Here is a 70498-nt window from a genome sequence, read left to right as displayed (position 1 = left end):
CATAGAATTGTTGTAAGGATCAAATGAGATAATAGTTGTAAAACTCTCATCACAGTGCCTGGCACATGTGCGTTACATGAATGTTAGTTGTTATAACTCATGTGGCCCCATCAGTACATGTGCGCGCACACACACACAACACACACACGTGCACTCACACACACAGGGTACCCCAGTAATGAGGTACAAATGTGAGAAGCACACCTGGCCAGGACAACTCATGCCTATGACTCATGCAGATGCCTTTTCCCTTCTCATGGAGTCCTCATGCTGCTCTCCCAGCATCTCTGCTGGGTTGGTTGCTTGATTAGGTTCCCTGAGATTGCTCCCCGCACTCCCACCCTGCCGGTCCTTAAATAATCCTCATTTGGAGCTACCACACCCCCTAAACTATAGCTCTTCTACTTTTCCCTGCCAAGCTCCTAGGGAAAAAAGTCCACATTCCTTGCCTCCATTTCCTCTCTTCCTATTCACTTAACTGCTTGCAGCCTGATCTCTGTCTAAACTGCTCTCAGTTTTTACTGTTAGTTCCCTGTTGAATTCATAGCCAGCCAGCTCTCTTCTCTTCTGCCAGAGGTCATGCTTCCTGAAGCTACTTCTCACCTGGAGTGCTCCTCATCTTTGTGTCTACGTTCCTATAGAGATTTATGTATCTCTAAATCCGTCTGGATGTGCCCCCACTGTGCCTTGGACTCTTTTGAACTGGGTGTCCCCCTGACCATCTTGCTAATGGATGTGATGACTCCTCTTTGGTGAACAGCTCCAATGCAGAGTGCCCATGGCTGATGGAAAGGAGAGAGAAATCTCTTCCTCAAGAGGTGAAGAGCTATTTCCTTTAAGGGACTGTGAGTTCCTTCTCAATTGCTGCCTCTTATCTGGACTAACTGCAGAGCTAACGAGCGAGCTTTCTTTTTTTATTATTATTATTTTTATTTTTTAAATAATATTTTATTTTTCCCAATTACGTGAAAAGACAAATTTTAACATTTCCTTTTTAAAATTTTGAGTTCAATTTTTCTCTCTCCTCCCTCCCCAAGATGGCAAGCAGTCTGATCTAGGTTATATGTGTGCAACCATGTTAAACATATTTCCACATTAGTCAAGTTGTGAAAGAAGAAACAAAACAAAAAGGGGAAAACCACAAAAAAAAACTCCACACCAAAAGTGAAAATAGTCTGCTTCAATCTGCATGCAGACTCCACAGTTCTTTCTCTGGATGTGGATGGCATTTCCATCATGAGTCCTTTGGAATTATCTTGGATCAGTTGGACAGTTTTGTAACCGTCATTAAATTCAATATATACATAAAAACAAGCCATGTAATAAAAGTTCATGGTTTTTTATGAAACCCTCTTTTTCTGTTCTTCTTTTTTCACTTTATTTTCTTTACCTTTTCCTGTTTGTTTATTTTTTGCAACATGTCTAATATTGAAATATGTTTTGCATGACTTCACATGTATAATTGACATATTGCTTGCTTTCTCAATGGGTGGGAAAGAGAATGAGAATTTGGAACTCAAAATTGTAAAAAATAAATTGATTTTTTAAAAAATAAATATTTATGCTTGTTGATGTTTTTCAAGTTCATAATTTAAAAAGTCAAACAATAGGACTGGGTCCAGTAAAATATATTCTATTATATCAACTGGTCCCCAAGGCATGGCATTCTTTTCATTCTTCCTTGCTCCCTGTAGCAACTATTCTAAGCCTTCTTTTCTCTCAAGCCCCCTGTGCCACCTCCTCCCACCTCCCTCCCTCCATCTTAGCAGGGCACCTTTGCCATTTCTTTTACTCACAAAATCAAGTTCATCCACTGGGAACTCTCCAGTGGAGACTGGGTCTTCTCCTTTACTCCACACCTTAAAGTCCCTCTGTTCTCCATCCTCTCCTTTCTTAGTTCCAAGGCTCTGAGAAAGAGGTAGCCTTTCTCCTTGCCATGCAAATCCCTCTGCTTTTCATAAAACCAGCTCTTAGTTTTGTTTATTAGTTCAATAGTTTTCTGAATTTCAATTTTATTCATCTCTCCTTTGGTTTTCAGTATTTCTAATTTGGTATTTAATTGAGGATTTTCGATTTGTGCTTTTTCTAAGTTGCATGCCCAATTCATTGATCTCCCTTCTCTATTTTATTCATGTAAGCATTCAGAGATACAAAATTTCCCCTAACAACTGCTTTTGCTGCATCCCATAAGTTTTCTACGTTGTCTCATTATTGTCATTCTCTTGGATGAAGTTACTGATTGTTTCTATGATTTGTTGTTTGACCCACTCATTCTCTAGGATTAGATTATTTAGTTTCCAATTAGTTTTTAGTCTATCTTTCCATGGCCCTATATTATAAATAATTTCTATTGCATTATGATCTGAAAAGAATGCATTGACTATTTTTGCCTTTCTGCACTGGATTGTGAGGTTTTTATGCCCTAGTACATGGTCAATTTTTGTGTATGTGCCATATACCTCTGAGAAAAAGGTATATTCCTTTCTATCCCCATTCAGTTTTCTCCAGAGAATCCTTCTACTTTTACCCTTAATCAGAAAGTCTCTCTCTTCCAGGACCTTCCTCTTCAAACATTTCCTCTCCTTTTCTCCTCTCCTACCTACTTGCTTCTCATCTCTGCTGCCAACAAACATGCCCAACTCATGCCTGGTCCTTAAATAATCCTTATTTGGAGCTACCACTCCCCCCCTCCCCCAAACTATAGCTCTTCTACTTTCCCCTGCCAAGCTCCTAGGGAAAAAAAAAAAGTCTGTATTCCTTGCCTCCATTTCCTCTCTTCATATTTACTTAACCCCTTGAAGCCTGATCTCTGTCTAAACTGCTCTCAAATCTTATCAAGAAAGCACTCTTAGCTGCTAAATCTGATGACCTCCCTGCAGTTTTTCATCACCACTGACCACAACCTATCCTAGGTAATCCCTTAGCTCAGGTTTTTGTGATATTCTTCCTCTTCCCCTGGGTGTCCTCCTGTGTGTATGGAACACAGACTGGAGAAGTTTCATCATCCACATCTCACCCCTTCAGTGCAGGTGTTTCTCATGGGTGTCTAGTATGGGCTCTTTCTTTCTTTCTCTATATTCTTTTCCTTAATGAACTCATCTGTTTCTATGAATTCAGTGGTCATCTCCCAAATATATAAAAATCCAGCCCTAATCTGTCTTCTGAACTCCCATTGCTGGACAGCTTCACACCTGGATGTCCCAGTGGCACATCAAACTTCACATGCCAAAAAAAACCAGACCTCATTTTTCCTCCTAAACCAGCCCATCCTTCAGATTTTCCTATTTCTGTTGAGGACAGAGGACTACCCTCCTTCTGGTTGCCTACGCTTAGAACCTTTAAGTTATCCTTCACTCCTCTCTCCATCCTCTCACATATCCAACTAATTTCTAAGTCTAATTGATTCTACTTTCCAGACAGTTCTCATATGCATCCTTTTCTCTCCACTAATAAACTATACCACTCCCTTTAACTCTTGCAATAGCCACCTAGTTGGTCCCCTGATTCTAGTCTCTCTTCTCCAGTGTATCTACAGGCAATGAAATAGTCTTCCTAAGGCACAGACAGGTCTGACAATATAATTTTCCTGCCCGCTTGGTTGTTGCTGTTTTTATAACAAATTCTTAAGCCTCATGTTTTAGCTTCAACCTACCTTCTCAGACCTGTCACATGGTTCCCCTTCACATTCTTTACATTCCAGTCACACTGGACTGTATTAGCCTTTGCCTCAGCTCAATATTTATCTCTCCCAGCCTCTCCCATGTGCTTATAACACTTTCCACCTCATGTCTGCCTCCGGGGAATCTTTAACTTCCATCCAAACGCAGCCCAGGTGACTTCCCTGGTTCTTCTAGCGGATTCTGTTTTCTCTCTTTTTCTCTCTCTGTGTCTTTCCTTCAGATTATCTTGTTTTACCTGGTGTTTCCCCAACAGAATGTAAATTCCTTGAAGGGAGGGTCTCTTTTTGTTCCGGTCTTTTTATCTCTAGTGCCAGAGAGGTACGGAAGGATAGAGGGGTGGTCTTGGAGTCAGGAAGACTGGAGTTCAAGGCCTGCCTCTGACACATCCTAGCTTAATGACACTAGGCCAGTAACTTAATCTCTCAATGATGCCAGGCAACTCTCTAAGCCTGTAAATTAGAGAAAAAGGTATAAAACAGCAAGAGTGTAGGGAAATTCTACACGGGGAGTTCTCCATACCAATGAAATCACAACTGCATATTAAACAAACAAACAAACAAAAACCGGTGCCTGGGCACATAGTAGACAATTAATATTTATTGAATTCTTACTTTCCTCAAGGATACCCTTTATAAGTACAAAGACCATTAATGTAATGATGGGGTATGCCTAAAGCCATAAGCCTTGCATTATGCTAGGCCCAAATCTGGATTATTTTTAACCTAGCCAAACCCTCCATTGTCCAGCAACTTCCCACCCTTGAAGCCATCAAAATTCCATTTTCTTGATTCCTGGGGTCTGACCTCTAGTCGCCCAGTCTCATCAAGATCCTCCTTAAAGTCCTCCTCAAGACCCTCCCTAAACTCCTCCTCCCATCACCCCCAAACCACCCCCAGACACTGCCCACAGTCCATCTTGTCTCCATGAAGGTGTTCAGATTCAGTCTGGCCTGCTTGTCGATACACGTGTCACAAATGCTTCAGACTCTTTCTTTAGAGCCTACCCAATAGGGCAAATCTTTAATAAACTTTGTTTTTCTTTGGGATCTCCAGCATCCCAGGACCCCTAACAACCTCAAAAATAACAATCTTATTGAGATGCAAAAATAGACATACCAGTCCATCGTTGCCGATGTCTTCTCAGATGCTTTTGGTAACATTTCCACATGTGATCTTCTCCATTTGGAGGGTATTCTTCTACTCTTTGAGATGGCTAAAAAATTGATCCTGAATATCTTTAAAATGATGCTATTGTTAAGTTGTTTCTGTCATGCCTGACTCTTTGGGACCCTCTTTGGGGTTTTCTTGGCAAAGATACTGGCATGGTTTGTCATTTCCTTCTCTGGCTCATTTGACAGATGAGGAAACTGAGGCAAACAGGGGTAAGTGACTTGCCCAGGGTCACCCAGCTAGTACGTATCTGAACTCAGATTTGAACTCAGGTCTTCCTGGCCCTATTCACTGTGCCCCCTAGCTGCACCTAGGTGTTTAATAAATGTTTATTGATTGACTAATATGTCTGGATTCAGAGTTCTCTTTCCTGTTATTCCCCCACATTTGATCTCATTACAACTTCTCCCAGTTGGATTCTCTGGCCCTCCCTTCTAGGGTGCCAAAGAGTACAGAGGACCAAAAAAAGGTGGACCTTTGTACTCATCTGGATTTAGGGGCAATTCCTTATATGTATTCCATGTATCCCTTGTCCATGCAGTGGGCGTTCTATCTGGGCTCTTTTCCTATATGTTAAAATACCTTCAAACATAATCCTTGAAGTTCCATCATTAGGGTCATTCCTTTGCATTCCAGCAGAAAATCGACCTTTTTCTGTGTATAAAAAAAAAGCGCAATGATAAGAAAGCCTGGTGTAGTTAAAAAGAACAATAGCCTGACTGGGAGTCTGTAGTCTTGGGTTCTAGAACGAGGGGCTTAGTCACTGAATAGTTTGTGATCACGGTCAAATGATTTCTCTTCTCTGGGCTCAGGTTTCTTACCAAATGGGAACAAAAATCTCTGCTCAGCCGCCCCCCAGGGTCCTCGCAGATCTCAAAAAGAGCTAATAGAGGCGGGAGGCCTTAAAACAAAGGATCCCGACACGCTCAGAGAAGACGATGACCTTTCATTCTCTAGAAGCCTTCATATCATCAGCGTGTGTATCTGCAAACATAGCTTAGAGCCCCCGATGCTTGTCTCCTCTTAGAGAAAAGATGGGAAAAAGAAGAAAGGATGTGTGTGTGTATGTGTGCACCTGTATGTGTGTGCGTGTGCATGTGTGTGCATATGTGTGTGCACACATGTGTGTACGCGTGTGTGCATGTGCGTGCATGTGTGCGTGTGTGTGTGTGTGAGAGAGAGAGAGAGAGAAACTAGTTTAGCTATCTGCCACTTGGTTCAGAGAGATTGTTTGCAAGGCCTCAGTTAAAAAATTGACTCCAAAAAGCCCTTGTTCAAATACTTAGGTGTGCATAACAGAAGAATTCACAGCTAGGCAAGGGATAGAAGCAATTCTAAAAGACAAAGTATATAACCATGCTTTAAAACAATATGAAATTAAGAAAAAAACTTTTATACTAAAAACAATAATAGTAGTTATAGCTGGCACTTATATGACACTTTAAGGCTTACAGAGCATTTTACAAATACTGTCTATCTCATCTGTTCCTCACAACAACCCTGGGAGGTAGCACAATGTAGCACAAATTAGAAAAAAGATGTAAATTGAGGGGAACTATCTTTGTGAAAAATCGATCTGCTACAAGTTTTACATCTAAATTCTTTTTTTTATTTTAATTTTTATTATTTATTTAACATATTTAGTTTTCAGCATTGATTTCCACAAGATTCTGAATTACAAATTTTCTCCCCATTTCTACCCTTCCCCCACTCCAAGATGGCATATATTCTGGTTGCCCCGTTCCCCAGTCAGCTCTCCCTTCTGTCACACCCCCCCCCCCCCGCCTCCCCTTCTCCCTTACTTTCTTGTAGGGCAAGATAGATTTCTATGCCCCATTGCCTGTATATCTTATTTTTCAGTTGCATGCAAAAACTTTTTTTTTTTTGAACATCTGCTTTTAAAACTTTGAGTTCCAAATTCTCTCCCCTTTTCCCTCCCCACCCACCCTCCCTAAGAAGGCAAGCAATTCAACACAGGCCACATGTGTATCATTATGTAAAACACTTCCACAATACTCATGTTATGAAAGACTAACTATATTTTGCTCCCTCCTATCCTGTCCCCCTTTATTCAATTTTCTCCCTTGACCCTGTCCCCTTTCGAAAGTGTTTGATTTTGATTACCTCCTCCCCCTATCTTCCCTCCCTTCTCTCATCCCTCTCTTTTTTTTTTTATCATTTTCCTCCTTTCTTGTGGGGTAAGATACCCAACTGAGTGTGTATGTTATTCCCTCCTGAAGTCAAATCCAATGAGAGCAAGAGTCACTCATTCCCCCTCACCTGCCCCCTCTTCCCTTCCAACAGAACTGCTTTTTCTTGCCACTTTTATGTGAGATAATTTACCCCATTCTATCTCTCCATTTTTCCCTCTCTCAATATATTCCTCTCTCATCCCTTAATTTGATTTTATTTTTTAAGATATCATCCCTTCATATTCAACTAACCCTGTGCCCTCTCTTTCTCTCTCTGTGTGTGTATATATATATATATATATATATATATATATGTATATGTATATGTGTATGTATGTATATGTATGTATGTATATGTATATGTATAGTCCCTTCAGCTACCCTAATACTGAGGTCTCATGAATTACACACATCATCTTTCCATGTAGGAATGTAAACAAAACAGTTCAACTTTAGTAAGTCCCTTATGATTTCTCTTTCTTGTTTACCTTTTCATGCTTCTCTTGATTCTTGTGTTTGAAAGTCAAATTTTCTATTTAGCTGTCGTCTTTTCACTGAGAAAGCTTGAAAGTCCTCTATTTTATTGAAAATCCATATTTTGACTTGGAGCATGATACTCAGTTTTGCTGGCTAGATGATTCTTGCTTTTAATCCTACCTCCATTGACCTGTGGAATATCACATTCCAAGCCCTTTGATCCCCTTAATGTAGAAGCTGCTAGATCTTGTGTTATCCTGACTATGTTTCCACAATACTCAAATTGTTTCTTTCTGGCTGCTTGCAGTATTTTCTCCTTGATCTGGGAGCTCTGGAATTTGGCAACAATATTCCTAGGAGTTTTCTTTTTGGGATCTTTTTGAGGAGGTGATCAGTGGATTCTTTCAATTTGTATTTTACCCTCTGGCTCTAGAATATCAGGGCAGTTTTCCTTGATAATTTCTTGAAAGATGATATCTAGGCTCTTTTTTTGATCATGGCTTTCAGGTAGTCCAATAATTTTTAAATTATCTCTTCTGGATATATTCTCCAGGTCAGTGGTTTTTCCAATGAGGTATTTCACATTGTCTTCCATTTTTTCATTCCTTTGGTTCTGTTTGATAATATCTTGATTTCTCATAAAGTCATTAGCTTCCACTTGCTCCAATCTAATTTTTAAGGTAGTATTTTCTTCAGTGGTCTTTTGGACCTCCTTTTCCATTTGGCTAATTCTGCCTTTCAAGGCATTCTTCTCCTCATTGGCTTTTTGGAGCTCTTTTGCCATTTGAGTTAGTCTATTTTTTAAGGTGTTGTTTTCTTCAGTATTTTTTTGGGTCTCCTTTAGCAAGTCATTGACTTGTTTTTCATGGTTTTCTTGCATCACTCTCAGTTATCTTCCCAATTTTTCCTCCACTTCTCTAACTTGCTTTTCCAAATCCTTTTTGAGCTCTTCCATGGCCTGAGACCAAATCATATTTTTCTTGGAGGCCTTTGATGTAGGCTCTTTGACTTTGTTGATTTCTTCTGGCTGTATGTTTTGGTCTTCTTTGTCACCAAAAAAAGATTCCAAAGTCTGAGTCTGAATCTGAGACTGTTTTCGCTGCTTGTTCATGCTCCCAGCCAACTACTTGACCCTTGAGTTTTTCGTTGGGGTATGACTGCTTGTAGAGTAGAGAATACTTTGACCCAAGCTTGAGGGTTGCGCTGCTGTTTTCCGAGCCACTTCTACATAGTAAGCTCTGCCACACCAGTGCTCCTTCTCCCCCAAGATCCGCCAACCAGGACTGCAGCCCAGATCTAGGCAGGGCAAAGCAGGCTTTGCACTCCCACTCTAATCTGCTGCTTAATTCCTCCCACCAGGTGGGCCTGGGGCCAGAGACAACTGCAGCTGTAGCTCTGGAAGCAGCTTCAGAGCTGCACCAGCTCTGCAGCCCCCAGGGTGGTGGCCGACCCCCGAACTCCTTTCACTCTGTCCCAGCAGCTTTTCCCACTAACCTTCTCTGTTGTCTTTGGTGTTTGTGGGTTGAGAAGTCTGGTAACTGCCACAGCTCACTGATTCAGGGTGCTAGGGCCTGTTCCATCTGGGTCCTGGTCCAGGTGGTTCTGGCACAGCCCACACTGGGCTCTGCTCCCAGTTCCGTGAGATAGACCCTTCCCAGTGACCATCCAGGCTGTCCTGGGCTGGAGCCCTGCAGCTCTAGAATTTGTTCAGAATCATTTTTATAGGTGTTTGGAGGGACCTGGGGGAGAGCTTAAGCAAGTCCCTGCTTTCCAGCTGCCATCTTGGCTCCGCCCCCATATATCTAAATTCTAAAGAGATTTGACACAAATCTAGAAGACCAAACAGTCATTCCCCAATAAGAGTGTAAATGAGTAATTCTCCAAAAAAAGAGACAATTGACATCCGTAGGAGAAATTGTGTGAAATCACTAATAAGGGAAGTAATGATTCTGAGGTTCCTCTCTACATTCAAGAATCTGGTGACCAATAATCATTTTTGGAAGAGCTGTGGAATGCTGATACATCCTTGTTAGATCTATGAGCTGGTCCCACCATTGTGGAAAACAATTTGCAACTACAGAAGAAAAGCCACTAAGCTGTTTGTACTGTTTATCCCAAGAGACCCCACTGGCCAAGTACTCTAGAGAAGCTGGAGAGAGAAAAGAGGTTCAGAAACAAACCAAATACATACAACAGCATTGTTTGTGGTAATGAAAACCTGCATATGCATAGACGTCCATCTACTGGGGAATAGTTGGATTGTTCATATGAATGGCATGGGATATTATTGAAACTGTGAATATAAAGAATTCAGAGAAACGAGGGGAGAGGGATGAACTAATGTAGCATGAAGTATACAGGACAAGAAAACAATATACGGAATGTCTATAATAATATAAATAGGAAAAACCCTATAAAATGAGGTTGAGCAATATATAATCCTAATGAACAAGATGAAGAAATATACCTCCTTTCTTTTGCTGGTGGGAAAGTGTGTAACAAGCATATTATACGAGCTGTCAGATGTGGTTGCTTTGTCAGTTGGTTTTGCTTAACTGTTTTTCTCTATTATAAAGGAAGGCTCACTTGGGGTGGGGGTGGAAAGGTTATCCAGTAATGACTACGATATAAAAACAAAAGGCATCAATAAAACTTTTAAAATAAAGCAGGAAAGACAAGTATAGTTCCAAAAAAGAGATACAACAAGATACCTCCAAGCCCTTACTCCCCTACAAAGGTGAAATCTATAAATGTGAAACACTTTATCTGACTACAGATTTTTTTCCATGTTTTGCTGATGTTCCCCCTTTTTCCTCTTTAAAAAACAATTATCATTTTATAAGGGATGGCTATCAGGTCAGACGGAGAGGGATACTGGAGGAAATGTATGCAATGTAAAAACAACAGATGTCAGTAAAAACATATATTTTGAAAATAAAAATAAGGTATGCAAGTGTGGATGGGGAAGAATTCATAAGTAGACATGGGATAAAGCAGATTATAAAAGATAAAATAGATAATTTTGAATATATAAAGCTTTTGCACCAGCAAAATCAATGTAGCTAGAATAAAAAATAAGGACTGAGGGAAAAAACATCTTTGAATCAAATAGTTCTAATAATTCTGACATCCAAAATCTAAAAGGATTTGTCACATCTATTAGAGTAAGAATCATTCCCCAACAGACAAGTAAGTGAAGGTCAATTGGTTGAGAACTATTTCTTTCCCAAAAGAAGAAAAGCAAACTTTCCAAAATCACTTGCAAAATTGTTCAAGATTGTTACTAATCAAATGAGAAACGCAAATTAAGTTTCATCTCCCCTTCAAGTTGGCACAGATGGAAAAAGTGAAATGTTGCAGGGCAATGGGAGAATGAGCATGCTGATTCCCAGTTAGGGTTGCTATACATTGATTCTACCTTTCTAGAAAACAATTTGGGGTTATTTAAAAAAAATTTCTTAAATTGTTAGTAGTTTTTGATCCAAGGATCCCAGTGTTGGGTTTATGCCCTGAAGAAGTCAATGACAAGGAAAAAAACCCAAATCTTATATGTATAATGTGAGAATGAAGGACTATTGAATTTTTAGAGTAAGAAGAAAATATGGGCTCTTTCTTAAAAATGTAAACAAAAATTTTTAACATTTGTTTTTTAAAATTTTGAGTTCCAATTTCTCTTCTTCCCTCCTGTTCCTCCCCACTCCTTGAGAAGGCAAGCAGCTTGTTAGCTTGTTGTAGATTATACATGTGCAGTCATGCTAAACATTTTTTTATTAACCATATTGCAAAAGAAAACACAGACCAAAAAAAAAGAAAGAAAAATTTTAAAAATTATGTTTCAAATTGCATTTGGATTCTATCAATTCTTTCTCTAGAGGTGGATAACATTTTTCATCATAAATCCTTTGGAATTTTCTTGGATCATCGATTTATGACCGTCGTTTATGACCAGAAAAGCCAAGTCATTCACAGTTGATCATGACACAATGTTGCTGTTAATGTGTACAATGTTCTCCTGGTTCTGCTCATTTCACTTTGCATTGTTTCACGTAAGTCTTTCCAGGTTTTTCTGAGAGCATCATACTTGTCATTTCTTACGACATCATGTCATAATCATATACCACAACTTGTTCAGCCATTCTCCAATTAATGGGCATCCCCTCAATTTCCAATTCTTTGCAACCATTAAAAGAACTGCTATAAATATTTGTGTACCTATGGGTCCTTTTCCTTTTTCTTTGATCTCTTTGGCATACAGACCTAGTAGTGATATTGCTGGGTCAAACGGTATGCACAGCTTTATAATCTTTTGGTCATTGTTCCAAATTGCTCTCCAGAATGGTTGGGTCAGTTCAGGATTCCACCAATAGAGCATTAATGTCACATCCTTGTGGTTTTAAAATGCTTATGCTTGTCTTTAAACTGGTTAGTTTAACTTGGTTTAAACTTGTGTTTAAACTGGCCAGCAAATATTCACAAGGGACCATAAGACTTTCAGCCCAGGGGAGTAATGCAACCTAAATTCCCAAAGCCCATTGGTATAGAGCTCTCTTCTCATTGGTGGAAATCAATGTCCTGTAAGGTGAGGGGTGGAGCTGGTGAGAATGAAGAGAGGAATCTCTTTAGTCGTTTCACTTTCTTCAAGTCTCTTCTGTAAGAAGGGGGTGGGGTGGGGTGTGGAGCGGTTTTGTTTCCACAGAGTTGAAAGTATCCCTCTTCCTCCCCCTGAAACCAGGCCTCTGGTTGGTCAGATGAAGGGTTAGATGCATGCTTAAACGAGCCATTTGAGGAGAGCATGACGTAGACAGTCAGGGGTTTGCATCTGGCCAATGAAGAGCCTGGCAGGAGATTTGCTGTGGGGGTAGATAAAAGGACTGATGTCCATCTGAGTCCTTTGTACTTTCTCCTGTACTCTGTTCAGGGGATATGCCCATTTATTCAGGAGGAATAAATGTAAAACTATAATTAAAATGTTCCTGGCTTCCCAACAAGTATTGTTTATTGCTAGACAATGTAAGTATGTTGCTAACATCTTCCATCTCTGGACTTTGGGTGCCTCTGGCCTTCAGTTTTGAGAGAAGATGGAAGACATCAACCCCACCTCAAGTTGCTTAAGGGAAAATAAGACTCTGGGAAGAAACCAGTATGAGAAGAGCTGGCAGTCTCTATTATGTCCCTATCCCCAGTTTGATACACTAGAAATTTTGCGAAATTCCTTTTGGAAGAAATCTGGATCTCTCTCTCTCTCTCTCTCTCTTTCCCCTCTCAGTTGAGCCAATTTACCATAGGAGAGCTCCTCCATTCTGTGCTCTCTGGTATATGTTCTCCAATGTATACTTTCTCTGATTTCTGTTTTGCTATCGACTTGGATAAATGGGTTTCTTTGCTTAAAAAAAAGTATCTTGACAGGCTAGAATACTGAGTTGAATATACAAGGTGGCATTTAATAATACTAAATGTAAAGTCTTATCATTGAGTTCAAAAAATCAATTTCACAGTTACAAATTGGGGAAGATATGGAGATGACTTTAGCCCAGGAATTTATACCTTGAAAGTATCCTCTGACCCTGGGGTGCCTCCCTATAATTGAATGGCTCCTTCCTCCATTTTAAGAGGTACCAAAGCCAGCCATGTCTTCATTTCCTTCCAGGCTGCTTTCCCCCAAATTTCTCCATCATGCCCCAGAGACATCTTCATCCTGGAAGATCACTTCAGCCTCATACTTTGGAAGTATCTTCTGCCCCTGGCATCTCCCCCTCTAGTTGAACAGCTTCTTCCTGAACCTCTATTTAAGAAGGGTGACCGGGCCAGTCATCTTTTCATTTGGTGGAACCTGCTTCTGGAAGATACAGAGATCTGGTCGACCTGTGCACATCCTGGGTTGGCCTATCATGGGGTTGGTCGCAGCCTCTTTCCATTGGCTCCATAGCTGGAACTGTCTTTAAAACTACCTGACTGAACACAGCTGCCTCTTTCTTTCATTTGCATCTAGGGGTGAATGACTCATTCATTCACAGCAAGTAACACCAAGAAGTAAGCAAGGAAGGCCACCTCTCTTCCCCTGCCCCCAGGCCATGTTGCCCCAAGAAACAGGCTTGAAGTTTTCATATTGCTTCCTTTGTCCTTTTCAATTCTAGGTGCAAGGGAGCAGAGTCTCTAACCTGGGAGCTTGAGCCCTAGGGATCTCACAGCCCAGGATTCTAGGCTGGATGTTGAAGGCCCCTCTTGTAGGGAATTGCTGTGGAACAATGGTCTAGGATGACAGCCAGCTGGGACTTTGGACTTGAACTTGATGGGACTAGTACTATGTAGGAACGGGGCTAAACTATGAGCCTAATACCCTTCTATTCCCCTGAGGTGTAAGGGAGGGGAGACTATTCCATATATATTGGAGGGACTTGTTTGTTTTTTTGGAGTTGCTATATCTTTTAAGTAAATATTCCTTTTAAAAGTTAATCTGAATTTAAATGGTTAGGCAAAATTGTAGTGCTAGTAACTGACCTCTAAAACAGGCAGAACACAATTAGTTTAAGCTGATAACAGGAAAACAGATACTTCCCACATCCCCTCAGGATACTGGAGAAATAGGAAGGGGTCAACTGGTTAGAGATGTAGCAGACCTGGCCCTCAGAGAGTAGGGCCAGATTAAACCCTGTTACAGTTGTTTAACACTGAAAACCCTATCTAACCTGGGCCCAATCTATCTATCTTTCCAGTCTCATTGTATATTATTCCTCCCACTCACTCCACTCTGATATTCAGCCAAACTTGCCTTCTGTCTTTGCAAGTGTCTCCATGTCTTTGCATCAGTGGTCTTGATGAGGGCACAGTCTCTGGGAACCCCTTGAACCCTTGAACTCTCCTTGAATCTTCCCACTTGATCTGGCCTTGGCCTGAGGCTATAACCATTAGGCCCAAATGCCTACCTTGCCCAGTCCTCTATTGTCCAGCTGTTTCCCACCCTTAATCCTGTTTCCCATCCTTAATCCTGATCAAAATATCTATACCCTAGCTCTGTTACCCTAGCCCTTTACTGTCTGTCATTTCCATCACCCCAGACAACCCCTCAATCCCTCCCACAATCTTTGTGTATATAATCTCCATCTTGCCTCCATGAAGTTGGTCAGATCCAATCTAGCTCAGATGGGTCTGGCCCTTTTTCCTTACAGGCGTCACAAGGGGTGGGATGTCTTGGGGCAGGCCTATTTGGCTAACTCTTAATAAACTTTGTCTTTTCCCTTGGCTGAGAAAGCTTGAGTCGAATTCTTTCGGCAGGACCCGGTGTGTTGTTACTTTGGGGTGTCGAGCACCCCTCACCCCAAACCCTCTTCATTATGGTTCCCTGACTGGGAAGAACTGCTAATCTCAAGTTCTTCTCCAGCCAAGACTGAAGGTATGTGAGCCTCCCCCTCTCCCAATCCCCCTCCTCACTCTCCAAGCATTTTGGATATGCTTCTCGGGCCTGACCTCAGCAGGTCCCAGTGGGTCGGACAGCTGTCCTGTTCAGCCTGACGCTATCAGGTGGTTCTCAGTCCAGTGGTCCCAGTGGGTCGGACAGCTAGGAGCCTGTCCTGTTCAGCCTGACGCTATCAGGTGGTTCTCGGTCCAGGGGTCATGTCGGAGGCCATGAACCTAAGCATGGCTTCTGAGACATGGAGGACATGGACGGATGCCCCATCCGGAAGCATGCGCCAGATCCTTTCAATTGTTTCAGCGCTGGGAATTTGGGAAAATTTCAGATGCCTTTTGTATATTTTGTTTTCTTGTTTTATTTTGTTTGTCTCCCGACAATTACTCCTAACTTCTCCTTTACTAAGGAGGAAGGAATTTGCAGCCGAAGGGACCCCTACTCAGGTTTTGGCCTCATGGCCTGCCTCTACTGCAGGCCCCGCAACATCTATCACCATGGGCCCTACCCCCAAGGCAATCCCTACTCAGGTTCCAGTCGCGGGCCCTGCCCCCACGGCAAGATCTCCTCCCCTAGCCCCTCTCTCTGAGGTAGCACCCACTTGGGTCTCTGGGGTATCTTCCCCTCTGACCTCTACCCCTCCTCAGGTATCAACTGATTTTCTCCCTTGTCAGCCTGATCCCCTGGCCTGGCAGTCCAATCTAGTTCAGCCAGCACTGCCCAGTCCCTACCTCACAAGAAGTGGGACTTCCTATATCCCTCCCCAAGCCTCAGTCTCCACAGCAACTTCAAAGCTTTTTTCCCCTGAGGGAAGTGCCTGCCTCCTCTACAGGGACGATCAGGGTACATGTTCCATTCTCCATTTCAGAGATCATTCAGGTTAAGGAGAAGCTGGGGAGATACTCAGAAGACCCCACTAAGTTTACTGAGGGTTTTAGGGATCTGTCCCTACAATTTGAAGGGGCAACAATCCTTAGCATGTATTTCATTAATCAGTCTGCCCCAGATATTAGGAGGAAACTGCAGAAATTGGCCATGGGACCCCAAACACCTCAGGTCCAATTGCTGGAGACGGCCTTTGGAGTTTTCAACAATAGAGACCTGGTTGCAGCAGAGGAAAGAAAATGCAGGAAAAGGGCTAGAGACAGAGAACATGCTCTATTCTTGGCTGCTGCCATGGCCAGGAAAAGACCCAAGGAGTGCCCCTCCAGGGAGTCCCCTTGGAAGCCCATTGGCTTGGGCAGTGGGGAAACCTGCCTTCGATGCCACAAGGAGGGTCACTGGTCCAAGGAGTGCCCCTCTAGGGCGCCCCCTTGAAGGAAGCCCCCAGGATCCACGCCTCCAGGACCATGTCCAACATGTAACCAGGAGGGACATTGGAGGAAGGATTATCCCCAAGGTTGGAAAAGTGGTACAGCCTCCTCCCAGTACCCTGTCCTCCAGTCTTCTGAAGAATCGGAAGGAGGGGAAAGCCTGGCGCTTGGCAGTGCTTCCACTTTCTCCACCTCTCTCGCAGAGCCCTGGGCGAAATTGAGGCTGAAGGTAAGGTTACCCACTTTATCACGGCTATGTTCTCTTGTTTTAACTAGTTGCTCTGGACCTACCTGCCCCTCAACCCATCGGGTCATGGGTATCAAAGATCTGTTGTTTGAACACTCCTTCTCTGGCCCTGCCCCCTTGTTGGGAAGAGACCTGATGGCGAAATTGGGAAGCCAATTTTCTCTAGTTAAACCTCGCAGGTCTCTTTTCCCTCTGCTCACCAGACCTCCCCCAGAAGTGTGGGAGACAGTCAAGCCAGTTGTTTGGGATCAGAGAATTCCTGGCAAAGCTGCTCAGGCCACCCCTGTCCTTAGTCACCTCAGAGAGTCTAATGTGTTCCCCAATTGCTGTCAATATCCAATTAAGCTCAAGGCCTGGGAGGGACTGCAACCATTAATTGAAAGACCCCTTAAGCATAAAATCCTTGTCCCTTGTCAATCTCCTTGCAACATTCCAATCCTTCCCACAAGGAAGCCTAATGGAGAATACAGAATGGTTCTAGATCTCATGGCTGTTAATGAAGCTGTTATTGCTATGCATTGCCACAACCCATATTGGGGTACCCAATGGTTTTCCACCCTGGACCTCAAAGACGCCTTTTTCTGTATACCTTGGCACACAGACTCACAATTTATTTTTGTCCTTGAATGGATACTTCTAGGGGAATCAAGTCCATGTCAGCTAATATGTACAGTTTTGCCCCAAGGGTTTCGAGATAGCCCTCATTTATTTGGCCAGGCTTTGGGAAAAGATTTAAGGGACCTGAAATTAACTGACAGTAGCTTAATTCAGTATGTGGATGATATTCTTATTTGTAGCCCCACCTGGAAGGCTACTTTGGCTGTGGCCCCAGAAACCCTGAACTTCTTAGTTACTCGAGGCTATAGGGCGTCCTTGAACAAAGTCCAGATAGCATGCCAATCTGTAAAGTATCTGGGCCACGAACTAATACCTACCTTTCAATCCTTAACCTCGGAAAAGAAGAGCACAATACGGCCCATTAAGCAACTCCAAGCTTTTCTAGGCATGGCTAGATTTTGTAGATTCCGGATCCCTAATTTTGGTCTCATTGCTAAACCTCTTTGTGACTCCACTCAAGGCCCTGACTCGCTCCCTTTATAGTGGGGCCCCTACCAGGCTAAAGTTTTTGAGGTTTTGAAAAAAGTGACCACCACTCCAACCTTAGCTTTATCTAAATTAGAAAAATCTTTCACTCGGTATGTTGGTGGAAGGAGAGGACAGGCTTTGGGAATCCTAACCCAGTCCTTAGGATCTGACCCCTGTTTTCCAAAACAGATTCTATGGCTGCTACAGCCATTCCAATTGAGGAAGCTTCTAAGCCTCTAGCAGACCAGCCCCTAGAAGCTCTGACTTGCCAGAGCACCCTGGAAGCAGAGGGCCACCAGTGCTTTGGTGAACCACAGGCTCACCAAACATCAAACCTTGCTCTTAGATACCCCCGATCTAATTTGGATGTGCTACACACTCGTGAACCCTGAAGCAGTGTGGTACACAGAACAAGTGGTTAGGGGAGCTAGGTATGAAATAGTCATCTTTAATTCCCTCTGGGGAAATTGTCTTTTCTCAATACTCCTATACTGGCTGTTTTCTACTTGTTTGCTTAACCTCTTTGCCAAGGTCATCTTCTCCAGGCTCCAAGCCATCAACTTCCAGATGACTGCTCAGACCAGGACCCATCCAGACAGGGACAAACTCTATGCCCCTTGCCAGCAGGAAGCAATTTCAGAAGCTGAGACCTTCGTCCCTGACCCCAAAAGAATTTGGGTCCCATTTGTTTGAGGGGGGAATGATGAGGGCACAGTCTCTGGAACCCCTTGAACCCTTGAACTCTCCTTGAATCTTCCCACTTGATCTGGCCTTGGCCTGAGGCTATAACCATTAGGCCCAAATGCCCACCTTGCCCAGTCCTCTATTGTCCAGCTGTTTCCCACCCTTAATCCTATTTCCCATCCTTAATCCTGATCAAAATATCTATACCCTAGCTCTGTTACCCTAGCCCTTTACTGTCTGTCATTTCCATCACCCCAGACCACCCCTCAATCCCTCCCACAACCTTTGTGTATATAATCTCCATCTTGCCTCCATGAAGTTGGTCAGATCCAATCTAGCTCAGATGGATCTGGCCCTTTTTCCTTACAGGCGTCACAAGGGGTGGGATGTCTTGGGGCAGGCCTATTTGGCTAACTCTTAATAAACTTTGTCTTTTCCCTTGGCTGAGAAAGCTTGAGTCGAATTCTTTCGGCAGGACCCGGTGTGCCGAGCACCCCTCACCCCAAACCCTCTTCAGTTTCCCATGCCTTGGATGCGCTCCTTCTTCACCTGCCTCTTAGAATCCCCCCGTTATCTCGAGACAGCTCCAGCACCATCTTGAGAAACACGTAGCTTTCCTGACACCCCAGCCCCACCCTGCTGCCATTGCTACGTTGCCCTCCCTCCCAAACTACCTTGTATTTTCCCTACTTCGTGTTTATGCCATTTATATCTATTCTGCATATGCTTAAACATGTCGTCTCCCCAGCTAGAATGTAAACTCCTTGAGAGTACGCATTGTTTCATTCTTTATGCTTATATCTCCAGTATCTAGCATAGGGAGTGTTAGTTACTTAATACTCATTGATTGGTTGACAGAATTTAGAAAAAGATGGGAAGACTAGCTTGAAGCGAAAGAGTGAAATATGCGGAACTCAGAAAAAAAGATATTCAATGACTACAACTATAGAAGTGAAAAAAAAACACAACTTATAAAAGAAATTGGAACACTGAGGGATTGTAACAAACAGACTTGGCTCCAGAAAATAGTCGGTAAGATAATGGCCAATCATAATTCTAAGGACTCATGATGAAATATCCTATCCACCTCCAGAGGAAGAGAGAGAGGTGCTGGACTCAGAGGAGATTAACATACACACACATACAATAGGCACACATGTTGTATTATATACATGTACACATAGGTGTTACATGAGTATATAGACACATATGCATTATACATATAAATACACATATGCACATGTGTCTATATTTATGATATGGCTAGAGCACGAATTTGTTTTGTTTAGCTATACGTACTCGTAACATTCCTATTTCTTGCTTTCTCAATGGGTGGGGCAGAGGAAGAGGGAGGTGGGAGGGAGAGAACTCAAAACTAAAAATCAAATTGAATTAAAAAGAGAAAAAAAATAAAATAAAATTGAATTAAAAAAAAGGAAAGAATATTTGATAAAAAACACATCTCCCTCTTAGTGGAAAGGTCTTGGAGGAATATGGCGTCGTATACGATAACCTGGTAGTCAAATTTGCTTCATGGTTTTTCCAAGAAAGTTAATACAATCTTAGGCTTTGTGAAGAGGTACCCAGGACCCAGAAGGTGTCCTAGATACTATATACTCTGTACTGACTGGACCACATCTGAAGTATTGTGTTCAGCTGTGGATGCCACATTTCAGAGAGGATATTGATGAGCTAAAGAGCATCTTGAGGAAGACAACAATGGTGAAGGACATTGAATTCCTCCCATGTGATGATAGGTTGAAGATATCGCATGTACCTTCATCAGGTTCGACCTGAGAGGCTTCAAACTCTGGACAGTCAGCCTGCAAAGCTACCTAGTAGGGCCCAAACCAAACTAAAATGTAATTGGAAAGTGTTTATTAATATAAATATAAATACAGTAATTTAGGGCAGCTAGAGGGATGTAACAGCAAGGCAATGATCACAGATAGATGATAATCATCACAATGCCTACGTGGCTCCACATCACAAAATACAAGAGACTGTCCACATAGAAGGCAGAAGAAGCAAACCATTTATTCAGACACCAGAGAACCCGATCCCATAAGCCATCTGCCCAATCCATCACAGCAGCAAAGCATTCAATACACAACCTCACAGCACGGGGCCTCGCCATCCCAAAATCATCTGCCCCACTGCTGGGGCCTGCCTTCCCCAAAACAAACTCACTCACAGCCACCACAGGTCTGCTCTTTCCCTCAGCTCTGTCATAACTGCTCTCTCAGCATTTCCTGTGACACAATTTCCTTTCCTCTCAGCAAGCCCCTCCCACCACATGTGACTTGGGCTTCCTATGACATAAGCAGGTCACATGGCCTGTTAATAATGGGTGGGAAAGATCTTCAAATCTAAATTGCTATTACAATGGATAGAACGCTGGACTTGGAATCAGGAAGACTTATCTTCCTGAGTTCAAATCCAGCCTCAGACACTTACTAGCTGTGTGACCCTGGGGAGGGGGCCATCTCCTGTTGTCCAGATCTATATCTTGCCAATGGATTCAGATGGCTCTGAAGGAGAGAGTGAGGCTGATGACTTTGTATAGCCCTCCCTCACTTAAATCCAATTCACTTTAGAGTCATGACATCACCTTCCTATTGTTGTGGTCCTCTTTGAGAACATAGGATAGTGATCTGTGAATAGTAGTACCTGCTCTACTGGTGACCCAACTTCCTTCCTTTCTTCCTTCCTTCCTTCCTTCCTTCCTTCCTTCCTTCCTTCCTTCCTTCCTTCCTCCCTCCCTCCCTCCCTCCCTTCCTTCCTTCCTTCCTTCCTTCCTTCCTCCCTTCCTTCCTTCCTTCCTTTCTTCCTTCCTTCCTTCTATCCTTCTCTCCCTTTCTATCCTTCTCACACCCTTACCTGTGCATGCTCTGCCCAAAGGAATATAAAATTTGGATCGCTGAAATCTCGCAAGATATCTTGGAGTTTATGGGCTAGATTTCTTTTAAGGGCCATGCCTTAAACAAAAGTCACTTTGGTTCTCATTGATTGACCAACAGTAGGTCCCAGATCTGATGGCTCAGAGTGACTGTAAATAGCAATTGTTTCTGTTTTGGTCAGAAACCCTGAGGGTCTCCCCCTTCCAGACTGATTTTGAGTTTTTTGGTTGGTTTGTTTTTCTGACTAGGTAAAAGAGGCCATTCTTTGCCTCATTTCTTACCTAGCCTTAATCACTGAATGGGCGTTGCCTCAGTCAAACTGAGACCTGTTAAAGACCTTTGCTTAAAAAGGCCAAGGTCTCCCACTGCATCCAGGGCCATCTCCAGTCGTCCTGACTGGACCCATATGGCTCTGGAGGAGAGAGTAAGGCTGGTGACTTTGCACAGCCCTCCCTCACTTAAATGCAATTCACTTGCAAATCATAATATCACCTTCCTGATGTCCTGGTCCTCTTTTAGAAGAAGGACAAACAATGAAAGAATGCCCCTGGGACAAGTCACTTCACCCTGTTTGCCTCAGTTTCCTCATCTGTAAAATGAGCTGGAGAAGGAAATGACAGACCACTCCAGTATCTTTGCCAAGAAAACCCCTAAGGGGGTCGTGAAGAGTCTGGAAACAACGCAAGAACAAGAACAAAATGCTAATTTGTGGTTTTCTAAGTTAATATGTAGCACACAGGGATTAGTTACTATTTGATATTGACGCCACTGCTGTACATGGTTAACCTTGAAAAGGAAGTAAATAGCTTTTATTAAGTGCCTATTATATGCCAGGTACAATGTGCGATTAACAAATATTATCTGATTTGAACCTCACAATAATTCTGGGAGGTGAGTACTATTATTATCACCCCCAAATTACAGAAGAGGAAAATAAAGCAAACTTGTCCAGGGTCACACAGCTAGTAAAAGTCAGGGGCCAGATTTGAACTGTCTCCTTGATTCCAGGACTAGCATCCTATTCATTGGGCCACTGAGAGAATACATTTCTTTTCTTTTCTTTGCAGACGTGGTGGAGTATGGATATGGACTTTTATATATGTGACTATTAATTGTGCAATTAATTAATTAATTGCACAATTAATTATTATGTATATAAAATGCAGTACAACAGACCTGACTGGTGTGTCGGTTGGTTTCACTAAACTGCTTATCCCCTCCCTCTCCTGTTTTCTTTTCTTTTCTTTTTTATTAGCCATACTGTCCTTATTCTTTTTTTTGTAATTAAGATTTTTTATTTTTAGTTTACAACATTCAGTTCTACATAATTTTGAGTTCCAGATTTTCTTCCCCTCTTCCCTCCCCAAGACAGCATGGAATCCGATATATCTTCTACATATACCTTCACATTGAACTTATTTACACAATAGTCAAGTTGTAAAGAAGAATTATTACCAATGGAAGGAATCATGAGAAAGAAGAAACAGAACCAAAAAAAAAAAAAAACCCCAAAAACAAAAGAGAAAAAAAAGAAAAACCAAGGGAAAAAAATGGAGAGCAAACAGTGTGCCTCAATCTGAATTTAGATTCCATAGTTCTTTCTTTGGATTTAGATAGCTCTCTCCATCATGAGTCCTTTGGAGTTGTCTTTGCACCTTGTAGTGCTGAGAAGAGGAAAGTCTATCAGGGTTAGTCATCACAGAATCCATATATCTGTGGTTGTGTATATTGTTCTCTTGGTTCTGCTCCACTCACTCAGCATTATCTCCTGTAGGTTTTTCCAGGTGATTATGAAGTCTGTATCTTCCCCATTTCTTACCACACAATAGTATTCCATTACCTTCATATACCACAACTTGTTCAACCATTCCCCAATTGATGGGCATCTCCTTGATTTCCAATTCTTTGCCACTACAAAAAGAGCTGCTATAAATATTTTTGTACATATGGGTCCTTTTCCCACTTGTGTGATCTCTTTGGGATACAGCCCTAGAAGTGGTATTGCTGGGTCAGAGGGTATGAACATTTTTAAAGCCCTTTGGGCATAGTTCCAAATTACTCTCCAGAATGGCTGGATCAGTTCATAACTCCACCAGCAATGTAACAATGTTCCAATTTTCCCATATCCTCTCCAGCATTTATCATTTTCCTGTTTTTTTCATTTTAGCCAATCTGACAGGAGAGATGTGGTACCTAAGAGTTGTTTTGATTTGCATTTCTCTAATCAGTACTGACCCAGAGCATTTTTTTTCCTATTCCTATAGATAGCTTTAATTTCTTCCTCTGAAAACTACCTGTTCATATCCTTTGATCATTTCTCAATTGGGGAATGAGTGAGAAGGATATAATTTGTGAAGACTTCACAGGGTAAGAATATAGGAGCTACTCTCTTCTCATATTTCTGGAATGGAGAAAGTCTGAAGTAGGAGAGGCTTGGAATTTAACCTTGTAGTGACTTACCTAACTTCTGGAAAGTCAGGGCCTGAAGCTGTAGGTGCCCCTCCCTTCCCCCCTCTCTCTCTGCTAGCACAAGAATTTTACCAAATAGGGAGATAATGGACTACTTGTGCACTGCTTGTTCTCTGCTCCAAGATGGCTCCCTCTCTTCCTCATTCATTTTCTTTAGCCATATCATCGCCACATTAGTAGCCAAATAAGGAAAGTATGTATGGATTGGCTCTGTATTTTTGTGCCTGGATTGTAAGCCTGCCCCCCAGCCAATGGTGAGAAGGGATAGAGGTGGGCGGGAATCTTTGCATTAAGAGTATATCTACTGCTGCATTTCCTTTGTACTTTGCCTCTCTCTACTAGTTTCCCAGTGGAGGCAAAACGCCCAAATCTCTCTTGAGAGGTTTGTAAAATAAATTCGCTTTGCTTCTCCTAAAGATGTCTCTCCCATTATTTGAATTTTTCGTCCCATACAAGGAATGACTTGTATTCCTATAAATTTGGCTCAGTTCCTTATATATTTAGAGATGGGGCCTTTATCAGAGACACTAGTTGTAAAGATTCTCTCCCAATTTTCTGCTTCCCTCCTAATCTTTGTTGCATTGGCTTTTTTTTTAATACAAAAACATTTCAATTTAACATAATCAAAATTATCCATTTTGCATTTTGTAATACTCTATCTCTTGTTGTGCCATGAATTCTTTGCTTTTCCATAAATCTGATAGGTAAACTATTCCTTGCTCTCCCAAATTGCTTATAGTATCAGCTTTTATTCCTACAGAATGTCTTTCTGGGTAATAGAAGGATAAACTTAGACAGGAAGGTGATATTGAAACAAAATATACTCATAAAACATTTTAAAAACCTTAGATCAAAAACAACAGACAGTGTCATTGCAGTAATTGCAGACAAAAACCAGAAAGCAACATACACCCTGTTATGATTAAGCTATTAGTTTTAATTTTTTTTGTGTGGAAGAAATTGTTAGAAGTGACTACATCAAAATAAAATGTTTGAGTTTTAAAGGAATTAATAAAATTCATGTGTTACCTGAGAGGGATTTCTACATTATTTTTTTTTTTTAGATACCCACCAATTAGGGAATGACTGAACAAATCTGTCTAGAGGAGCATAATGGATTATTTCCCCCCCTACATTATTTTTTCCTGGCTTACGAGTTGAACAAATGTTGAACTCAACATTTTATCTTTCATTTCCATAGTTTCGTCCATGTTCTCCACGACTGGAACAACTTCTCTCTGTATCTTCAATTCTCGAGCTTCATTCAGAGCTCCTCGGATGCCAGTTTCTCTAAGATACTATTTCTGAAGTCCCCTGGGAAATTGTTTCAGTTTTGTCTTGTTACCAACTCTGACCTTGTCATGACTCACTTCTTTCTGGACCTCGGGTTTCCTCCCCAATAAAGGAACAGTTTCAACTCTGCAGCTTCTAAGGTTCCTTCCAGCTCAGATGATCTGTTCCATAACGATTACACACGGTGTTCCAAAAGTCTTAGTTCAGTTCTAAGACATTAAAGCTTAGCTACACTAAGACTTTTGGAACACCCTGTGTGCATCTGTGTTTGTATCTAGATAAACTATAGATGTGTGTGCGTGTGTGTATTGTGTGTATATGACACACGCTGTGTGTATAACAGTTATGGGTACCTCCAGTACCCCTTTCAGCAGTTCCTTTGCCTCCAGTGTAAAAGCCCAAACTGCTACACGCCCACCCATTTTGGACCCCAGCACCATCTACTCTTGTTTCATTAGACTGGAAGCACCCTGAAGGCAGGGGCTGCACCTTTTGCAAAGAAGGTACTACGGAAATAGGAATTCTTGTGAAGAGCAGCAGTGGTATGTCCTAGTGATAAACATTCTTGGAGTCCAAAGACCTGGGTTCCAATCCAGATTCTACCATCGCTAGCAGTATGACCATCGGCAAGCTATTCTCTTCCTCTGTAAGATAACGGTAGTTGCCTTTGCCTCGCTGGGTCAAACGGCTTTAGTGCAGTGGAATTGGACTTGGAGCCTCATTTACACGAGTGAATTCAGGTCTGTTTCCTCACCCATAAAATGAGAGTGTTGGACAAAGGCCGATGACCCTAAGGCCCTTCTCCAGCTCTAAAGCCTCGGTCGGATATAAAGCCATGTACAACTTGTTTGCATACCTGTAAGCTGTCACCTCCATCCTTGGCCTCGCCCTCGCTCCTTCCTGGGAGTACCACATGGAGAGAGCTAACGAAGGTCTGCGGCCCATCCTGGACCACTATGGGGAAGGATTGGGAGGGGCGTCTCTGCACCCCGAAGGGCTTGGTCCGTGTCCCGGCTCCCCAGGGGGCGGATTAAGAGACAAATAGCCAGCCTGGGGGACGCGGGGGAGCGGAAGGATTCGGCGAGGTTTCCCCCCCCCCCCCCCCCCCCCGGGGCCCTAACAGCTTCTGAGCCACCAGGATTGCTAGGGGAGGATGGGGGTATCCTAGTAACGGCACGGGAATGGTCGCCATCGCTTCTCTATTTTCTCTGCCAGCCTCGAAGGATGCTGGGAAAAGAAGTTTCTCTCCTCCCTCTCCTCTTCCTCCCTCTCCCTGCCTCCTTGACCCTCCCCTAACCCTCCCCGGCTCCGCAGCCCTCTGCTGCCCCCTGACGTCTCGTTCTCGCCCCTGCGGCTCGCGGCCGCGCCCTCCGCTTCCGTCCTCCCGGAGCAAATTGGTCCCGCCCCCGCCCTCTCTTCCTCCTAATTGGCGGCTCGGGAACTCCCGCCCCCTCCCTCTCTTCCTCCAATTGGCGGCTCGGGAACTCCGCCCATCCTGCCATTCGGGGTTGACCGTGCCTTTTATCTCTCCGGCCCCGCCCACCGCCTCCCCTCCGGATTGGCTGCTCGCTGGCTCCTGGGCCCCGCCCATTTTCCCGGGCCTTAGCGTCACGCGCCTCTCCGGCCGCTTCCGGGGTGGGGGGTGGGGGTCCTCGCTTGCAGCCTTGCGGAGGCAGTGTAAGCTGGGGCCACAGCCGCGGGAGGTAAGGCCGTTTGGCAGTGCCCGGGGGGCCGCAGAGTGCGGGCACGGCGTCCTGTGCCTGGCTGGCAAGAGGCAGCCGTCCCCCCCAGGAGCTCCCCAGGAACACCGCACCCCACTTTTCTCCCTCCCGGGCCCCGGACGATCCGGAGGCGCTTGAGTTGCGGGAGGTGGGGAAGCCGAGCAGGTGCTCTGAGGGAAGCGGCTCCGGGGCCAAGGATGCCCAGGTGCCCGGGGGCTCCCCAGACCCGAGCTGGGGGGCGGGCAATGTGTGGGCCGGGCCGGACACCTCGCCCAGCGGGGCTTGGGGCGGGCTGGGCTGCTTCTTGGAGTTGCCCTGGGAGACCGACCGCTCGGCTCAGAGTGATGTCCCCTGGTCCTGGCATCCTCGGGATCTTCAGAACTTAGGACTGGGTCAGGTCCCTCCTCTCACTGCCCAGGATGCCAGCCTCATGCCAAAGCGAGGGTGCTACTGGCCCTAGGGAGATGACGGGAAGGACTCGGAGGTGTCCCCGGATGGTGACATCATCCCTTCTCTGCTCTGTGCCCGCCCCGAATTTCAGCCCCTGCCCTCGTGCATTCGGGGACTGGAAAGGTTGGGACTGTGGAGCCGGGGGTGGGGGTGGGGCGTTGGAAGACTCCAAGGGCTCTCTTAACACCATGTTTAAAGGAGGAGGGGATAAGGTGTCCCTCGCGGGGATGAAGGGTGTGTTAGTTACATCTCGCCTTCCCTCCTGGAGATCCTGGTGGCTTAGGACTGAGGTGGGTGGGGCTCCCCGGGTCTGCCCGGAGTTAGGAATTGGGTGCTCGTCTTGGAAATGGAGCCGAGCCCCTGGGTGTGGTCATGAGCCTCTGGGGTGCAGTCTGGCCTCGGCCCTAGAGGATGGGCAGTGGAAAAGGTGCATAGCCTGGTGGCCTCCCACACCTCTTGCTCCTGAGGTCCGACTTCCCCTCTCTCTGGTAGGACAGGTTCCGACCCGGCACTTAGCATAGGACCCTGCACACAGTGGGCTCTTAATGAACGTCTTTGGCTGTGAATTGAGAATCTGAAGTGGGTGGTGAAACAAAGATAAATACTTTAACAAGTGACATCACTGAGTCCAACTTTTTCATTTAAAAGAACACGAGCCCCAGGAAAGGAGGTGGTGACTTTTTGAGGCCACGTGGATGGGATTTGAACCCAGGTGTGGTACGTCCCACTGGTGGAGCACAGGTGTGTGACCGCAGGAATCGTACCTGAAATTGGGAGAGATGCCTGGCTTTGAATGCCTTGCCACTTCCAGCTCTGGGCCTTTGTTTAAGTCACTCCTCTTTCTGGGGCAATTTTGGGAAGTTTTGCTGTTTGCACCTTTTAAAAGCCCCACCATTCCACCTTCCTGCCTCAGTGCTGCGGTGAGACATGTACTTGGTAGACGAGAAAGCCCTATAGAAACGTGAGTTCTTGGACAATGTCCCAAGGCCTCGGGTAGGGGAAGGGCAAGGGCAGGATCAAGGTCAGCCTCCTGGAGGGGTCCAGGTTTGAATACTACCCGGAGTGAAATGGAGAACTTTTGTGCCCCTGACCACAGGGACCCGAGTGGAGGTGTCCCTCCCGAAGCGCCCCATGCTGACGGCTCTTCCTTGCTGTTTCTGCCCCTGCCCTGGCTCCAGGGGTGATGAGTAACACGACAGCACCCAGTGCCCCCAGGGCTGCCAGCGACTCCATGGTGGGCTACGTGCTTGGCCCCTTCTTCTTTATCACCCTGGTAGGGGTGGTGGTGGCCGTGGTAAGGAGAGAAGCCCTGCCTTTATGCCTCGCTTTACCCCAAAGGCCCCTCCTAGGGTGGTGGATGGGAATTGGGGAGGGGGTGGCTGTGCCCCCACCCCCACCCAGTGTGCTTTGTCTTTATTGCAGATGATGTACATTCAGAAGAAGAAAAGGTAAGTGCTGGCCTAGGTGAAGGGCAGCGGGCAGCTCTTCCCCATTGGGTGAAGACAGTACTGCTCCAGACTGGGGACCTTCCCGGTTGGTCAGCTAGGTGGCGCACTGGACAGAACCCTGGAAACCGGGGTCAGGACTGGTGTTCAGATTGTCCTGTTAATTAATGCCTTAATAAAGGTGCTTGATGGTGGCGGGGTTCTAGGCCCCAGCTGGCTGCCCTGCGCCTTACTCTCCCCAGTGTCAGCACACCTGCCTCATAGGGCTGTTGCTTGCAAACCTTAAATTGCTGGTCAGTTTACTCAGTGGGGTGAAAGTACATTTTAGGTTCTCTTTGTCTGTTTTGGGGCCTAAGGCCACTTGGCCTCAGGAATGGGAAGAGGGAAATGAGGAGACCCCCCCTTCTGTCCTGGGGTGAACGGGCTTCATGACCACTCCTTGGTCTGCCCAGCCCAGCCAGTAGATAGTAGGTTTTCATTGTGTTTTGGGGCCACCTTGGTCTGAGGAGAGGTAAGAGGGAAATTGGGGGACCCCTTCCTTCCCAGGGTGGACAGGCTGCGGCACCACCTACTGCCCATGTACAGCTATGACCCGGCAGAAGAACTTCACGAAGCTGAGCAGGAGTTACTATGTGAGGTGGGGGATCCCAAGGTGAGTGATTCACCACCCCCCCCACTTGGTTGGGATCCTGAGCATCCTTGAATAGGTGCTATTTTGGGCATCTGGATATCCTGGGCTGGTGAAGGGAAGGATAATACTTGATACTTCCCTGATGGGTTGGGGAGCTTGGTTCATACCTACCCAGTTGCCACCCTGGGACCTGTGTCTGGTATCCAGGGTTGTACAAGGTGGGGAGATGACCTTTTGGGCTACCTTTTCCCCTCGCAGGTTGTCCACGGCTGGCACAGCAGCTACCAGCACAAACGGATGCCCCTTTTGGACGTGAAGACGTAAACTAAGGAAGCAGACCCCCACCAAGCCTTGGCCCCACTGGAGGAGACCTCTTTACCTGTTACAGGAGTTCAGAATTGCTCATTTCTGCTCACCCCCTTTTGCCCAGCAGTAGGACACATAGTTGTTAATCCTTTATTGGCCTGTTGGCTGGGATGGCTGTCCTCTTCCATCTAGGCAGGGGTTCCCGCCCCACCTCCAAGGGGCTAGAGCCTCATCTCTACGGGCGCTTGCCCTCAGTATCTTTTGGCAAATCCAAAAACTGGAGGGCAGGGGGTAGCGATTACCTGGATTTGCACTCCTCCCCTTCCCCGAGATGTCCCAGCATGCTCCACTTCGCCCTCGCTACTGTCAGGTGCTGGGTTATGGTTTCCTAGGGAGGGATTTGTAGCAGAATCCCATCTCTAGGGATGGCTTTGTTTATATTATAGTGTATATATATGTATATATTTTGTAAATAAAATGTTTTGTGGACAGGAGTGTGGCTGAGATGGCTCTGGCTGGTGAGGTGAAAGTCCCCTTTCTGGTACTGCAGCCAGCAGTAAAGCCACCCCAAGAACATTGGGACATTCAGTTCTACCTCTACACCCCCTATAAGGAGACTATTTTGTCCAGAAAAAAAGGAATTCATTTTTATTCAAGTAACTGCAAATAGGAAACCTTGGGGGTGGGGGTGTCTCACAACAGTCTGAGACCACCCCTCACCCCACTTCAGCTGGACCTCCTTCCCTTAACCCTCCCAACTTGAAGATTACCAAAGGAGGGACTGATAGAAGTGGGGATGGGCAGCTCCCTTGGGGCCCACCTCCCCAATGTCACTGTGTAGTAAACTAGACCTGGTGTCCACTACCTCCCCAAGCCCTCCTTTGTGATGATTTGGGGAGGAGAGCAAGATGGAGCGGATGGAGGAGGGGTAGGGCAGGTGATCATGAGAACCAACAACTGTATGGCTGAGTCTGGAAGCCACAGAATGTAAGAACAAAACCGTTTTAAATGAGACAACCAACAAAATGAGTTCAGAGGTAGATTGTGAGCGGAGGGAAGATGTAACCAGCTCCTAGGGGGAGGGGGGGATGGCATTCTGAAAGGAGAGGAGGGGCAGCTGGGGAGGAAAAAGCCTTGCAAAACATGCATTCCAAAGGCAAAAATCACAGGCCAAGGAAGGCCAGCCCAGGATTGGGGGAAATTAATAGGATTGTCAAGTTCCCGTTCTCCCTACATCTCCTGAGCAGCAAGGAAAAGGATGATTCAGGCCCTCTCCCTTCCCCTTAACAACTTCTCAATTAGGGCCTGACACCCTAGGCTCCAGCCCAGCTCCATTCCAGTTTGATGCTCAGGAAATGCCAGTGTGTAGAGAGGGCAGGAGGGGGAAAGGGTGGGTACTGGGCCCCCCTTCTGCTCCCAGTGAAAGGTCTGCTCCCCCCTTCCCCCTTGGGACCAATTTTGAGTGGGTAGAAGGTAGAGAGAGACTGTGGTGGAGGTACAGAATACCCCCAGACAAGTCTATTGAAGCTGAGCTCTTAGGATCAAGATACTCACAATGGGTCCTTCCCTCTCCAATCCTTTAGTTGGGGTACGGAGGGGGGAGATGAGAAAACAGGAGCCCAGGTCCCATTCCAGGGGGGCAGAGACAAAGAAACAGGTGTTGGCAGCTAAGTCAAAAGGTTAGCTCTGTCCAGGGAAGGAGGAGTACAAAAGAAATCCCAATCCTGGGAAAGGGCAGGTGGGTCTAAGGATGGATGGATGTGGGAGGTGGGGGGAGGGAGGCAGGAGTGTACCCAGAGCCCAGAGGCTCAACCACCCGCTGCCTGCCCCACCCCGCCCAGCACGATCCCACGTAGGGTGGCCAGGGTTAGTGTGAGCACGTCCAACATGTGAATGGGGAGACACTTTTCCCAGGTACAGCTATCATTTCTCTGACCAGTAAAACCAGGAAGGACAGATTGAAGGAAAGGAAAGGTGGGGGAAGAAACACGGGGATTTAAAGATCAACGTCTTTCTGTCTAGTCCCAGAACGAGAGGGCCGCCGCCGTAGTCATCGTCATTGAGGGGAATGAGGTAGCGAGATGTGAGCAGGCTTGGTTACTGCTCCTCCTCCGAAGACTCCTGGGATATGCCTTCTTCCTCTTCCTTCTCCTGCACGGAAGGTTGGAGAAGGATGGGAGGGGGTCACCCAAGCTCCCACAGAAGCCCACACACACCAGCCTAGCCAGCGCCTCCACTTCCTCCAAGGGAAGGGCCCTCCCCCACCCCAAGAACCCACAGGGCTGGACACACCAGGAAGGGGGGCTCAGGCTGCGCCCCCCCCCCATCCCAAGTGCTCTAGGGTTGGGATGACTCAGGGCTGAGTGTGTGGATGACTCAGCACTCTCGCTGCCCGGTTTCATTCATAAAATGAGGAGGAATTTAAAGGGAAAACAGAGCTCATTCCACTTGCTTCCTCCCCTCCCTGGCTCCCGTGGCAGCCTGGCTTCTATCCCCCACCCCCCCAAAGCATTCTTTCCTCTCCACTACGGTGGGGGAGGGGTATTCAGGAGAGGGGGGAAAAGGAAGTCGCTGGCCTAAGCTCAGGAAAGGCAGGCAGAAAAGCAGGAGAGGGCAGGGGGACCCCATCCCCCGGTGGGTGGTTGGGGCAGAGCAGGAGAGGCGAGCCAGCCACCTGGCCAACCCACAAAGTCCTCACAGGGTCTGAACAAGATCCCCAGAATACTAGAGAGCAGGCGCTGGCTCAAGGGGATGGCCGACAGCTGACCTTGGTGGAGGAAAGGGAAGTGAGTTCTGGAGCACACTCACAGGGTGGGAATTCGGGGACACCGCACCGACCCAGGGCGGCCCCCATGCCAGGCAGAGACTCCAAAACAAGTTGCTTCCTGTTACTCACTCCTGGAGGTCTGCCAGATGCTGTTTCTCTTCTTCCACCCCCCACCCCAGGGGAGGGGGACTGGTTTGGCTGAAGACAGAAAGCCACTGGTAGTAAGACAGGGTGGAAGGGGGTGAGTGGGAGGAGGAGGAGGAGGAGGAGGAGGAAAACGGTCACCGAACACAGCTGCTTGAGACTACCGTAGCTGGCTTCATGCTATCACCTGCAGTTTATCAGGAGCCTATCCCTGCGCAGCTTCCCCCAGCCTCAACAGCCATGGGTCCTCCTCACGAAGAGGTGCCCAACCCCGACACAGTAACCACGCTACCCCCGGCCACTGCTTCCCCACTTTTATTGGTCGTGGGTAGGTAGTCCTTGGAGAGGGGATTGGGATTTTTAGGGAAAGAAAATTCCTTGGGAGGAATACAGAAAGAGCAGGAAAAAAGAGAAAATAAGAGAGACTGGGAAGACGACACGACATGCGGGGCACTGGCACTTGACACTTCCAGCAGCATCCTCTCTCCCTCGAGGCAGATCACAGACGTAGAAGCAGGTGCCCCGTCCACCCTAGAGTACAATGTCCCCTCCCATGCTCTCGCATGCACATCTCTGTTACTTACCAGCTTTTTGGGTCTCCCTCTTGGTTTCCTCCCTGGTGCAGTGGTGGTTTTCTAGAGGGAAACAGACCCAGAAATTAAATAGCTTTTAAAAAGGAAGCAAAGGCTCTAATTTTCCCCCACAGGTGTGGTGAATTGATCCCGTCTCTACAGAACAAACCAGAACTGTTGACATCTCTCCCAGGCTAGGTAGGACCAACCCCCCAACACTAGACCTCCAATTGTACACGTACATGTGTGTACACACACACACCCCCCACCACCACACAACACACCTCCTCACTCCTTTTTCCTCCCACCAGAGACCTAAGCCTCTTCCACACATGACTCAGAGGATATGAGTCGAGCCCTCAGCATAAATAAATAAATAACCCAAAGAAGCCATCATGTGTCCCGTCCGTCCCCCCACCCCCACCTCGAGGGTTTGGCCCCTTCTTTAGCGGTCCCTCCCCTTCCTTCACCACCCCCTCAATAACAGAATTTCCTGGGGGATGAAAGGAATACCCCCCCCTCCCCTTTCCCCCTACACCCCAGATGAATCATTTCCTATTCTCCCCAAGGCCAGGAGAAGCAGAAGGGGACTGAAGCCCCCCTGGCCAACACCAACCTCCTTCCTTTCCAACCCTAAGCAATAAACCATTTTTGCTTTATTTAACTTTTCTAAGTTTTGTAAAAGACATTTTATGAAGTACTAGGCTACAGCAGGCCGTCCTTTGAAGTGTTTTTCATTCCTTACACCATCTGATCCTCACAAACAGCCCCGTGAGATAAAAACACAAGCATTCTCTCCTTTTTCCTTTGACAAATGAGGAAACCGAAGCACCTGTGCACCAAGGTCACACGCGAGTAACTGAGCTGGGACCGGCAAGTTTTCTGCTTGGAAATTCAGGGTCCTTTTCCTCTAATGATAGCAGCTTACATTTACATTTACATAGTTCTCACTATGTGCCTGGCACAGTGCTAGGCTCTTTACAATTATCTCCGTCTGAGCCTCACAACCACCCTGGGAGAGGTATTAGTACTTCCCATTTTACAGAGAAGGAAACTGAGGCCAGAAAGTAAGGAAGCTGCCCTGGGTCACTCTTGAACTCAAGTCTTCCTGACTCCAGGCCCACAGCTCTACCCTCTGAGCCATTCCCATCCCTGCCAGTGTATGCCCCCCACCTCCAACACTAGCTGAGGACCCAGACAGACCTACACCCCCCCAATCTTCCAAGCCCACCAGACACCTAAGGGAAGGATGAAGACTTCTGCAGAGTCAGCCTTTCCACAGAGTGCTGCTGGTCCACCTGCTGCACACACACGCATATACACCTGTGTATACACACATACTGCCTCCAGCAGCTCTCCCTCTGCCCCCTATCTTCGTAAGATGATGTTTTCCAAATTCTGCTAAGGAAAAACTCTTAACTTCCTCTTAATCCACGCCCCACGAGACCAAAATTGCTTCCTAAATGGGGGAAACCTTTTCTCCCCATGCCCCCAGGAACTCACCCGGCCTTTCGCAGCCCCCTTGTTCTTACTCCCCTTTGGTCTGCCCCGAGGTCTCTTGGGAGTTGGTGCCTCACTGGGCTCCTTCTGGAGGGAAGACAAGATGGGACAGGGAGTGGAAAACAGTGGGAGAGTGAGCAGAGGTGACAAGGCAGGCATCTCTCACCCACCAAATACACCATTGCATCATCAAAGTCACAGATTTCTTTCCTTAGAAGAACCTCAGGTAGAAAGAGTTATTGAAATGGACTTGACTAAGGCCACCCAACTACCGCTCACTCTTCCCTTTCCATTATGAAGAATGAGAAAGAATCTAAGCATGGTTATCACCCCTGGACCCTACAAGGTCCCCCAAGAAAGACAACTGTGACATCTTCCCAGGCCTCTGATTCATTATCTATACGCTGGGACTCCATTCTTCCTCAATGCTTTTTCTTAGGGCAGAAATAGAAAAAAATCCCTCTGGACCTGGACCAGCTCTTGGCCCAGGGCCCCTGGAGACTGAGATCCCAAATTCCCTTCTGATTCTATTCCATTCCCTGTCTACTGCCCCCCAACACACACTCCAACTGCTCCCTCACACCTTTCTCTTCTGTCCCTGGTAGGGAAAAGAGGGAGGGAAGGATAAAATTTAACTCCGGGCATGTTGGGCACCCAGAAGGAAAAGCTTCTTCCACCGGAACTCTGAGCCTTTGCCAAACCACCTCCCCCAGGGAAAGAAAGTGAGGCCTGGGACCCCACCTTGGAGGTCCCTGCCTTTGCTGTTCAAATTTTCACAAGCGAAAGAGAAATAAAAAGGTCACGAATAACGCATGGGCAATGAGGGGAAGGCGTCCCAGCTATAGTTTCTTCAGGCCCCTGGGCTGTTTATAGCTACAGTCCAGTAACCCAACACCCATTTCCCTGCCCCACAGCAGCCAGGCGTAAGAAGGAAGGTGACCACTGGGACGGTCAGCTTTGGAGGGGAGGGAGGAGATGGAAAGGATGCTCCAGGGTGATCACCTCACCAATGAGGGCAGACCAACCCAGTCAGCCTCCCAGGGATGGGGAACACAGCTGACCCTTTCTTCCATTACTATCTCTACACAAACCTTCTCTCTCATCTATCCCTGAAAGATTTCCCATCCATTACTCACCCAAGGACTCTGGAAGACAGCGAGCAGGGAGGGATTCTGTACAATGGGCCAGTATCTCCATTTCACTGATGGGTTCCAAAGGTAACCTGACCCATACTCAAAGTCACTAAGTCTCCCCAACTCCAGATCAGGAACAGAGAAGGTAGGAGAAGTTTCCTCACCGAACGCCCTCTTTACTTCCTTCAAAATCCACCCCGCAAAGGGGTCTAAGTGTTTACCAGCAGATGCTTAAAGGGCTTGGACATCATCTACCTGATTTACAGCTGGAAGGCTCACCAATCAATTCAGCATTTTAGTAATGGCTAGCATTTATTAATACAGCACCTACTATGTGCCAAGTGCTTTACAAATATCTCATAGCAACCCTGAAACATACACGCTACCATCTCCATTTTACAAATGAAAAAACTGAGGCAGAGGTTAAGTGACTTGCCCAAGGTCACACAGACAGTAAATGTCGGAGGCCAGATGTAAACTCAGGTATTCCCTACTCCAGGCACTCTATCCAGTAACACCTAGCTGCCTGGGCTTCTCTCCCCCTCACCTCTAAACCTCACTCACCATCCTGGTGGTCACCTTCCTTTTGGCTGGGGTTGGCCAGAAAGAGGCTTGTGAGCAAAGGGGAACGAGTGGGTGTTGGATTACTTGGACTGCAGCTATAAACAAGCCACCTAGGATCCATCCCAAGGACAAAGGCTCATTCGGTCCCTGCTTGGTCCAAGTTCCCCACCGCCCCCAACACATCATACTGATGCATAGGTTTCTCATCACTTATCTTCCTTCCCCAAAGGATTTTAACAGAACAGCAGAAAATCTGTATTCTCCCTTCTCCCTGCACAAAGAGTAGGGCTGGGGGAGTTGTGGCAGAGAGGGATAAGACTGATACTATGATCCAACCCCTTTATGTTACAAATGGGAAAAGAAGGCCAAGAGACCAAGTGATTTGCTTGGGGTTACAAGGCTAGCAAAGGACAGCAGAGAAGGAAGCAGAAACCTGGTCTGCTGGTCGTGCCCTTCACCCCATTACACCCTCCTGACTGATACGATCCCGTGGGTTGCTTAGCTCAGGGATGAGAGTTAGGATTCCCTGGGTTCTGTGCCCCACCTCCTCAGTACTGGGTTCTTCCTCCTTCCCCAGCAAGAAGACAGCAGATACCAGTCTTCCTCAGAGTCAATATTGTAGAAGTCTCTCTCCCTATTGGCCTTCCTTCCTTTGCTCCAATTTTCCTGGTATTCCCAATTTACTTCCTCCAGTTACCCAGGAGGTTAAAATGAGGCACCACTAGGTAACTAATTCTCAGGCCCAACAGAAAACTGTAGTCGAAGCCTCCATAGTTATAAAGATTTACAAATTGCAGGATTTATTGACTATTTAAAGGTGGGGTTTCGGAGGCTGGTCACTTTTCAAATGTCATAAAACTAAGTAGGAAGGCTACCTTTGAATCTGGTCCCCGATTGCTAACCCAAATGATCTTTCTACTAACTTCTCTTCTTTGCCATTCTGCCCTTATTTGAACACCCCTAGAATTTGGGGGTGGGGGGAGAGGAGGAAACAGGACAGGTTGGGAGTTGCTGATGCTTCCAGACATATCTTTACCATGCACTTACCGGGGGTTGTTTCCGGGGTCGGCCCCGCCCTCTCTTCTCAGACCCGTCTTTCTCCTGCTTGGAGGCCAGAGGCTGGCTGGACTTTGAACTAGATTCACTCATCCTCCCCTTTCTCTAACGAGAGGTGGTAAAGGGTAGGGGGATGGGGTTCTGGGTAGGGTAGAGAATTAAAAAAAAATAATTAAAAACTCTTCTTGTAGCCACCTGTCACCATTCCCTTCCCCTGCAGCACCAAGACATTCCCTCTCTCCCTCCCTGTCCTAAGGATGGAATTCCCTGGCTCCAACCCAAGCTGGTTCCTCCCTTCCTCCCCCAGGAGCATCTGCTATCTGAGCAGTGGTGGGGGCCGGACAGGATGGAGTTAATCTGTGTCTTATCTCCCCAGCTCAGAAAGGCTCTTTGTCCTAACCCCAGCTTCTGCCACCCCCACAGGGCCCAGGGCAGAAGTGGAGGCACAGCCCGCCTACCAACCTGGCTTTTCCAGGTACGGACCCGCCCAGATGCCCTAGCCCAGGAGCAAAGTTTGGGAAAGGAGGGAAGGGGGATCGAGGGGGAGGGTGGCACGGAGCACATTCAGACTGAGCTCAGCCCCACAAACATCACTCAGGACCCTCCCTTCCCCTGCCAAGCCTGTTTCACAGGAGAAAAGAAAATTAAGCAGGGGAGAAACCACCCTGAGGATGGGGCATGTTTGCAGAAAAGGAAGGACTCACTACTATGCCGTGTGTGACCTTGGGGAAGCCACCCTGGCCTCAGTTTCCTCGTCTGCTAAATTAGGAGACTGGCATTTACGATCCTGGGTTCTGGTCCAGTTTCAGCCACTGAACATTTGAGAGTTACCCAGGGCCCGCTAGGTCACACAATAGATAAAGCTCTGGGCCTAGAGTCAAGATGCCCCGAGTTCAAATCCAGCCTCGGAGACATACCCCCTGGGACCCGTTTCCTCAACTGTAAAAGGGCGGTCATTACAGCACCTACCAGGCAGGTTTATCGTCAGGATCAAAGGAGATCGTATTTGTAAAGCTCTTAGCATGGCAGTTGCTGCGTAAATGTTTATTCTTTTCCCCTCCCACCTCAAGAGGCTCAAAGATCCATGCACCCTCCCATCCCTTCCCTACCTTGCTATCTCCAAAACAAGGTCAAAGGCCCAAACGTTCCTTTTGTGTACCAAGGAGGGAAGATCTGGGGGCTCAAAACTTCCACAAAGTTCTAGAACCCTGGTTCTAGGTAATCTAGTCTCTCTCCCTTGCCTACAGGCAGGAGCACACTTTTAAAGCATCCTCTTAACTCCTTCAAAGTTCTTGAATGGAGTCACCTTCAGTTAGAGAAATCTTTGGACTGGTACGGGGGAGGCCCAGTCAAAAGCTCTCCCATTCCCATTTCATTGGCACAGAGAACCCCCAGATGAGGGAATTCCTTCTGCTGATACAGATCTTAGAGAATTGCTGAAGGTGCTAAGAGGCTGAAGTCCCTTGTCCAGGGTCACAAAGCCAGTATTTGTCAGATGTAAGACACGAACAAGTCTTCCTGACTCGGACATGGGCTCTCTACCAGTTTACCCTTATTCCTTAATGTGATTCTAGAACAGGATGGGGAACCTTTGGCATCAAGGTCACATATGGCCCTCTAGGTCCTCAAGTGCGACCCTTTGACTGCATCCAAACTACTTCACAGAATCCCCAATAAAAGGATTTGTTCTGTAAAACTTGGAAGGCCACGTGTGGCCTCAAGGTTGCAGGTTCCCCACCCCTGTAGCTAGAACCTTGAAGAAAGGAACCATGGTTCTTATCAGAGATTGGATTCTCTTTCCCAGACTTAAAACATGAACTTCACCCCATTCCAAGTGGGAATGGGAAGACCAAAGTAAAAATGACCACTGAGCACAGTCACATAGTGGGGGACTCCCCGTCTCTTGGGAGACTAGAACCCTGGAATTTGGACTCCCAGCTCTTCTGTCCTCCCAGGATTAATCTTTCAGGAAAGGCTCAGGAACAGGCACTCATTCATTTGCTCCAAATTCCACACATTTCCCCCCCCCCCCCCAACACCCAACCCATTACCTTGATGGGAATTAGTTTTCTTTCATCTATAAAATGGAGATAAGTAAAAACTTGCAATGCTTATCCCTGGAGGATCAAATAAGATTATGGAAAGGGGAGGCAGGAGGAACGGACTTAGAGCTGAAATGGATGTTGGTCCATACAGGAGGAACTGAAACCCAGAGTTTAAAAGCGGCTTGCCCAAAGTCACACAGGTGAAATGACACAAGGCAGGGGTGAATCCAGGTTCGTGCTCCAAAACCAGCCCTCCTCCCACCGGACCACATGCTTTCCAGTTCTATGTGCCATTAGACTAAAAAACCTAAACGTCTCCTCCAAACTACTTTTTCTGTTGCGTTTCTAAGTAGTTTTCCAGCACATCGTCAAACATGCACACAGATCTTCAAACACGTTTTGTAAACTGATCTCAATGGATTCTGAAGCCCCCTCGGCCTCCTACCGGGGGGATTCTCCCCACAGCAGGTCTCTGCCCCATCGGTAATTATTCCATTTTAAACATTTCGGATTTCAGATCCTTTTAAACGAGGTGGTTCGCCGATTTATCCTGCTTTGTAATTAGCGGCTTGCCTTGCTTTGTAATTAGACAGTGATTAGAATCTTCTATTACACCGCAGGTTTCCGTTAAAAACTAAACAAAATTAATGAGAGCCCGACCCCTAGGAAATCCGGCCCATCTGGCCCATGCCTTCCCCAAGGTCCCACCCAGGAGCCGCGCTGAGCACCCACACCTGCCTGTTCTGGGGCATGAGGAGGGGACGGGGGATGAGTGTCTTCCTGCTCCGTCAGAGACCCCCGCTGCCCACAGCCCGGGGCAGGTGACCCACCCCGCTGCCCCTGCCAAGCTCTAGCCGAGCCCGTGTGTCTCTACTTCAAGGGAGAATGAAGTTAGGATGAATGGCCCAACTAAAGGGAGGTCCAACGTGGCCGGGGTAAACTGAGTCACTCCCCGGCAGCCTCGGGGGCCCTCGCCTGCACAGCCCACCCAGGAGGGCGCCGAGGCCCAGGCTGGGGCCGGGCGGGAAGGAGGGGGGCTGCTCCGAGTCCCGGCCGCGCCCCCCTTCCCAGGTGGGGTGGCACTCCCCGGGGGGGCTCACACGGCACCCCCCCCACCCCAGACGCTGGGCCGGGGCAGAAAGCAGGCCACGCGCGGCCCGGCCTCGGAAGCCCGGGGGGAACCTCGTTTGCAGGCCTTGTGTTTCCCACTGAGTCAGTGCCTGCGGAACACTTCCCCACCCCGATACCTGCCGGCCGGCCCTCCGCACCCCTCCGGTGGGGCCGAGGGGGAACAATGGCCCGGGGTCGGCGGGGAGCGCCCCTTCACGCCCCCGCCGCGCCCCGGGGTGCCCGGCGAAGCCGAGAAACCTGTTTGTGGGGGCGGGAGGGCCGGCCGGGCCGAGAGGAGCGGCCAGCCGCCGGCTCCGGGCTCCCAGGGGTGGGGCAGGGGGAGGGTCACGGGCCGTCACCCCTCCTCCCCTTCCTCCTTCGCTACCTTGACTTTCCTCTCCCTCCGCTCCCGTGGGGGGATGGGCGCGAACCCGACGCACGTGCCCACTCTCTCCCCCTCCCGGCGCCAGCTTCTCCCTCGTGCCCTTGCAACCCGAGCACCCCCCGCCCCCACCTCGGCCGCCGGCTCCGGGGGGGCTCCGGGCCCCTGCAGGGGGCAGCCCGTACCCCGATGCTTATGAAGCCTCGGTGCAGAGCGGGGGGCGGGGAGGCCGAAGGCACCAGAGCCCGGCGTCTCTCTCCCGGGGGGCTACCTGCGGGCGCGAGCCCCTCCCCCCAGAGCTCACGCGCCAATCCCCGGGTTTCCGCCTCTGAGATCGGGGAGGGGGCGTGCGCAGAGGGCCCCCCCCGCCCCGGCCTCGGCGGCCGCTCGCGCAGCCCGGGAGCCTGGGAATAAAGCCGGCAGCGCGCGCGCTTCCCGCCCCCCTCCCCTCCCCTTCCTTAAACGCGCGGCGGCGCCCCCCGCCCCCCTTCCTTCCCCTCCCCTCCATCGGCGGCCTCCCCGAAGCCGCGGGCACTCACCGGCAGCGGGCCGGCTTGGGTGCGTAGCTCCGGGTTGCGGGGGAGCACCGCGGACTGCGAGCGAATGACCTCGCTGAGCTTCCCTGCTCGGGCTCCTCCCGCCGCCGCCGCCGCCGCCGCTGCTTGTTGCAAATGCGGATCTGAAACCGGGAGAGGAGAGAAGCGCTCAGAGACCGCCGGCCGCGTGCTCCGCCGCCCAGGCCCCCGCGGGGTATTTATGTGTCACATGGGGGGGGAGGGAAGAGGGGGGAAATCGATAGAAATGTTTAAAAATCAGGGCAGGAGGCAGGACGCCGGGTCCGGCCCGTGCGTCCCCCCCCCCCGAGTAAATAAATAGAAATTATTTAAGGGGTGCTGGGTGGGGAGAAGGGGGGGAAGAGGAAAGAAAGGTAGAAAAGCGGCCGAGCAGCAGCCGCGAACTCACGCCCTCTTGGAGCCGCGCCAGCTCCAGAAATAGCCCCGGCTCACACTCCCAATTAGAGAAGCGCAGCCCCGGCTCAGGAGAGCTTAAAAAGAGAGACCGGGGGCAAGAGGGGGGAGAAGTACGGGGGGGGCGGCCCGGGGGCTGGCCCGCGCGGAGGCTGTGTCACCGCAGGGGCGGGGCCATGCAAATGAGCTGGGGGATTTAAAAAGGCGGCCTCGGGCCATCGTGCTAGGTGGGCGCGGATGGGGGTGGGGTGAGGGGGGTGGCCAAGTGCGGGCCCGGGGGATCGGGTTTCGAGGTGCGGGGGGGGCCGCTTCGGGGCACGGTGGCTTTCTTAGTACCTGTCTCCACGTGGTCCTGGGGCTCGGGGCTGAAGGCGCGTGGTCGAGTGTGGGGTCTGGAGGTGGAAATGCGTTACTACGCACTGTTCGAAGCAGCCCTGGGGTTGTGGTTCTTGGGGAGGGACGCCCATGCCCGATTGGATAGTCTCTTTTCTTTTCCCCTCCCCTTTTCCCCTCCCCCTCCCAGTTTCCCTTGGTGAAACTAGGGGTCTCTTTTCTTGTTCGTTAGGGGCAGTTGGGAGCCGGAGAGGCCGGGCTGGTGCAGTGAAAAGGGCGCCAGGCTCGCCGCCAGGAGGTCCTCTGTGCCTTTAGTCCGCTCTAGGACTTAGAGGAAGTCAACGTAACGTCTGTGGGAGCCGGTTTCCTCAGGCGTGAAAAGAGGGACTCGGACCTAATCATCACTAGGGTCTCTTCCAGCTTTATTATAGGGAAAAGCCCCAAACAAACCTGAGATCCTGTTGTGGAGGTGGGGCGATCCAAAGTATGGGGGTGGGGTGTGCAGGTGCGTACAAGCGCGCTTGGTCCCGGTGCCCCCCACTAGGTGCCTGCAGAGTCTTAGCTAATCACTGAAACACCTGTTAACGTGGCCCTAATAAGAGAAAAACAATTAGCCCATTTGTGGTCTTTCTCCCTGTAAAGTACTCCACTTCCCCAAACTAAGTTAGGTTGTCTAGGGGCTTTATTCCTTGTGTCCTCGTGGAAGGGCTGACCAAAGTTTGGCTGACTGGTGAAACGCGAGACGGTTTGAATTAAAACGTGTGGGAGATCAAACCGTGATTTATTAATGGCCTGTAATCAAGGCACAGCCTGCTGGGCGAACAATTAGCCCGTGTGCCTAAAATGGAAACCGGGGAATGCCCCTTGGGCAGGTGACCCGGCGATCGTTTCAGTCTTTCTGGGGTCCCTGGTGCCCAACACCCTTCTGTACCCACCCCCAACCCCATAAAACCGGGAGGCGGACGCGCTTTGAGGATGGGAAGGAGGAGGAGGAGGAGGAAGTAGAAAGTGGCTTGCTGTGAAAGGGACAGACCTGGAGAGGCGGGATGGCGGCTGCAGCTCCTCCCCAACCTTCGGGCCCCCGAATTCCTGAAGGAGTCCTCACTACCTCCCGTGATGAGGGCTACAGCCATGCGGGCCTGGTGACACACTCAGCAGTGACTCATCCGTTTCTTTCCTTTATTTCTTCCTTCCCGTGTCATTCATTCCCTGGCCCTTTCCCTTCAAGAAAAAAAAAGTTCTAAGGAAGAAAAACTCAAATCCCTAAACCGAGAGTGATGGTGAGGACCCAGCCCCGGGATGGGAGACTTCCTTCTTTCCCATACCTTGATCTGGAAGTCCTTAAAATGCTTTGAAAGCTGGGGGTGGGGGAGGCACTGTGCGGTTGGCTGTAACCCTGGGTTCTGTGGAGGTGGGCTTTTAGAAGGAGGACCCAGAACTCGGGGCAGTCCCCCTAGAAGGGAGAAGGAAGGTTCGGATCGTTTCTCCGAGGTTCAGGGCGGGGAGAGAAGGCACCCGAGAACTATTCCCAAGTGGAGGAGGGCTTGGGACAGTGTGGACGTGAAGATGGGAGCATGTAACCTGGACCCGGGGCGGTGGGGGTGGGGGGCCGAGCAGCCTAAATCACACGTCTCTCAATGGATTTAAAAAAACTGAATCCCTTCCTCCGCAAGAAAAAAAGAAAGCAAGCATTTTACACAGGTGAAATCAGGTCACATTGAACACCGAGGGGCAGCTTTGAAGGCGGGGAGGGAAGAGTCGAAATCGCACACACACTCGTGGGGGAGGGGGGTAACAGTCCCTTCCCTAGACCTAGTCTTTCAGAGCGTGGGGGCGGGGTATTGAGAGTTGATTGTATATGACCCTCCAGGCGCTTTTAATAGAAATTGCTGGAGCTTCCTCTTTCTTTTCCCTTCCCTGCCCTCCTCCCCAACCCCCCCCCACTCCCACCCCCGGCAGTCGTTGACCAGAGCAACAATGTTGCATTCCCCAAAGTCCTCAGTTGGGAGCCATCTTGTATCCTAAGGATTCATCTGTCCTTGAAGAATGTGGTTAGGGTTTCCCCACTTTAAATGGGAAAGTGTGTGAAGCTGGGGTGGGCGTGGAGAGGGCTTGTCTGGCCTAGGGCTATTTTAAGTTTCCTCAGTGTCCCCCTCCCCCTTAAAAGTGTTTTAACTGCTGGAAGTATGCATCTCCCTGGCTTCCTGTGTGGCCTGGAAAGGGGGAGGGGCCCCTCTGCTACGCAGGCAACCTGATGTGTGCAAAGAAACCTGGGTCCTCCTGGGTCTGCCATGAACTCACTGAGTAACCTTAGAGAAATGAGTGGCTTCCCTTCTCTCAGCCGCCGTTCCCTCTGCTGTTAAAAAGGGAGAATGAGGCTACCAGATTATCCCTAAGGTCAATTTCAGCCCTGATATTCTGAGGGTCTCAAGAATCCAGTGCACTTTGACTTCAGATAATTTTCCCATCCCTCCTTCCCAGATTTCCTGGGTCCCACTTGTTCTGAATTTATTCAGTTCTTCACCCAATATTGACTACTTGACTATGTGCCAAGCCCTGAACCAGGTATTTTGGAGGAATATAAGAAGATACCCAGCCCTCAAGGTCCCTATAATCGATCCAGTATCAAAACACACCACGATTTAAAAAAATAAATTAGAAAGCAGCAAGGGAGCTGCTGTGAGACATAGCGTAAGAAGAATGTTAGTGCTGAAGTAGGACGTGCTTAATTCGGAGTCTGAAGACAATTTACCCGTATCACCTTGGGCACTTAATTTACCTTTCTGGGTCTCCATTTTCTCATCCATAAAATGGCAGGGTTGAATTGGGTAATCTCTTAAGGTCATTCTCCTTCTCCAAATCTGTGACTCCATAGTCTGAATTTTAGTCCCAGCTCTGCTAGTGTGTTAGCTGTGATTTCCAATCCCTCTCTTTGGGACTTAATTTGCCAATCTGTAAAATGAGAAGGTTTGACTAGGTACAGGAGTGGGGAACCTTCGGCCTCCAGGACCTTTGACTGAATCCAAACTTCACAGAACAAATCCCCTTAATAAAAAGCTTTGTTCTATAAAACTTGGATCTTTCGAAGATCTCTTAAATTGCTTCCAGCTCTTCAATCCCCTGAGCCTTCTAGTACCAAATTCGATCAAAAGCTTCTGACTATCAGGAAGGGGCAAGATTATTTTTGTGGGTTAGAGTGGGCTTCTTGAAGGACGGATAATGCCTAGCCCATGGTAACAACAGCTGGCATTTATAGAGTGCCTTGAGGTTTGCCAAGTGCTTTACAGATCCTTCAGTTTATCCTTGCAACAACTTTGGGAGGGAGGGGCTGTTATTATCACTGTTTTATACATGAAGACACTGAGGCCAACAGTGATTGAGTGCCTTGCTCAGGTTCACACAGGATGGTTTTGAACTCAGGACTTCCTGACTCCAAGCACATAGATGTTTAGCAGTAAGCACAAATTAACCAAGAGTTTGTCTAAATTTATCAAACTTGGGTGGAGAGAGGAGTCCATTTGGGGCAAGAGAGATACTGGTAGGCACTCTCGGACAAAAGTATGCAGAATTTTCCCTGTCAGATGAGGGGAAGGGAGAGAAGGAGTGAGGTACTACTCGGTGTGGTTGGGATTTAATCATATATAGTGGTTCTGGCTCTATTCATTGTGATTTTACCTTGTTCATTTTTTATTTTGGTAATTGAATTTTCTGCTCTTTCAAAAAATCCAGTTAGCTGAGTATAATGAGATGAAAGGCAATAGGAATAAATGCAAAGTTTTATACATGGGTTTGAGAAATTGACTTCACCGAGGTGGTAGTGGGGGGTGAGGAACGGTTAGAAAGCAGTCTGAAAAAGACAAATGGGGGTTCGAGTGACTTGCATATTCAACATAACAGTGTGACTTAAAAAAAAAAAAACATTCATCTCATGCTGCATTAAGAGAGGCCCGGCTTCCAGGAATAAGAAGATGATGGTCCCTCTGCACTCTACCTCCATCAAACCACCTCTATAATATGTCTTTCAATTCCAGACACGATCACATTTTAGGAAGGACATTGATTTCTAGAAAAAGACAGCCAGGATGGTCAAGAACTTTTGAATCCATGTCATCTAAAAGAATTGTGGCAAGTGAACCATAGAAGAAAAGATTCAGGGGAGGGGGTACCTGATAGTTGTAAAAAAGTATCTGTTAAGCATTTACTGTCTGCTGTGTGCTGGGGATACCAACCAAAGCAAAAACAAGGGCTCTGCCCTTAAGGAGGTTACATTCTTTTTTTTTTTAGTCCTTTTTTAATAGTATTTTATTTTTTCTAATTACATGTAAAAATTGCATTTTTCTGATTACAAATTTTTACATTCATTTAAAAAATTTGAGTTCCAAATTTTCTCTTTCCCTCCTTCACCTCTCTCCTCCCTAAGACCGTAAGCAATTTGATATAGGTTATATATGTGCAGTCATGTAAAACATTTCCGTATTAGTCATGTTGTGAAAGAAGAAACAGACAAAAAAAACCCCACAAAAAAAGTGAAAATAGTACACTTTGATCTGGATTTAGACTCTGTCATTTCTTTCTCTGGATGTGAATAGCCATTTTCCTCAGACCTTTGGAATTGTCTTGGATCATTGTATTGCTGGGAGTAGCTGTCATTCACAGTTGGTCATCATACAGTGTTGCTGTTACTATGTACAATGTTCTGGTTCTGCTCACTTCGCTTTGCATCGGTTCATGGAAGTCTTTCTGGGTTTTTCTTGTCATTTCTCATAGCAGGAAGTCATATTCTAATGGGAAAGACAACGTATAGACAATTTTGTATATACAAGATTATATATACACACACACACACACACACACACACACACACACAGTGTAAATTGGAAGTAATCTCAGAGGAATGACAAAGGGTGAAAGGGTGATTGGGCGAAGGGAAGGACACCAGATGAGGAAAGACCTCTTTAGAAGGTGGGATTTGAGCAGCTGAGTCTTAAAGGAAGCAGAGGTGAGGAGGGAAGTCTGTCTCTAGATCATAGAGAACAGCGAGTAAAGAAAATTAGAAGGGTAGTTAAGGACCAGATTGTGAAAAGTTTAAAAGCCAGAGGACTTTTCTGTTTGAATCTGGAGGTAACAGAACCACTGGAATTTATTGAATAAGGGGGCGACATGGTTAGATCTGCACTTGAAGATCACTTTGGTAGGTGAGTGGAGGATGGGCCGGAATGGGGATAGACTTGAGGCAGGACAACCAACCAGGAGACTTTCAGTAGTGCAGGTGTGATGTGAGGTGAAGAGGCTCTGTACCAGCATGTCGGAAGAGAGAAGGGGACATGGATGAAAGATGTTTCAAAGTTAGAAATGACACGACTTTGGGAAGAACTAGGAGCCACCTGTAGAAGTTACAAAGAGGCAAATTTAGGATTGATTTCGGGAGAAATTGACTATTAGAGCGATACAAAAGTGAAATTCAGTGCTTTGGCAAGTGGTGAATTTCTCCTGGATTCACATCCTGCCTGACCACCAAACCTCAATGCCATCTGTCCAGCCGTCTGTCCCTTTACCCTTCTTGTGCAGGGAACAACATTCAGACCAACTCTGCCATTATTCCTGTGGTGACACTAAACATCTCTGACTTCTTCAGATGTACCCTTTACCAGAGTATAGAGACAGTTGTGGAGTAGTGGTTAAGAGAATGGCCTCGAGACTAGGAAGACCTGCATTCAGGGCTTACCTTGGGGGAAAATACATACGTACATATAGACATGTGTGTCTATATGTATATTATAAATATATACTATGCATGTATGTCTGTGTGTATGTATAGGTATCTACGTATACACACAAGCACACCAACCCACTAATTGTATGACCCAGAGCAAGTCACTTAAGTCTTAAGGGATACTCCAGGTATCCCTCCTAAGACGATACATTTCAGAGATAGTGCCCACTTTCGATGATAGAGGGAATTTCCTCACCTGGAAGTTCTCTGTAGTCAATGAAATCACTAGACCAGTCCCTAAACTTACTATATACAGCGTGAATTTCTTTTTCCACCTTTGGCCTAATGGCCTTCCTACCCTGGAGATGCCTCCACCCCCTCTTCTCACGGATGAATTCCTGCCCAGAACCAGCTACAGTTCACTTCTTTTCTAGCTCCACACCTGACTCTTGACTTTTCGACCTGCAGCCTAGCAGGGATAGCAAACTGATCAGATGGTAACAATATCACGCCCTTTGAATCAGGGGTACGTGTGTGTGCCCACTCGCATGCACATTTCTATCTGTATGTGTGCACAAGCTGTTCGGCACTTTCTGAATCCTCCAGGATATTAAAAACTATATCGTATAGAGGAATCACATCGGTTGGTAACATCAAATCTTAAATCAGTCGGCTATCTGGAAATGAACTGGACTTCCGTCTTTTCCCTCTTTCTCTAACTCCGTTTTCCTCTCTTCTTTCTAGCCCTCTTTGTTCTTGTGAGCAGGGACTGTCTTTTTCTATTTGTGTCCCCAAGAACTTAGCACATAGCACTTAATAAATACTTCATTCATTCCTTCCTTCCTTCTGCTTCTTCTGCAGATCTTCCTTTTTTCCTCTTCCCTTCTATCCCTTGTTTTCTCTTCTTTTCCTCCTCTCTTCCTCTTTATCTTTTTTCTTTCCCTCTTTAGTCCTCTTTTATCCTCACTGTTTCTTTATCTTTAGTGACACTGATTATTCCATGAGCAAGACACTCCATCTCTGGCTGTCTCCCATGCTTAGAATGCCCTCCCTCCTCTCCCCCAATTGCTGACCTCCCTGGCTTCCTTCAACTAAAATCCCACCTTCTACAGGAAACTGTTCTCAAGCTCTTTAATTCTCGTGCCTTCCCTCTATGAATTATCTCCTATTTATCCTGTATATAGCTTATTTTGTATGTATTTGTTTGCATGTTGCCCCCTTCCCCACCTTAAGCTCCTTGAGGGGAGGGACTGTCTTTTGCCTCTTTTTACAAACCCTGAGCTGGCACAATGCCGAGGCACTTAGTAGGTACTTAATCAATGTTTATTGATTCTTAAGTTTTTTTCTATTTGTCCTCTTTCTATTCCCTGTTTCCTCCTTTTTTCTTTCTCTTTTTTCTTTTTTTCCTCAGCTACTACGTTGGATTGTGAGGAAAAGGAAGCTGATAGCGGGGACATTTAATAAACAGACTACTTCTCAGGTATGAGTAACAGGGTAAGTGCAGGTTCTAGCATTAGAGGTTCATACGTATGTGTTTGCTTATTATCTCTTATTATTATTATCTTATTAGACTGGGAGCTTTTTGAAAGCAGAGATTGCCTCTTCCCTTTCTTTGTATCCCTGGTGCTTAGGACTGTGCCCATCACAGAGGAGGCGATTAAACACTTACCGATTGATTGGTTTATGCCATTATAGAGTCAAAGAATCTCATGCTGGAAAAGACTTAAGAGATTCTTCCTTATTTTCCCCATGTGAAACCGAGGCCTAGAAATGACTCTAAGGTCACACAAGTCAAGTAAGCTGGGATTTGAACCCAGGTCTCTTTATTCCTGATCTAGGTCTCTTGGCACCCAACTGCCTCCTGTGTCTCCTGGGAAGAGAACATTCATGTACCAAATAATTGGTCTAGAGCAGGCTTTTTTTTTTTTTTAAGATTTGAAGGAGTCTGTGAACTTGGATAGGGAAAAAACCTACATCTTTATTTTCATTAGGCTATAATTGAACTTCAGCATTTCCTTCAATTATAAATTTAAAAAATTACTCTGTGAAAGGTTCCATAGGTTTCACCACATTGTCAACGCAAAAAAAGAAAAAAAAAGATCGTCTATCAGATCCTTACTAGCTATCTGTATGACCCTGGGCAAGTCACTTAACCCAGTTTGCCTCAGTTTCCTCATCTGTAAAATGAACTGGAGAAGGAAATGGCAAACCACTCCAATGTCCCTGCCAAGAAAACCCCAAATGGGGTCACGAAGAGTCAGACCCAACTGAAAAACGACCGAACAGCAATGAAAATCAGGTCCTTGATCACCCGAGAAAGATCCCAGCATGTTTCCTTGTAGTAGGATGCCGAGACCACAAAGGTGCTAGAGGAAGGGGAGGTATATTAGGAAACGCTGTTGTAGGAATTGGGATACCTGGAGTCTCAGCTCCACCACCTGCTAGCTGTGGGCAAGTCCTTTGATCTCTGTAACCTCATCTTTCCTCTCTGTGGAAGTGGGGCTGATAACTTGCACTCCCAGGACTGGAGTGGTAAGAGAAGCCATTTATGGTGTATCAGTGTTAGTTATTGCCAGCTTTGTAGACTCCCCATCTTCATTCACACCTCAGTCAAGAGCCTCCTCCTTTGCCAGGGGTTTCTTGGCTACTCTGCCCAGTCCTATATGCAACCCCCCAATTACTCACGTTCTCATCTGCCTCTCTGTGATAACTTTGTATTTACTTATCTCTGTACAATCTGTACATGTACTTGTCTCAGTACTTGTATGCCTCCAGGAGAACGAAAGCTTCTTCAAGGCAGAGAAAGTCTTAGGGTTTTTTGGTTTGGTTTTGTTTTGTGGACCCAGCACCAAACACACAGTGCCTTGCATAAAATAAACTCTTAATGAATATTTGTTGTTAAATAGAGTATGTCTATAAAGCATTTTAAAGGTCCCAAGCAATATACAAGCACAAGCTGTTATTATCCCCTACTAGACTGTAAGCCCCTGTGGACACAGAAAGAACTGGGGATCCCGCCTATAGCACCTTAAGAGATGCCTCCTTGCATTCAGAATTGCTCATTAAATAACCAGGGGAGGGAATAGATGAATATGAATGAAAAGAAATGGTCTGGGGAAGTGGGAGAAGTAGAGTGGGAAATGGTAATGAGAGGGAGGGATATGTGTATGGTGGCCAGGCTCCCCCCTTCCCCTTGGAAAGCCTCCTTCGTGACAAAGCAGTTGGTCTCTTGGAGACCTTCTTCTAGATGGACGGGCCCTTGAACCCATCCAACCACTTTTAGAGGGTCCGAGCTGGTCTCTGGTGGAGACTGCGTTCTACTCTTGGCTTGGCCTCTAATTTGCTGTGTGACCCGAATTTCCTCAACTGTAAAACTGAGAGAAGGCTGTATTAATGGATTGGATGATTCCTAAGGATCCTAGGGCTGAGGGCCTGAGTTCAAATCACTCAGGAACATGTGTGAGACCTTGTTTGTGTGGCCTAACATCTCTGTAAAATGATAGGGCTGGAATAGATGTCCTCTAAAATCCTACGATCCTATGAATTATCCTAATCAATCTGTGAGCCGTGAGCAGGGTGCAGTTGGGGAAGGGAGGGGAGAGGGGAACCAGAAAGAACTCGAGGTTCCTGTACAATCCTCCCCGTTAAGTCTCTATTAGCCTTCTCCCTAGGGCCTCTCCCACCCCATCCATACCAAAATGGCGGCGCATGGGATGTTTGTTACAGTGGCTATCTTTCTACCCTTTTTTCTTTCTTTCTTTTTTTTACAAAATATGTTTAATCGATGCCCTTTTTGTCCATATCACAATCATTTCCCACCTCCCTCCTGATTCAGATATCAAACCCTCCCTTGGGAGAAAGAACAATTAAGCGAAAACATTGGCTACATAAACCTTGTCTGACAAAGGGCATCATAAATAGTGGTCCCCCGCCTCCACGCAGAGAGGGAGGAGGTTAGGTTTTACTGTCTCTGCTGGTTTTCCCATTACTCAGTTCAACTTCCTGTTTAGTGATTTTTTAAACGTATATTGGTTTCCTCATTCCGTATATTGTCCTCTTGGCTCTTCTTATTTCGCTCGATATTGGTTTATGCAAATCTTCCCGTGTTTCTCTGTGTTCCTCGTATCTGTTATTTCTTGCTGGACGAGGTTCTTACGTTCACATGCTGCAGCCATCCTCTGATGGATGGGCACCCACTTTGTTTCTAGTTCTATGTGATCATAGAGAAAGCTTCTATGAATATTTTGGTCTCCGTTGGACCTTTGTTTGAGTCTTTGGCTGCTGGGACTAGGAAAAGGGAAGGGAGAGGAATTGCTCTTTATATAGGAGTGCTTCCTACATGAGACCTCCTCTGGACCCCCCCCCCCCCCCCAGTCCTCTACTCCAGTTGCCTCGTATTTATTTTGTATACGCTTATCTGCGTTTAGCCTTGAAGATGAAAGGAGTTGGGTTCTGGTCTCACCTGTGACATTGATTGGCTATGACCCCAGAACAACTCTGCAAGACCAATACACCAGCTTGAAGAGAAGGCGCCATCCTTGGTGGAAGGAGTTCCTTATTTCACTGAATCACAGGTCCGTTTCCTATCCCTAAACTTGTGCGTGCTGTCTCTGATGATAGAAAGTAAATTCCTGCAAGGCAGGGACTGTTCCATCTTTTTGTCTTTTTATCAAACAGTCAAACAGACATTTTCCCTTCCCCAGGCCCGAGCACGGTGCCTGGCACACAGAACGCTTACAGCGCTTGTTCATTGATGGACCATTTGCATGCCTGGATCATAAGCTCCTTGAAGACAGAGACTCAGTCTTAGAGTTTGTCTTCTTCCTGGCACCTAGTGTCGGACTGGGCCCTTTGTCAGAGCTGAGTAAATGCGTGTTGAGTGAGTGAATAAATAAATGACCTCTTGTTTTCTTGAATATTGTACAGATGTGTCAGAGGGTTGGAACATGGGGTTCTCTGTATGCCCATCCTGCTGACTAAGTTTTTATGTTCCGTTCAGGCTGTCTTTTCCCCAGATGTGGGCTGTGAAACTTCTCTCTGATTTCTTGGTATTACCGGGAAAGACTTGCTGTTCAGGGGAATGAATGAATGAATCAAAGGCATTTATTAAGCATTTACTATATGCCAGCCACTGAAGATACAAATGAAAAAGTAAGACAACCCAGAATTTATATTTCTGAGGCAAGTGGGAGAAGACAATGAGTAGGGGATATTGCATGATAATGAGGAAGAAAGATGTTTTTGCTTGGAGAGGAGGGAAAAGGAGGATCTCATTTTTCCTGCCCTCAAGCCTGGACCTTTTCCCAGACTTTTCAGTCAAACAGAGGAGCAGCTTAAGTGCATTGGAAAAGAGGGCCGAATTTTAGACTATGGGGATCAGAGTTCCAATCCTATCCCTGCTGTTTATTACTAGAATGAACTAAGGTGAGACACTTCACTTTGATTGGCCTCAGTTACCTCCTTTGAAAAACGATGGGCTTTGGTTTGGCATGATCTTTAAAGGCCTTTGTGTTGTTAAGGCTTGTTATCTTGGCTGAACCTAGCTAGTAGAGACAGCAGAGTGTGATGGGCAGGGCAGTAGACTCTGGCAGTCCCGTCAGTGCTACTGCTTAGCTCTAGGGTATTAAGCAAGCCTTTTGGGCCTCAGTTACTTCATCTGTCAGATGACTTGGAGGAGTGTGTTGAGTCAGCTCCGACCAAATCCTGCCTAGAGAGTGACTGTTAACTTTCACAATGAGCCATTCACCCCTCAGAACGAGCAAAACTACTGATCAGAGCTCGATTTATCGTTTTGTGGATCGTCTGGACTTGTTATTTGTCCTTCATTTTCAAAGAGGACCAATGACGTCACAGGGGGAATGTCTCGACTTGTGGGTGAAGTGGATTTTGAGTGAGGCAGAGTCGTCAGCCTCATTCTGTCTTCCAGAGTCGTGGAAGTCCATCGGCAAGATAAAAGTCAGAGATGACTGGTGACGGCCCAGGATGCAGTGGGATGACCTACTGAGCTCTAATACTCCACAGTGCCTGCTTCAGCCGCCTTCATGGCCTTCCTGTTCCACTGGGGACATCTTCACATATGCGGGGTAGACGCCTCACTAACTCACCAATGCATTGGAGGCCCACTGGTTACCCTCAGCCTGGTTTAGCCATCTGTCGAGATGGTTTACTGGGGTGTGGCCACTCTGCCTGCTACAACTTCTCAGAGCCATAGGCGGGAGTTGGGTGAGTAGCGGACACCAAGAGCGGATGGGCAGCCTGAAAAGGACTCCGCATGCCCTCCCACCAGAGGTGCTAGTCCTCCCTGAGTAACCCCACGCACCCTAACTTATGAAACGTTATTCTTGCCTACCAAACTTTAGAAGTATTCCATTCATACTTTTTTCTCCATCCACTGGCACACCCCTGATAAGATATATGCCTTGAAAAGTAGAAAGCCCTACAAAAAGGTAATGTATTATCCCTACTAGGCCGACAACGATCTTGCATTTTTAGCTGCTAGAAACTTCTTATTCTGACTGCAGACCTGTAAATTGGAGAGTGTTAGACTGGAATGGAGGAAGCCATAGAGATTACTCCATAGAATGCATACTGATGTGCCAGGCCTCTCAGGTTCAAGAAAAATAGGTGGGATTTGGGAGGGTGGGGTGGGGTGGGGACACAGAGGTTCCCATAAAATCTGGGGCTGCTACCTTAGCTCAGCCGGCAAGTCCTAGGATCATAGGAATTGGAGCTGAAAGTGACGTGAATCTCCTTTTACAGGTAGGGAAACTGAGGCTTAGAAAGAAGAAATTGGCAGAGCTGGGAATCAAACCCGGGTCCCCTAACTATAAACGCATTGCTTTGTACTCCGCACCATCCTGATTCCCCTTTAGACAGGCAGGCGTACCGAGGACAGTTCAGGCAGAGGCACTAGGCTACAGGGAAGGGAGGAGAGACTCATTTGTGTGTGTGTGTGGGGGATGGTGACAGGCATACTCTGATGCCTCCTAATGACACCGTCTTAGCCACTGGGTAGTGCCAGGTGGGGCTTCCCTGGGCTGCTGGCAGCATAGATTTCTAGGTCACTACGCAGAGTGCCCTGCCAAATCCCAGGCCCTGCCCACAACTGGGCCCCTGAAGCCAAGCCCCTCCCTCCTCTACTCAGCTTTCCAGGTCCTCCCCCAGGGCAGACTGGTCCTAGTTTACCCTTCTCACTCAGTCCTCAGGTTCCATAAGGATCTGTTTGTTCCCTTAACACGGGTGTGAAGAACATCTGTATGTGACGATAGCAGCCCCCCAACTAAGGTGCCTTTATTACCCCATCTGGTTCTTTGCCCTTTCTTTAATAACACAGAAATTAGCGGGAACTCTAGAGATGGGACTGGAGAGAAATCTGCTTGTTTATCTGGTCTCTTCTGGTGATCCCTGGAGATATTCAGGGTGGGGGGTAGAGGAGGAGGGAGGAAGTGTTTGGGGGCATTTCTTCCTTCCTCCATGGTAAATCCCCTTGGTCTAGGCACAACTGAGTTGAGAAGGGGGATGGACAACTCTTTGCCTTAGTTCTGGCCCCTGTCTCCATCCAGTTCCTGGGATCTACCCAAATTCAGTGGAAAAAAATTAAAAATTTAAATTTTAAAACTATATTTTAAAATTCAGTTTAAGAAAACCGTTTAAGCACCCATTCCATGTTGCCTTAACACCTTGCATTAGACTCTGGAGAAAGATGTAAATTTTACTGAAAACAAACCACTAACCTTGTCCTCAGGGAACTTATATTTTAGTAGGGGGATATGACATATGATCCTGAAATTTAGACTAGTTTTTCCTTAAAAGGTATTTCAACCGTCCTTGAGACTTGAGAGGGACCTAAAGGCTGAGGCTCTTGGCATCACTTCTCGGTCACCTGAATAGAAAATAGAGTTCCAGGTACTCTCTGATATTTGGCTGGCAGACCACTGTGGGCAACTCAGAGGCAGGGGAATATTGCTCAGTCAAATCAACTCAGGTTGTCCTTAAGCATATCTGGGTTAAGTATCCTTGTCTCATGGCTGGGCAGATTGCTTTCGTTAACTAGCGGAGGACCTACGAGTGTCTCATGTCATTCTGTCCAATGAGTTCTCTTTCTTAGAGCGCGTCTTTCCTTTTCTTCCCTGCTTGTTTTTCTTGGTTTCAGTGTGACTTAAACTGCCAGAGAAATAGCCCGAGTTAGGCCCAGCCCAGAACAACGCACACAGATAACTGTAACGTAAGCCGTTACAGGAGTGCGTGCGACCCTGTACGCCAGGAGGTCGCTGCCCTCGTACACAGCAGCGTGTTTATGGCAGCACTGTTTGCGGTAGCAGGACCTGGAAAGTAAAGTAGATGCCCATCGATGGGGGAGTAACCAAACAGTTTGTGTTCTGTGATGGAAATGACGAATATGATGAATACAGAGAAGCCCAGAAAGAGCCGAGAAAACAGCGTACGAAATGACTGTAATGGTGTAAATGGGAAGAATACCCCAGAACCGTCCGAAGGGGGTGTTGCAGAATTACCAAAGACAGGTGTGCCCCCAAAGAAGAAATGAGATGCTCTGAGCCGTCCTTTTACAGAAGTGGTGGTGGTCCCTGGGTGTAGGACGCTGTATATATTCTCCAGTGTTTTTGATGTATCAGTTTTGCTGGGTTGTTTTTCTTGTCTTCCTTTTATTTAAAAAAATATATATATATATTCTTGTGGCAGCTAGGTGTTGCGGTGAGTAGAGCACCGGCCCTGGACTCTGGAGGACCTGAGTTCAGATCTGGCCTCAGACGCCTGACACGTGTGCTAGCTGTGTGACCTTGGGCAAGTCACTTAACCCCAATGGCCCTGCCTTCCCCCCTCCAAAAAAAGTTCTCTGTCACATGGGCAAGGAATAGGGGGAGAGATACTGGGAGAAATTTTGGCAATGTAAAAACGAAAGATGATAATAAAAGTTTGTATTTTAAAAAATAAATATATTACAAAAATATCTCCAGCCGCTCATTTCTGGGGGCAGAGAATTAGAAAGTGAAGGGACACCCATCAATCGGGGAATGGCTGACCGAGTGGTGGTGTGTGATCATGGTGTAAGAAATGACGAGCAGGACGCTCTCAGAAAAGCCTGGACAGGCCTGCGTGGGCTGATGGAAGGTGAGGTGCGCTGCGTACAGAGTGGCGGAGAGATTGCAGGATGATCACATGTGAAATGACTTAGCTCTTCTCAGCAATGCAGTGATCCAAGACAGCCCTGAAGGACTCAGGATGAAACATTCTGTCCGTCCCCAGAGAAAGAACTGATGGTTTCTGAATACAGAGTGAAGCGCGCTTTTTTAAACTTTTTTCTTGAGGTTTTTTTTGTCTATGTTTTCTTTCCCAACATAACTATTATGGTCGTGTTTTCTGTGACTACACATATTTAACCTGCGTTGAGCTGCTTGCCATCTCACTGGGGGCTGGGGAGGGAAGACAGGAGAGAATTTGTAACTCACAGTTTTACAAATGAATGTTATGAAATTGTTTTTACATGTAACTGGGGGAAAATTTTTTTGGAGAGGGTCAGGCAGGGCAATTGGGGTTAAGAGATTTGCCCAGGGTCACACAGCTAGTAAGTGTGTCAAGTGTCTGAGGCTGAATTTGAACTTAGGTTCTCCTGGCTCCAGAGCTGGTGCTCCATCGCTGCGCCATTTAGCCGCACCCCCCCCCCGGGGGAAATTTTTAAAAAACTAAATGCAAAAAAATAAATGTACCAGAAATGAACAAATGATGCTTATGCCCTATGTGACCTTGGGCAAATCGCTTGTTTCCTCATCTGTGAGATGAAGGGGTTTGATTAGATGGCCTGAGAGGTCCCTTCCAGCTCTAAATCCAAATCTTGACAAACCTGTAGAGATGCTATTTGAAGTTGATAAGGTCCTAAGAGTATCCACCCAAAGGAAAAGACGTCTATCATGAGCCTTAGTTGGTCTGGGTCCGTGGTCCTGCTGTAGATTTCCTGGTTTGGGAACTAAGGGCCACTGTGTGAGGGCATCACAGATGGTAAGTCCTTGCCCTAAGAGGGAGCAGGGTAACAGTGGAAATATAACCAATACCCACAGCTTGCCCTCTTATCTACCTGGTTTCTGTGCCCAGGAAAACGATGGTCCGAGGAGAAAGACTGCAAAGTGAATTCTAGGTCCTGACACGTAGAGGTGGCTGGCTGCTGCCCTTCCCCTTTCATCCTCACTTTGCCTGAATTGGGAGCACATGCTGGTGATGGGTAGATAGCCTCGCAAAAGAAGGAGAGGCATCGACTCTGGACCCCAGCATGCAGGATTCACTCTTTCTCCTTCCTTCCATTTCCTTCTAGATTTGTTCATTGGGACTCAGCACTGTTGTTGGAAGCCTTACAGGTGTGGCCAAGTGGGAACCACCTCTGAACTCGAATTGGCAGGCCTCAGTTTCCTCATTAGACTGGGCGACCTTTAAAATCCTGTCTAGCTCTAAATCTGTGATCCTGGAGTAAGGGCAGGGATCCTGCAACCGGCAGCTTTTCACAAACCCAAAACTGATAAGCAAATAGGGGAAGACTGATTTTTCTAACAAACTTTTTGCCTTGATATACAGTCTGTGACCTGGAGCTGGGGTCCTGGACACATTCCTGTCTTCATTCTTCCATGAGAATTTTGGATACTTGTAATTTGAGAATTCCTCTGACTATACTCTAAGATCTAGAGGTTAGGAGGAGGAAACTGGGGGAAGGCTTGGGAGATTATTGGAAATGGATTGTTCACATTTGACCTATTTCTATTTTTGCTGTGCCCAATAAACTATAAGGTCACGGCATGTTAAGTTTCCGAGTCGTGTGAATGCGGAACGTCATAGCCAGAAAGAAGATATGAAGTGGGGCTTTATAACTTCTTACAGATCACATGTTTTAGATATTTTAAATAATAGTCTTGTTTGATCCAATAGATTGAATTCTGAACTGAGACAGCATGCCACTAAAAGCCATGGACTTGTCCCCAGTTTGGGGGAGGGAGAGAAATAGTCTAGGCATCTGTAAGCCAAATACCACCTGGTGGTTATAAGGGATGCTGCAGCCTCTCCTACACATGTGCCAGAGAGATCTGGGGTAGCTACTGGGCTGGGGTCCTAAGGCAAACACCACCTTGTAGACAACTCAGATATGGTACTCCCTTGTTGGATAATTAATACAGTGACACACTGCCGTTCTTTGGGCTTATGATTGTTGTAAAGATTAGATGGAAAAACATAAAAGTGGCTCAAACTGGGTCTGAGGGGGTCTGTCAATATGGAACATCTGGGGTGGGTTACAAGGGTCTAATGCTGAGGTAAGCAACAAATGGTTGAGTTTCAGAAACTGTTTTCTTTCAATTTTACAGACTCAAATGTTCTGGGCCTGTTTTATACCCAGGACTGAATCACTGTCTCTACTGCCAGCTTCCTCTGAACTCCCTTTAGATCAGCAATTCTTGGCCTTGTTTTGTGTCTTAAGCCCCTTTTGGCAGTCTGGGGAAGCCTATGTACCCCTTCTCAGAACAGTTGTCTTTAAATGCCTGAAATAAAATATATAGAATTACAAAGGAAACCATTTATATTGAAATAGTTATCAATTTTTTTTGAAACCAAGATCAAGGGGAGGGCCCCTGTTTTAGATAAAAAGATGCTATTCCATCACCCTAATTGTTCACCAGGGCCATGGTTGACACATTACTTACTTGATGTTGGGGGAATAGGGCAGAAGAGGAGGGAAAATACAGAGCAGCTCCTCTTTCCAGTGGGAGAGGGAGAGAGTTACCTGAGCATGAGTAGGTAAGGTGAGAGAAGATGCTTCTCTACCAAGGAGGGTAATACTCTTTTACCTCTTCTCTCTGAGACCACTGGACAAGAAGTTGTCCCACCCAGGCCTTGGAAGACTTGATAGCTAGCTGCTTCATATATACGCCACTGTAGATACAGCGCAGAGCTTTTGTTTCATATATAGATGCCAGTCCGGAGGGTTCTGGGAAAAGTTTTAGACAAGGTGAAGAAGAACAGATAGGAATTTAAAAGAGGTGAGGAGAAGGCATTCTAAACATGAGTAACGTTGTCAGTATAGGCAAGAAGATGGAAAAGCACGGGCTGTCTTCAGGTGAATAGCCCATGTCCCCCAGATTAAAATGTAATTTGGGAAATATTTAACAAAATAAATAACTTTTTTGTTGTTGTCTTTCAGTTGTGACTCCATTTGGGGTCTTCTTTTTGGTTTGGTTTTGTTTTTGACTCCAGGGCCGATGTTCTAGTCACTGTGCCACCTTGCTGCCCCATCATTTGGGGTCTTCTTGGCAGAGATGCTGGAGTGGCTTTCCATTTCCTTCTCCAGCTCATTTTACAGATGAAGAAACAGGCAAACAGGGTCAAGTGACTTGCCCAAGGTCACCCAGCTAGTGTCTGAGGCCAGATTTAAAATCAGGAAGAGGAGTCTCTAGGCTCCAGGCCTGGCACTCTATCCACTGTGCCATCTAGCTGCCTACTGAGTCCCCCTAGCTGCCCAAATAAAAATACGAAAGAACATAGATAATATTGTCTGGTTTTCTAAGTCAATATATGTCTCCAGGGATCCTTGTGTACTGTTTAGTGGCCCCCTTCCTATTTGAGTTTGACACCAGTCATCCTGTTTATCTGTATCATACAGTACATAGAGGTAAGAATAGGGCGACATCAGATTTTGGCAGACCTTAAATGCCACCCTAAGGATTTGAACTTTGTTCACAGCAGGCAGTAAGGGTTTTGAATAAAGGAATGGTGTGACCAGATCATTGGGGGAAAAACAGGCGAGATGATTGAAGAGGGAAGGGAATGGAGACAAGAAGACTTGTTAGGAGGCCGTAGCAACAGTTTAGGTGAATGGTAATGAGGGGTTGTACCAGGGCAGTGACAGTGGAAAGAGAGGAGGGAAGATGGAAGGAGGGTTATTGGGGAGATAGAATCACATAGCGATTTGGAAGCCGTACGACTATGAGAGGTAAAGGAAAAGAAAGAGTCAAAAACAACCCCAATGTCATGGTTCAATGGACAAAAACAGTCAAGGCAGAAGGAGACCCAAGTGTAGGGTAAAAGAGTATATACCGGGTTTTAGACGTGTTAGGAAAAGTCTAATTCTTTCTACGCTAGAGATCGACTTGGTAGGGGTACAGCATGGAAGGGCCAGAGAAAAATGAGAAGGGGTGGGCATCAGAAGGTGGAATGAAGTAGGGCAACTGGCCCAAGATGGTGGGTGGGTCTAGGCAATTGGAGATCCTTCGTGCTTTAAACAATGAATATTTGTTAAGTGCTCTAAGAGCAATGCCCTTTCAATACTGGGAGAGAGATAAAGCTCAGCTTAGATACCATCCCTGCCCTCACAGAACTTCTAGACTTATCTCTCTACTAAGTGGGATGAAATGCACATCATGAGTGGGGAGGGACCCTTAGGAGTCTCTCTCTTTGGTTCAGAATGTTTGTGTGACCATAAGACAAATGCATAGAACTGTAACACACTGAGGAGCGCCTCGCTGTCACTCAGTTGTTGTTGTTCAGCTGTGTTGACTCTTCCTGACCTCCTTTAGGTTTTCTTGGCAAAGATACTGGAGTGGTTTGCCATTGCTTTCTCCAGTTCATTTTACAGAGGAAGAAACTGAGGCAAACAGGATTAGGTGACTTGACCAGGGTCACAGGGCTGAGAAGCACCTGAGGCTGGATTTGAACTCTGGTCTTCATGACTCCAGCCCAGCCCTCTAATGAGTGCATTATAGAAGTACAAAACAAATTGTGAGGTCATAGGGAGCTGGATGGGACCTCAGAGGTCGTTTGTCCAGCCCCCCTCGTTTTACAAGTGAGGAAACAGGCCCAGGGAAGTGAAATGACTTGCCCACAGTCGCTCTGGTTGCATTGTCCCGTGATGCCTCCGTCTCTTTGGTGTCCTTAGGTTTGAGTCTCTCTGTTGGCCTCCTTGAGGACGCCGGTATGACAACACAGCCTGACCTCCCTTCCTCCTCTGTACCCAGTGATCTGACATCAGTGAGGCTCGTTTCCTTCTCCAGCTCATTTTACAGAAGGAGAACCGCCGCAAACCCCAGGTCACACAGCTAGTAAGTATCTGAGGCCGGATTTGAACTTAGGAAGAGGAGTCTTCCTGACTTCAGGCCTGGCGCCCTATCCACTGTGCCCTCTGGCTGCCCAAATAATTTTTATATAGCACACGACACCCTGGGAGGTAGGGGCTGTTATTATAACTGCTTTACAGATGAGGAAACCGAGGCAAACTGAGGTTAAGTGACTTGCCCAGGGTCCCATAGCCTGTAAGTATCTGAGGTTGGATTTGAACTCTCATCTTCTTGACTCCATGCCCGACGCATTATTCACTGTACCACCTACTGCCTTTGTGAAGAGCGTGTCTTCCTGCTACTTTTTTTTTCCTTCAGATAATCGCTCCAGCTTCTATAGTACCTTGAGGCTTATAAGAGGGACTGGATGTAAGAGTAAGAGGGCCTGGTTTCGAATCTCAAGTCTGCTGTGTGTGGAGGCCTTCGTTCCCTCCTCAGTAAAATGCAGGGGTTGGCCTAGATGAGATTGCTTTCAGCTCTGGGATCTAGGATGCTATGAAGCCTTATGAGGCAGGCATGACACAGGTTATCATTCCCATTTGACAGAGGAGGTGGCGGAAGCCCGGACGGGCTAAGAATCCATGACTAGTAAGTGGTAGGGCCAGAGTTAGAGAGCTTTCCTCTTGCCAGCCGCAGCCTTTCTGCATACTACATCTCCAGCCGCAGCTGTCTCACAAACCTGCATGACAGGGGGACGTAGAGTGGTGGTGGTTCTGTATAAACTCATCCCACTACTAGAAAAACAGCTCCGTTTGTCCAGTAGCACAAAGCGCCCTGCGCTCATGGTGGATCAGTAATGTCCTTCAGTATGAGAGTCAACCTCATTATGAGGGCAGAGAGGGGGAGGGGAGAATTGTGAGTTCCAGGGGTGTGTGTGTGTGTGTGTGTGTGAGAGAGAGAGAGAGAGAGAGAGAGAGACTGTAGACCCCATCAGACTGGCAGCTTTGTGCTCCTTGCCAAATGCACGTGAGTGTGGATTTCAGGCTTCTTTGTGTGTACAAATATTTGTGCATCCCTGTCTACATGCTTGATTTTTGTGTGCACCTCCAGGTGGGAGGCAGGGGTGGGGGAGGGGGAACATTTGTGGGCATAAGCATCTGACCGGCTTTCCCAGCTCAGGCAAGGTCACTGTGTCAAAGGAGCATTTCTGACACTTTCCCTGCCTGTGATCCCAGCTCTGAAAGCCCCTACTGCAGGGACTTCCCTTCCAGCCTGACTCACGATGCCTCATGCCTCTGACTCAGGCCTGGGCTTCCAGCCAGTTCCCTCCTTCCCTCTCCCCTCCCCTTCTGTTCGCCCGGGTCTGCCACAACCCAGCTAAATGAACGGGAGAGATACACAGAGATGGAGAGAGGGACGGAGACGTGGAGAAAGACAACAGAAAGATGAGTGAAGGTCGGAGATGGAGAAAGACCAAGAAACCGAGGGACACAGAGACGAAGAAAGTGACGGACAGACATGTGGAGACAAAAGGACAGATGGGGAGAGCCTGAGGGCCAGAGACAAGGAGAAACTAAGAGACAGGTACAGAGAGGTGGAGATGCTGAGGAACAGATCACATGAGGAGAGAAGAGGGACAGAGAGGTGTAGAGCCTGTGGGACCAAGTGGGAGGAGCTGGGAGGTAGGGGGACCAAATGACCGAGAGATGGCAAATCTATAACCAGGAACAAGAAAATTGGAGGGATGGATGAGTGACTCAGGAGGTGCCACCGGTACAAAGCACAACATACCCTGGGGTACAGTCAAGACGAGAGAAGTTCAACCTGACCTCATGGATATTATGGGGAAACTTGTTAAAGAGGAATGGCCTGAGAAGGGTCCAGTTCTGATAATGACCTCTGACTAGGTCCTGGGGATGAAGTGTGGGGACAGTTTCTCTCAGGGAGAAAGGAGACCCTCTCCCATGTCACCCTGAAGCAAGGCATCATTTGTCCAGAGAGATAGAAAGGGGAGAGAGGTGGAGATGCTGAGGGATGGAGGAAAGACCTCAGTGATAGAGAGACTGAAGGACAAAAGAGAAGAGTGTGTAGATGGCTAGGGAAAAAAAAAAGAGAAATAGGGAGAAACAGTGATGGGGAAAGATCAAAAGCCTGAGATGAAGAGGCACAGAATGGAAAGAAACACGTGAAGACTGATATAAAGAAATCAAATAAAAAGTAGGAACAACAGCAGAATGAAGATTGGGGAACAGAAAATCTGCAAACAAACAAAAAAGAGATGGACCAAGGAGAGAGAAATAGCTGTGATATCTCTAGGGTTGGGAACAGGAAGGAGTGCAGGGAAGAGATGAGCAACCCTGGGAAAAAAAGGAGAGGAAGGAGGAAGAACATGAGCATGCAGGTTCCTAGCCAGGTTTCACCATCACCAGTTGTTGCCTTCAGGGCCCTTGAGCTGACTTTGCCCCTTCCTAGTTGTGGTAGGGAAAGGCAGTCATGGAGTGGCACAGCCAGGAGCAGAATGATTATTACCATGTGTCCCTGGCACATAGTAGGCGCTTAATAAATGCTGATCTATTTATTTTTTTGCCTTGGGCAAATCACTTGCATTGGCAGAGGGAATTTCCTCATCAGACATTCCCTTTTGCTTTACCAATAAAGTTATAGATCTGGTCTGTTTCCTTCCTCCTCCCTACCCTCCACTCCCCATTCCTGTATATTTGATTCCATTTCTGGATAGGTCTATTTTATTTCTCAAGGGTCTATCTAGGACTCCTTTCCTTTCTTTCCCTACCAGGTTGCTTATTTCCACTTTCCAAGGTGACACGGAACAGAGCCAGACCCTCCGTTGTGTGAGATGAGGGGTTATAGAAAGGCCAAACTACTTTTACCACTTAGCCTGGAATTCATGGCTTCTTAGATGTATAGAATGTCAGAGCCAGAAGGCACCTCAGAGATCGTCTAACCCAACCCTCTCCTACCCCCACCCCGTTTTATTTTATTTTTTAAAAATCAATTTTTATTATAAACTTAACAAAGGTCTTAGCAAATATAAAACATCGGCTAAACGTAACGAAGACTAAAATCCCCAAATGCAGTCATAAACTCCGATCTGTTTACATTTCGGTAAAAGGGAAAAGTATATAAGCTTTAAGAAAATAATAACTGATTTGTTCTTGTTTGTTGCCTTCTGAGCTCTTTTTCCATCTGTGTACTTGTAAAGTTTTGTTGCCGTTGTAATTTTTTATGCGGTCGTAGTCAATGTGTGGGCAATTCCGATTTCACTTTCCTGGCTCTGCATAAGTCTCTATAGGTCTTTACATATTTCTTCGTAGGCTTCATGTTTATCATTTTTTATGGCTCGATACTATTCCATTACAGTAATATACCACAATTTATTCAGCCATTCTCCCGATCGTTGGAGACGTAGGTTTTCTTCCCCCATTTTTTGATAGTGCAAATAAAGAGCTATAAATATTTTTATGCACCTAGGTCTCTTTCCTTTTTTAGGATATAAGTCCTAGCAGTGGGACAAAGAATCTGCACCATAGTGTAACTTACAAAGGACCCAGTGGCTCTCCAGAAAGAGGGCTCCATGAGCTACTATTTTCCCAATGTCCCACCAGCTGTTAATTTGCAATGTTGCCATTTTAAAAAACAAATTTTGCCAACTTGATGGGTGTTGATTTTATTTCATCTAACTTGTTTTCGTTTTCATTTCTACGACTCTTACAGAGTTGGTACAATTTTTAAAATGATTATCAAACATTTATGTTCCTTCCTTTGAATGTTACCTGTTGTGTGTCTTTGATCATTTCTCTCCTGGAGGGTGTGGCTTACTCTTGTGAATTTCTCTCAATTCCTCATAAATTCCAAATGTCAGTCCTTTATCAGATAAATTTACTGTAAATATATTTTTTTATCATCTGTTGCTTTTCTTTGTATTTTAGGCAAAATGCTTTTCATTACAAAAAATCTTTTCAGTTTTACAATTAGATTAAACTCTTTGTCTCTTGTAATTGATTTGTTCAATTTTGTCTTCTTTCCATAATTGAAATTAATGTACCTTTTTTCTTTTGGAATTTTTTTTGTGAGTGGTATTTGGATTATTGATCCAGTATAGCAGCAAGTGGGCCAAGATATGGCTATAAACTTATTTTTTGCTATGGTACCAACTGATTTTCCCAAAAATATTTTATTGAATAATTATTAATATATTAATATTAACATAGTCAAATAATTATCAAATGAGATAATACTTGTAAATACTTATAAAATGTTTAGCACAACACCTGGCTATTATTGTTATAATATTATTATTTCTTTCCCTGATGTGTTGTGGTCTTAAGTTTTTTGAACCCTAAATTTTCCTATACAGAGCATCCCAAGCTTCTTAGTGAGGTTCTAAGCTTTAATAGACTTTTGGAACAACGTATGTATTCGGCTCCATTTCTGAACACTTTATTCTGCTCCAGTGATATATTTTTAAAATCCATTTAGTTTTTATAATTGCCACTTTATTGTGGTAATAAATAAATATACAATTAATAATATACAAAATGTCACTCTCCCCTTATCCCCACTCCCAACAGAATGTAAACGCTTTGAAAGCAGCCTAGGCAGCCAAAGATTGTTGGATTCGGAGTCAAAAGACATGGGTTCAAATGCTGGCACTGCCACTTATTAACTGTATAACCTTAAGCAAGTTATTTTATCTCTCTTTGTGACCTTGGGCTAATGGCTTAACCACCCTGGTCCCAAGTTCTTTACCCATAAGATGAGGGGCTTAGATTCAATAGCCTTGATAGTCTCTTCTGGTTCTAAATCCATGAGCCCTGTGTGACTTTTGTTTTTGTCTTTGCAATCCCAGCACTTAGCATGATGCCTTGCACGGAGCAATCAATCAGTAAACATTTATTATCCACCTACTATGTGCCAGGCACCAAGCCAAGGTCTGAGGATACGAGAAGAGGCAAAATATAGTCCCTGCCCTCAAGGAGCCTAAAATCTAATGGGGGAGACAACATGCAAACACATACAAGATTAATAGGAAATAATTAATAGAAGGAAAACATAATAAATGCTCCTTGAATTAGGTGAAATATAGTATGTAACCGGATCTGTTGCATTTAGAGAACATCTCCCCAGTGGAGAGACTGAAGAGCCTGCTTTTGGAGAATTGTGATAATATGGCCATGGAGGTGACTTAGAGGGACTGTGGAACGTTTGTAGACGTTCTGTAACTGGTTTGGCTTCTCCTAACCACAAGGTTAACAGGGACAGTCTCTCCAAGGCATATCTATTCAGTGTTACTAAGACTCTTCATGTAGGGAGACCCATCAGTGGCACTCTGTGCATGTGGCAGATTGCTGTTGTAGCAGTATTTAGATATATGGTACATTTTGAGAAATAAGAGAATATATTGGAAAAGTCACTAGTTTTAAGACCTGTATTTGGGTGCATATGTTTGAATACATTTCAGCCAAATATATGCCTGTATGATAGTGAAAGGGTCACTTCTTGTGTATAAAATAAGGGAATAAATCTGTAGTTAACAATCTGTGGGTTACAACCTCCTATAGGCCCATGAAATTATTGCAAAGTGTCCATCTGACAAAATTAGGCAGCATAATCAATAAGCAAACCTACCTTCTTATGAAAGCAGTAAGTTATATACCCCCTATATTTGCGAAAGGGAGTTGTTCTTAAAATCCCAGGCCTGGGCAACAAAGGGGACACAGGACGCCGCTCTTAAACGAACCGTAAAAGATGCTTCTGAATAGGTGATCGCTTTACGTGATGAAAATTAGTCCCTTGGGTGGATTAGAAGGGAAATAACACAACAGGATGAAGAATGATAGGCTACTCTTCATGGTGACTTTGAAAAGCCGGGACGCTGAATCGAGGAGAGAGAAGCTTCCTTGAAGAGGAACCCAAGAACAGGGATCAATAGAAGGTGAATGAAACTGGAAAATGAGGGGATATAAGAGGCCACCCGGAGCTAGCTGAGAGAGTGGAAGCACAGGCAGAAACAACTGCCACAAAGAAAGGGACTCTGGAAGTTAGGCTGCTTGGGACAATGAGGTAAGATGTGAGTTGAAACAAACTATGTTGACGAAGCTCTCCTGAAGGCTTCCTCCCACATCCAAAGAAGTAATCCTCTGGTTTTTTTTGTGCCCTATCTCCTTCATGGGAGCTTGAAACCATTTTCTCTGGGCACAAAAAGTCTATTTACCTTTCTTTGTTTTGAATGTTTACATCTTTATAAACAGTATAATCACTAACTTTTAGAGTCAGCATTTGCTTATTGGGAACAGGCGGTTGAAGGGGAAATACCGGAGAAGAGATTTAGATTTAGAGCTAACGTGAATTGTTTTGCCAGAAGTACCGTCCCTGGCTGGGGGCTCAGACCTAACGGAAAGGTTAAGAGAATGATAGTTTCTTTGGTATTACAGATCCTTGATTTTACAGATCCTGATGGTACTTTCCAAGCAGAAAAGGAGGGTCTATACCAGGAAGCCCAACTAAGCAATGGGTCAACAGGAGAATGAGGGACAAATAGGAGTGGTTAAACAACTGATCACTAAATCATCCCTTTAATGAATGAATGAATAAAATGCTTATTATGCATCCATTACATGCAAAGTACTGTGCTAGGTGCTAGAGATACAAATAAACAATCCCTGCTCTCCAGGAGCTCACTTCCTCAGGGGAGAGACAACACATATAGAAGGTTTCAGCTGCAAGTCAGATGGAAAGGTCCCGTGTAGGGTACAGTGACATAGAGGGTAGTAATTCCTCTTTTTTGAAAATGTCATTTCCACTGGTAAAATTGTATCCTTTTCTGATGTCGAGCCATTTGACAGTGTCAAGGATTTTGGTGATGAGAACTTCTTTACTGGGTCTTCAGTAGCACCAGCAGGAACAGTTGGCGCCCCACATCACAGAAGTTGCTTTCTAGGATGATGGTTCAGGGTGCTATGCTGCTATTCCAAAAGCTCTTGAGTTCAGAGCTCCTCCATCAGGGTCTGGGGAGATGGTGGTCGAGATGGTAATACTGGTGCTTTGACTTGCTTGGCTCGTGCTTCTGCCTTCCAGTCTCTCCCTCAAGGTGGCTTGCTGCTTCAGTAGGCTGATTTGCCTATCCTGTGGGTGGCAGCGGGTTGGCAGCTGGAGGGATGGCTAGACCCTTCACTATAGGAGTTGCTTCCCTAAATAATGGCTTTGAGGGATGAATTGGAGATGGGATCAGTGGTCTGGAGTGTCCCGCTTATCTACATGTTGGTGGCAGCAATTGGTCAGCAATTGTTGCTCGTAGTAATGATGATTTAACACTGATACGTTTTAGATATTACTAGTTTTCAAATGTGGGTAGATGATTTTGTAACTAGCAAAATAAAAATGGATTGAAAAGTGATACTGAATTCGGAGTCACTTTTTCACATGCATTTTCTTATTGAAAGGATGTTAATAAGTACAACTATTACTTGAGGAGATCTGAAAATTTGTCATCAAATAAAAAAGGGATCCTTGTACTCAAAAAGGCAGAAGAGCACCGAACCCCTCAGGGAGCAGCGTGAGGAAATCAGGAGAATACATTGATTGCAGGTCCTGCGGTGCTAGAAGTATGAGTTGTCTTGGTCCTGTATGTTCCCTTTTTGTGTGTCTCTCCGCTTGTGAATTCTGCGTTTGTTTCTTCCCACTGATACGTGTATATGTGTGGGGAAGTACACTCTGGATTTATGGGGGAAATATTTTATTGTTGCTTTTTTTTGGTCTGCCATTTTAATAAATGTCTTTGTTTAAAAAAACCAACAAACCAACAAACCAAACAAAAGGACTCGAAGCCACTGGAGCAGATGACCTCAAAGGTCTAGCTCTAGCAATCCATGATTCCATGAGACCAGCAGGGCAAGTCATAGGACTTAACACTGGAAAGGGACCCTAGATATCAGCTTGTCTAAATCTTTTATTTTACAGGTGGGAAAACTGAGGAATAGAAAGGTATTAACCAAAGGTTAAGCAGCTTGCTAATTACTACCGAGGCAGAGTGTCAGGGCCAGGCTTCAGACGCTGCTTTTCTGACTCCAAGTACAGTATTCTTTCCAATACATCATAATGTCAGTGAGGTGCCCTGGATTTTTTTCCCCCTTTGTAGGTCATCTTGCTTATTTGTTTTTACATATAAATTTTGTTATTATTTTATTTAATTCTACCAAGTAACGCATTGTTGTTTTGATTAACATTTCATTGAAACTATAATTTAAACATTTTAAATTACTGACATTTTTTACTAAATTGGCTCACCTTAGTCATGTGTAGAGGATAGCCCTCAGATTGTTTAGTCCTTCCTTTATTTTTGTCAACATTTTCTTAAATTTGCCCTCCTGTAAGACTAGTTAAATGTAAGACATTTAGGAGGCTAATTCCTAGGTATTTTATACATTTTGTCATCATTATAAACGGTTTTTGTGTTTGTGCCAATTTTTCCTTCCTAGCCAAGTTCCGGTTTGCCTTTTCAGGCTCATTTCACATTATTTTCATTTACACATTTCATATTCAAAGCTAGTCAAACTAGCTTACTTGCTGTTCCCTATTCATGCACTCCATCTCCCCGCTCCTGCCTTTGCAGAGACTGACCCATAGCTGACATGCTCTCTTTTCTCAGACTGTTCCCATGCCTGGAATGCTATTCTTCCCAAAA

General features: G+C 46.2%; 2 protein-coding genes across 9 annotated transcripts; one reads left to right on the top strand and one right to left on the bottom strand.

Annotated features, from left to right (window-relative positions):
- The first annotated feature begins 26541 nt into the window (after nucleotides 1-26541).
- Nucleotides 26542-29957, top strand: SMIM29 (small integral membrane protein 29). Of its 5 annotated transcripts, none has more exons than XM_036766012.1 (5): nucleotides 26542-26618; nucleotides 28183-28380; nucleotides 28509-28534; nucleotides 29078-29183; nucleotides 29421-29957. In XM_036766012.1, exons 2-5 carry the CDS (start codon nucleotides 28270-28272, stop codon nucleotides 29484-29486), a joined length of 309 nt encoding a protein of 102 aa, XP_036621907.1. In that variant the 5' UTR covers nucleotides 26542-26618; nucleotides 28183-28269; the 3' UTR covers nucleotides 29487-29957. The 5 variants fall into 5 exon arrangements, with proteins under 5 accessions (XP_036621907.1, XP_036621905.1, XP_036621906.1 ...); XM_036766011.1 differs by having other exon boundaries at nucleotides 26566-26618; nucleotides 27735-28380; XM_036766014.1 differs by having other exon boundaries at nucleotides 26574-26592.
- Nucleotides 29958-30096: 139 nt separating this feature from the next.
- On the bottom strand, nucleotides 30097-42634 carry HMGA1 (high mobility group AT-hook 1). Of its 4 annotated transcripts, XM_036769420.1 has the most exons (7): nucleotides 42493-42634; nucleotides 42046-42101; nucleotides 41281-41420; nucleotides 37196-37345; nucleotides 34455-34538; nucleotides 32964-33014; nucleotides 30097-31619 (listed from the first exon to the last, which is right to left on the bottom strand). In XM_036769420.1, exons 4-7 carry the CDS (start codon nucleotides 37295-37297, stop codon nucleotides 31566-31568), a joined length of 291 nt encoding a protein of 96 aa, XP_036625315.1. In that variant the 5' UTR covers nucleotides 37298-37345; nucleotides 41281-41420; nucleotides 42046-42101; nucleotides 42493-42634; the 3' UTR covers nucleotides 30097-31565. The 4 variants fall into 4 exon arrangements, with proteins under 4 accessions (XP_036625315.1, XP_036625317.1, XP_036625314.1 ...); XM_036769422.1 differs by lacking the exon at nucleotides 42493-42634 and having other exon boundaries at nucleotides 34455-34535; nucleotides 42046-42119; XM_036769419.1 differs by lacking the exons at nucleotides 42046-42101; nucleotides 42493-42634 and adding an exon at nucleotides 41705-41787.
- Nucleotides 42635-70498: the final 27864 nt, after the last annotated feature.

This window comes from Trichosurus vulpecula, chromosome 7, assembly GCF_011100635.1.
Source record: "Trichosurus vulpecula isolate mTriVul1 chromosome 7, mTriVul1.pri, whole genome shotgun sequence".
Lineage (NCBI taxonomy): Eukaryota > Metazoa > Chordata > Mammalia > Diprotodontia > Phalangeridae > Trichosurus > Trichosurus vulpecula.
The sequence above is the reverse complement of the archived record's forward strand: the minus strand, read 5'-3'. Positions and strand labels throughout refer to the sequence as shown.

Coding starts and splice junctions, on each gene's coding strand:
- SMIM29 (XM_036766012.1), top strand. CDS start 28,270: ATGAGTAACACGACAGCACCCAGTGCCCCCAGGGCTGCCAGCGACTCC. Junction 28,535..29,077: donor TACATTCAGAAGAAGAAAAG/GTAAGTGCTGGC, acceptor CTTCCTTCCCAG/GGTGGACAGGCTGCGGCACC. Junction 29,184..29,420: donor GTGAGGTGGGGGATCCCAAG/GTGAGTGATTCA, acceptor TTCCCCTCGCAG/GTTGTCCACGGCTGGCACAG.
- HMGA1 (XM_036769420.1), bottom strand. CDS start 37,297: ATGAGTGAATCTAGTTCAAAGTCCAGCCAGCCTCTGGCCTCCAAGCAG. Junction 33,015..34,454: donor AGGGGGCTGCGAAAGGCCGG/GTGAGTTCCTGG, acceptor GTTTCCCTCTAG/AAAACCACCACTGCACCAGG. Junction 31,620..32,963: donor GAGGGAGACCCAAAAAGCTG/GTAAGTAACAGA, acceptor CCTTCCGTGCAG/GAGAAGGAAGAGGAAGAAGG.